This window comes from Bos javanicus, chromosome 5 (assembly GCF_032452875.1).
Source record: "Bos javanicus breed banteng chromosome 5, ARS-OSU_banteng_1.0, whole genome shotgun sequence".
Lineage (NCBI taxonomy): Eukaryota > Metazoa > Chordata > Mammalia > Artiodactyla > Bovidae > Bos > Bos javanicus.
This window is the reverse complement of record NC_083872.1, coordinates 1877505-1949593: the sequence shown is the minus strand read 5'-3', so window position 1 is coordinate 1949593 and position 72089 is coordinate 1877505. Positions and strand designations below refer to the sequence as shown.

The following is a 72089-nucleotide window of genomic DNA, read 5'->3' as shown; positions in this document are numbered from 1 at the left end:
CATCTCTTATGCCCTGTGTTTTGGAGAAAATTGAAGCCCTTAGTACAGTACTCGGAATCCAGTACTCAATAAATTGTAGCTATTATTGATATTTATATAACAAACTTGGGAATTAAAGGCTTTTCATTGAAAATTTGGTTCATCTGCTACTTTATGTTCTTAAGCCTCATGACCTCTGACTGCACCTTATATTACGATGTTACCTTGGATTTCCTTGGATTATCCTTGGACTTCCTTCCTTTTTTCCAAAAGCTAATTCTGTAATAATATCTTGATCTGATATCATCACCTTCTAAATGTTGATCATTCCCAAATATCTCAAGTCCCAGTCTCTCTCCCTTTTCTAAAATCTAGAGCCTAGATATACTGCCTACTGGAACTTTTAAGTTGAATGGCCCACTCACACCTTAAAAAATCCTAAATCTTTACTAACTCAAAGTGTAGTCTGCAGACAAGCAATACCATCATATCCTGGGAGCTTGTTAGAAATGCAGACTCCTACATCCCACCCCAGATATACCAAATCAAAATCTGCGTTTTAACACATCCCCAGGTGATTTGTGTATATACTAAACTTTGAGAAACATGGTCTTAAATAAAACTTAAATTTTGCTTTTCTTCTTTGAAAATTACTACCATTTACTGAAGTAGAGATGCAGTCAGAGTCCAGTTTCTCCAGGAAAGTATTGCTATCATGGTATGCTTTTTTGGTTTGTCTTCTGGGAAACATCCCCATCATGTCGCTCCTTCCTATCCCCACTACCACTCCTGCAGGTCAGGTCTCTCATTTGAACAACTATTCTGGCATCTTTATTCATTCTCTTGCTTTTGTCTTCATCTTACCCCATCTTATCCTTTGTATTCCTACCAGATTAATCTTTCTAAGCATAAACATGATCATGTGAGCTCCCTGCTTAAAAATCTCTTAATGGCTCCCTATCTCTTCAGGAAAAAGTCCAGATTCTCCAGCATAGCTAGAAGCACCTTCATAAATTGTTGCTGCCTACCATTTTAGCTTTACCTTCCCAACTCAGACCCAGTTCTCCAACCACAGCCAAATAACTGTGGTTCCTCGAATGTTCCATGCTGTGTCCCAAGATTGCTTCTCACTGTAGCAGACTGACTTGGTTTGGATCATGGAATTATCATTGAACTGATCACAGTGACCCAAAATATATAATGTTCTGATTGGCCAGATTTGAGTCACATACCCACAGCTCCAGTCAAAGTACACGTAAATAGCAGAATAATAATTCTCAGAGAAAAATCCATGAACCATTCCAAAAAAAATGACTGACTCCTAAGCATGCAAGCAGAGATCAACTAAAGAGGTTCCATTTCTGCACTTTCATGGTGTCATGCTGGAAAATACTTTGTGGTTTAATGAACTGCCTTCCTTTCCATACTAGGCTATGAATTACTGAAAAGCAGGTACAATGCTTTTTATATGTGTTACCACTGCACCTGGCACAAATGCCTGACCCATAGAAGATATTAAATAAAGGTTTAACATTAATATCAACTAATTCCCCATTTAGAAATGGCACAGCTATATTTTACATTCTAACATCCAAAAAGATGTCCTTTTTGCTATAGGGGACTGGAATGCAAAAATAGGAAGTCAAGAAATACCTGAGTAACAGGCAAATTTGGCCTTGGAGTACAGAATGAAGCAGGGCAAAGGGTACTAGAGTTTTACCAAGAGAACACACTGGTCATAGCAAACACCTTCTCCCAAAAACACAAGAGAAGACTCTACACATGGACATCACCAGATGGTCAATATTGAAATCAGATTGATTATATTCTTTGCAGTCAAAGATGGAGAAGCTCTATACAGTTAGCAAAAGCAAGACCAGGAGCTGACTGTGGCTCAGATCGTGAACTCCTTGTTGCCAAATTCAGATTGAAGAAAGTAGGGAAAACCACTAGACCATTCAGTTCAGTTCAGTTCAGTTCAGTCGCTCAGTCGTGTCCAACTCTTTGCGACCCCACATTCAGGTATGACCTAAATCAAATCTCTTATGATCATACAGTGAAAGTGAGAAATAGATTCAAGGGATTAGATCTGATAGACAGAGTGCCTGAAGAACTATAGACGGAGGTTCATGACCTCCCTACAGGAGGCAGGGATCAAGACCATCCTCAAGAAAAAGAAATCCAGAAAGGCAAAAGGGTAGTCTGAGGAGGTCTTACAAATAGCTGTGAAAAAGAGAAGTGAAAGCCAAAGGAGAAGATGAAAGATACACCCATTTGAATGCAGAGTTTCAAAGAATAGCAAGGAGAGATAAGAAAGGCTTCCTCGGTGATCAATGCAAAGAAATAGAGGAAAACAATGGAACGAGAAAGTCTAGAGATCTCTTCAAGAAAATAAGAGATACCAAGGGAACATTTCATGCAAACATGGGCACAATAAAGGACAGAAATTGTATGGACCTAACAGAAGCAGAAGATACTAAGAAGAGGTGGTAAGAATACAAAGAAGAACTATACAAGAAAGATCTTCACAACTCAGATAATCACAATAGTGTGATCACCAACCTAGAGCCAGACTCCTAGGACGTGAAGTCAAGTGGGCCTTAGGAAGCATCACTACCAACAAAGCTAGTCAAGGTGATGGAATTCCAGTTGAGCTATTTCAAATTCTAAAAGATGATGCTGTGAAAGTGCTGCACTCAATATGCCAGCAAGTTTGGAAAACTCAGCAGTGGCCACAGAACTGGAAAAGGTCAGTTTTCATTTCAATCCCAAAGAAAGGCAATGCCAAAGAATGCTCAAACTACCACACAATTGGATTCATCTCACACGCTAGTAAAGTAATGCTCAAAATTCTCCAAGCCAGGCTTCAGTACGTGAACCATGAACTTAGAGATGTTCAAGCTGGATTTAGTAAAGGCAGAGAGGATCCAGAGATCAAATTGCCAGCATCCACTGGCTCATTGAAAAGGCGAAAGAGTTCCAGAAAAACATCTACTTCTGCCTTATTGACTATGCCAAAGCTTTTGACTGCGTGGATCACAACAAACTGTGGAAAATTCTTAAAGAGATGGGAACACCGGGCCACCTGACCTGCCTCTTGAGAAATCTGTATGCAGGTCAGGAAGCAACAGTTAGAACTGGACATGGAACAACAGACTGGTTCCAAATAGGAAAAGGAGTACGTCAAGACTGTATATTGTCACCCTGCTTATTTAACTTCTATGCAGAGTACATCGTGAGAAATGCTGGGCTGGATGAAGCACAAGCTGGAATCAAGATTGCAGGGAGAAATGTCAATAACCTCAGATATGCAGATGACACCACCCTTATGGCAGAAAGCAAAGAACTAAAAAGCCTCTTGATGAAACTGAAAAAGTTGGCTTAAAAGTAAACATTCAGAAAACTAAGATCATGGCACCTGGTCATCACTTTTTGGCAAATAGATGGGGAAACAATGAAAACAGTGACAAACTTTATTTTTGGGGGGCTCCAAAAGCACTGTAGATGGTGACTGCATCCATGAAATTAAAAGATTCTTGCTCCTTGGAAGAAAGGTTATGACCAACCTTGATAGCATATTAAAAAGCAGAGATATTACTTTGCCAACAAAGGTCTGTGTAGTCAAAGCTATAATTTTTCCAATAGTCATGTTTGGATGTGAGAGTTGGACTGTGAAGAAAGCTGAGTGCCAAAGAATTGATGCTTTTGAACTGTGGTGTTGGAGAAGACTCTTGGGAGTCCCTTGGGCTGCAAGGAGATCCAACCAGTCCATCCTAAAGAAATTAGTCCTGAATATTCATTGGAAGGACTGATGCTGAAGCTGAAACTCTGATACTTTGACAACCTGATGCGAAAAGCTGACTCATTTGAAAAGACCCTGCTGCTGGGAAAGATTGAAGGTGGAAGAAGAAGCGGACAACAGAGGATGAGATGGTTGGATGACATCACCGACTAGATGGACATGAGTTAAGTAAACTCCGGGAGCTGGTGATGGACAGGGAAGCCTGGCATCCTGCAGTCCGTGGGGTCACAAAGAATCAGACACAACTGAGTGACTGAACTGAACTGAAACTTTACATTCAAGAGGAAAGAGACCATTTTCAATGATATCCTCTGCCTGTATGCAAAGGGGAAGCAAGAATGTCAGAATTTCAATGTAATTTGTTTCCTTTGTAGGAGTTTACTACAGTAGAAGGAAAAAAACATAGTTTATTTATGTATAACAAGTGTACATTCATAAATTTAATGTAAATAAAGTCAGTGTTTCCTATGACTTAAAATAATTACTGTCTTCATGGAATTGAGCAATTTTATAGTTTCTAAGTTCACTCTCATAAACTACATAGCCATTCACTAATTATAACTTATCACTCAAAATAATCATATAATGCAAAAGAATCTTAAGAAGCACCTTAAAGAATCATTGGACGTGGGTGGAACTTTAGAGAGAATCTCCCAGGTTTTTCAGCTGAAGAAATTGAGGCTCTTAGAGATTAACGGTTTGCCAAAGTCATGAGCTACTTTATGGCTGTCAAGAAACTTCATTAGAGATATGTGTCTTAGTAGGCTGTGCTACACTTATCAACTGAAAGTGATCACTCCCCTCTCTAAACTACAGAATTTAATTAACTGTTCAGTTTGATTTTGACGCACCTCAGTTTGACTGGCCTGTTCGTCTTTCATGGGTTAGTCCATGTCACACATCATGTATTACGATCTCCCCAATGTTGTCACCATTCATTTATCCCTACCTTGCCTGAATTCTTATAACAGTCAGACTAAAAACTTTGTTTTCATGCTTAACTATACAAGGTAGTGGGCTTCCCAGGTGGCTCAGGGGTAAAGAATCTGCCTGCCAATACAGGAGAAGTGAGTTAGATCCCTGGGTCAGGAAGATCCTTTGGATAAGGAAATGGCAGCCCATTCCAGTATTCTTGCCTTGAAACTCCTATGGACAGAGGACCCTGGCAGGCTACAGACCATGGGTCACAGAGTCAGACACGACTGAGTAACTGAGCACACACACTAGTATGCACGCACGCACACAGGGTGGTGCCATGAAGAAAGCATAGACCGGTGACTGGCAAGAGATTTCTGCCATTCTCTTGGGATAAATTGGCCAGCTGAAGAAATCAGACCTCTAAGTACTGACAGTTGGGAATCTCCACAGAAATGACCCAACCACATCATTCTACCATGAAAAACAAAAATCAACAGGCCCCACCTTTATACCTAAAACTTCCGATCAGCTTTTGGTTCCAGTCTCTTAAATATGAACAGATAACTATGGATCACTCCACATTTGAAGAAGATCTTTAAGCAGAAAGGCAGAGACCAAAATGAACAAATCAACAAACAAGCAATTCAAGACAAATAGGCAATGCCCAGAAGAAAATGTTTTAATTGTAATAAATTCCTTTAAGAGATGAGAGAAGACTTTGTATCCATGAAACAAGAATAAAAGGCCATGTAAAGGAATGTTTAGGGAACCAAAATAAGTTTTTAGAAATTAAAAATATGCTAACATAAATTCAAAAGCCCATAAATGGATTGAAAGATAATCTGAGGAAATGTCCCAGAAAACAGAACAAAAAGAGAACACTAAGAAGAGAGAAAAGTTAAGAAAATGAGTGGAGTAGACAGGATATCTTAAATACAAATAAACGACAGCAAGCAGAAAATATGGAGGAAAGGAAATTACTAAACAAAATAATTAAAAAATTTTCTCAGACATGTCAGATGTGTATTTTCAAACTGAATCAGCACACCAAGCACCCAGCATAGTGTAACAGAAAGACTAACAGCAAGGGATGTAATTGTAACATTTCAGGACAATGAGAATCAAAAGATTGTAAAAACTTGCACAGTTGGGGAAAAATATGTTGCATGAAAAGGACAAGAATAAATATATATTTGAACTTGCTAGTAAAAGCATGGGAAGATGCAAGACAACAGAGTAAATTATTTTGTCTGATTCATGTTTCCACCTGAAAGGTTTTCCATGTAAGGACTCATGAGACTAGATTAAGTCCACCTAGATAATTCCTGACACTCTCCCCATCTCAAAGTCCATACCTTTAATCACATCAGCAAAGTAACTTTGCTATGCAAAATAACATTTTCTTGAGGTTCTGGGGATAGTGGCATAGTATGTTTGGGAGGAAACTGTTCTTCCTATCACACACATAAACACACATTTCATTGAAGACATAAAGATGGCAATATGAGCACCTAAAGGATGTTCAACTTCATTAGTCATTGCTGCTGCTGCTGCTGCTAAGTCGCTTCAGTCGCGTCTGACTCTGTGCGACCCCATAGACGGCAGCCCACCAGGCTTCCCCGTCCCTGGGATTCTCCAGGCAAGAACACTGGAGTGGGTTGCCATGAAAGTGAAAAGTGAAAGTGAAGTCGCTCAGTTGTGTCCGACTCTAGCGACCCCATGGACTGCAGCCTATAAGGCTTCTCTGTCCATGGGATTTTCCAGGCAAAAGTACTGGAGTGGGGTGCCATCGCCTTCTCTGTCATTAGTCATTAGGGAAATGCAAAGTAAAGCCATAATGAAGTATCACTACTTACTTATTAGAATGGTTAAAATAAAAAAATACAGGTAACACCAAACCTTTTAAGGATATGGAGAAACTGGATCACTAATACATCGCTTGTGAGACTATAAAGTAAGACAACCACTCTGGAAAATACTTTGTCAATTTCTTATAAAATGCACTTACCATATGATCCAGCAGTTGTTCTCTTGGTCATTTATCCCAGGGAAATGAAAACTATGCACAAGTCCCTATGGACTATGGACTCCAAGGACATCAAACCAGTCAATCCCCAAAGAAATCTACACTGAACATTCATTGGAAAAACTGATGCTGAAGCTGCAATACTTTGACCACCTGATACGAAGAGCTGACCCACTGGAAAAGACCCTGATGCTGGCAAAGACTGAAGGCAAAAGGATAAGGGGCCAGCAGAGGCTGAGATGGTGAGATAGCATCACCAACTCAATGAACAAGAATTTGAGCGAACTCTCTCTGGGAGATAGTGAAGGACAAGAGAGCCTGGCATGCTGCTGTCTATGGAGTTGCAAAGAGTTGGACAGGACTCAGTTACTGAAGAACAACAAAACTGATAACATGCAACAACTTGAATGGATGAAGAGAATTATGCTGAATGAAAAAAAAAGTCAGTTCCACAATGGTTAATGCTACATGACTCCATTTATATAATGTTCTTGAGATAGCAAAATTATAGATATTAAAAACAGATTATTATTTCCAGGGGTTAGGGATTAGGGAGAAAGGGGAAAAGGATGGGAGTATCTCTAAAGGGAAGGAAGCTTTGTGGCGATGGAACAGATCTGTATCTTGATCAGAGTGATAGTTACATAAATTGACACGATAGAATTGCATACTATATTCAGTGTTCACATACATAGACAAATAAGTGCATGTAAAACTGGTGAAATCTGAGTAAATTCTGTGGATTGTATCAAAGTCAATTGCCTGGTTTTGGTACTGTACTAAAGTTCTACAAAATATTATCATTGGGAAAAAGTGGGTGAAAAGTATATGGAAATTGCCCATCCTTTTTTTTTTGGCAAATTTCCAAAGTTTTTGTGTATATTAGATATTTGAAATTCAGTTATATATTTTTAAATGTGTATTAGGATAGCCAACTTTGGCCACAAGTAGCAAACAATCCAAATATATATATATATATATAAAAAGAGGGAGGTTAGATCAGGATGGGTCAGACAGAAAGTACCTGGTGAGTAGTTGGAGACATCAAGTGCAGACAAAGGTCATGAGAGGGTGTGTGGAGAAGGAACTCTGAGAAGGGGCTGGAAGGTCAGAGGCCCATGGAGCCAGGATGGGAGACTCCTGAGCAGGCCTGTCTGCCGAAAAGAAGGACCACCGCCTGGGAGAACCTTATGCTGGAAGCAGACAGGGTAACTGCAGAGGCAGAGTACTTGGGGAGGAGAGGTGATGGGTCCAGAGCAGGAAGGGTGACACTTAAGGGCAGATGCCCCACTGCCTATGCCAGCATGAAGCTGAGTGCAGAGGCTGAAGCTCCAGAGGCACTGGGGTGTAGGGCTGGTGAAGCTGAAAGAGAGTCGGTAGGCAAGGGCAAAAGTGAAAGATTCCAGAGCACAATGTTTGAAAGTCATGCTGAAAAATTATGCTGTATCATATTACTTTATGCTACTTTGTGTCAAAATTGTGACAATTCCTGTGCTATACAGTATGGGCCTTGTTAGTTGTGCACTGGGCTAAGTCACTCAGTTGTGTCCAACTCTGCGACCCCAGGGACTTAGCCACCAGGCTCCTCTGGCCATGAGGACCCTCCAGGCAAAATACTGCAGTGTGTTGCCATTTGCTCCTCCAGGGGATCTTCCTGACCCAGGGATCGAACCCTGTCTCTTACATCTCCTGCATTGGCAGGTGGGTTCTTTACCACTAGAGCCACCTGGGAAGCCCCTATTTTACTATAGTGGTGTGTGTCTATTCAATACTCTGTAATGGCCTATACAGGAAAAGAATCTAAAAATGAGTAGATATATCCATGGTATACCTGAAACTAACACAACATTGTAAATCAACTATACTCCAATCAATTTTTTTTAATTGTCACAAAAAATGTATTATAAGTGGATTTTGTTTTGTCTCACAAAGCAAAAATTCAAAAGATAGTCAGGGTTGATTAATTCATCACTCCAACTAGGTCATCAAAGACCCAGCCTCGTGCTGTATTTCTCCCTCTTCATTTCCAGAATGTTGGTACCTTGTCTTAAAACTGTCCACTGAATCTCAAAATGACTACAGCAGCCCCATTAATCACATCCTTCTATAAAAACATGCAAAGACCAGGAGAACGTTTCTTTCCTGGGTTCCTTTTTTAAGGCTAACGAAAAGACCTCAGGAGGTTTTCTGTAAAATCATTGGCCAGAATTGCATCTTATTCCTAAATTAGTATGGCTCTGCAAATGTAGTATGGTCCTGAGCATACGGTTCTCAATACTAGAAAGCAGCAAAGAAAAAGGGAAAACTGGTTATTGGGTAGACAGGCTGTATGTCTGTCACAACATATGTACAGTTGGGATTGAAAATTTTGTTTAACCCTTGATACAATTGAAAAGTAATAGCTCTATCATTACCCGTTATATCTGAGGACACTGTCATCACCCCCATGAATAAGTGCAGCAAATACTCCCTGCCTAAAATATTTTCCCTTCTAATCCTTTTCCTACAATGAGGCTCAGTGATCTTCTTAATCTTTCCTTTCTCCCCCCTTAAGTCACAATGTCATTAATCCCATAAATCATCCACCAATTTTTCATCAACATTGATGGAATGAAATTCAGGACCCCTTCTTGACCCTTCAGCCTATTTCCCATCATTCCGTGCAGAACTTGATACTCTAATGACCCCAACTATTTAGGTTCTCTGAACACTATGCTATTTCTTCCTTTGCTGATGTGCCCTCTTCAGCCTGGCATGCCCTTGCTTTCCATTCCCAAACCTATAAATTTCCACTAGGAAATGGCTCCTTATTCTTTAAGAATCAACCAGGGTATCAATCTGTCTCCTGGAAGTCTTCTCCACAATCCTTCATCAGAGTGGTAATAGACAAAAGAACCTCTACTAATAGAATTGTAAAAGTAAGCTAGAAAAGCAATAAAGAGCAACTGAAAAACTAATAAACAAAAACTTCAAACCTGAGGCATGGTTATATATAAGGAGTTTTTGAGTGTCAACTGTTTCTCAGTGGCAGCCTGTACATACAATATTTTTTTCTCTGATGTTATGATGCTTAGAAATTAAAGACCCCTGTTAGGCAAATAATAAAAAATAGCATCCCAAACTGCTGATTATTCATAAAATGTTTCCATTTATTTCAGAAGAATAACACTGCTAACTACTGAGAAATGGAGTTATTGTTGAAGCCTGAGGAGGTATTCTTGTTTTCTCCTATCAGGACACATATTTCCCAATATTAAATGTTTACTTCTCAGCTTCATTGCTTACCCACTTACATTTTTCTCTCCTTTAATGTGTCATAGAGATTTATGTTTTTAAATGTTTTTTTTAAACTATAATTGGAGGAGGAAAACAGAAAATTTATTAGCTATTTGGGGAGAAAAAAGAATATCAATGTAATAATCATTTAAATTATATTGGTATGAATCTACAGCATTTAGCTTTTGTGCTCTGATGAAGGTAATGGAAAACAAAACTAGTACATTCAGATATTTGCATAAATTGAACTCTTGAAAATAACAGTTGCTACAGTCTACTACTGCATCCACAGTTTGGGGGATGTATTTCTCTACAAAAGCTGGAAAGGCATTATTGCAAATGTTGCCTACAAATAGAATGTGCATGCATAATTGAGTCCATATTAACAGTGAGAAAAGACATACAGTATCCACGGAACATGATTTCATTAGCTGATAGATTCAGGAGTCCTGCCTGCTAATCCTGTTACTGGAATTTAAGAATGCTTCAGAGCCCACTACTTAAGTGAACTATTTGGTTTCCTTACCTGTTAAGGCATGAATGAGAACAGACAAAAGACCCTAAGTGTCTGCAGTGCAGATTCTAAACCAAACACCAAACTCCTGAGAGAGTCAGAGGAATCCCACTTTCTACTTTGAGCAATTTGTATTGTCTAAAATTTTAAAAACCAGTTTATTTTTTCCCCCTCATTGTTAGAAAGTTCTTGTTCTGTACAAAAACTGGATTCCTTGTTGTCAGTTTAGTTCAGTTCAGTTCAGTCGCTCAGTCGTGTCCGACTCTTTGCAACCCTATGGACTGCAGCACGCCAGGCCTCCCTGTCCATCACCAACTCCTGGAGTTTACACAAACTCATGTCCATTGAGTCAGTGATATCATCCAACCACCTCATCTCTGTCATCCCCTTCTCCTCCCACCTTCAATCTTTCCCAGCACCAGGATCTTTTCAAATGAATCAGCTCTTCCCCCAGGTGGCCAAGGTATTGGAGCTTCAGCTTCAGCATCAGTCCTTCCAATGAATATTCAGGACTGATTTCCTTGAGGATGGACTGGTTGGATCTCCTTGCAGTCCAAGGGACTCTCAAGAGTCTTCTTCAAAACCACAGTTCAAAAGCATCAATTGTTCAGCGCTCAGCTTTCTTCACAGTCCAACGCTCACACCCAAACATGACTACTGGAAAAATAATAGCTTTGACTAGACAACCTCTGTTGGCAAAGTAGTATCTCTGCTTTTTAATATGCTGTCTAGGTTGGTCATAACTTTCCTTCCAAGGAGTAAGCGTCTTTTAATTTCATGGCTGCAATCACCATCTGCAGTGATTTTGGAGCCCCCAAAAATAAAGTCTGACACTGTTTCCACTGTTTCCGCATCTATTTCCCATGAAGTGATGGGACCAGATGCCATGATCTTCGTTTTCTGAATGTTGAGCTTTAAGCCAACTTTTTCACTCTCCACTTTCACTTTCATCAAGAGGCTTTTTAGTTCCTCTTCACTTTGTGCTGTAAGGGTGGTGTCATCTGCATATCTCAGGTTATTGATATTTCTCCTGGCAATCTTGATTCCAGCTTGTGCTTCTTCCAGCCCAGTGTTTCTCATGATGTACTCTGCATAGAGGTTAAATAAGCAGGGGGTTTCTCAAGAGGCAGGTCAGGTGGTCTGGGATTCCCATCTCTTTCAGAATTTTCCACAGTTTATTGTGACCCACACAGTCAAAGGCTTTGGCATAGTCAATAAAGCAGAAATAGATGTTTTTTCTGGAACTCTCTTGCTTTTCCCATGATCCAGAGGATGTTGGCAATTTGATCTTTGGTTCCTCTGCCTTTTCTAAAACCAGCCTGAACATCTGGAAGTTCACGGTTCACATATTGCTATATTAGGTATTGCCTTCTATGAAATGCATAGCTTACAAATATTTCATCCTATGCCATAGGTTGGGAATTGTGTTCATTGTTTCCTTTGCTATGCAGAAGCTTTTTAGTTTGATGTAGTGCCACGTGTTTATTCTTGCTTTTCTTGCTTGTGCTCTTGGAGCCAGACCAAAAAAATTCTTGCCAAGACCAATAACAAGGAGAATTTTCCCTGTTTCCTTCTACTAGTTTTATAGTTTCAGGTCTTATCTTTACACATTTAATCCATGTCAAGCTAATTTCTGTGAGTGGTATAAGGTAGGGGCTGTTTCATGCTTTTGCATATAATTACCATTTTCCCAATATCATTTATTAAATAGACTATCATTTTCCCATTGAGTATTCTTGGCTCACATGTCAAATACTAGTTGACTGTGTATGTGTGGGATTATTTCTGGGCTCTCTGAGTCTATTCCATTTGTCTACATGTCAGTTTTTATGCCAATTCTACACTGTCTTTCTGTCTATAGTTTTGTATTATAGTTTGCAATCAGATGAGATCAGGAATATTCAAGATGGTATGGCCATAGACTATAGTTTGTAATCAGGAAGTGTAAAGGTTCTAGCTTTGGTCTGCTTTCTCAGAATTTCTCTATTTGGGTTCTCTGTGGTTACATTAAAATTTTAGGATTTTTTTTTTCTATTTCTGTGAAAAATGCTATTGGGATTTTGAAAGGGAGTGCACTGAATTTATAGGTAGCTTTAGGCTGTATGGATATTTTAACAGTGTTAATTCTTTCCATCTATGAACACAGTGTGTCTTTCCATTTATTTGTATCTTCTTCAATTTTTTTCATCAGAGTCTTGTAGAAAAACGAATTAAGCTAAAAGTTAGTAGAAGGAAAGAAAAATGTATCAGGACAAAAATAAAGATAAAATAGAAAAAATGATCAAGACAAGGAGACTGTTTTTTGAAAGGACCAAGAAAATAGCTAACCTCTTAGCTAAACTAAGAAAAAATAAAGAAGACTCAAACAAAATTAAAAAGGAAGGAAGAAACAGTAAAACTGATGCCACAAATAAAAAGATCAAAAGACAATTAGAAGCAACTATATGCCAAAAAAATAGTTTAACAGAGAAGAAATGAATAAATTCCTAGAAACATACAACCTACCAAGATTAGATCTTGAAGAAATAAAAATTCTGAACAGATCTGTAACTACTGACAAGACTGAATCAGTAATCAAAAACCTCCCAACAAGGAAGAACATAGAACAACATGGCTCCAATGATGATTTCTACCAATATTTAAAAACAAGTCAATATATCTCAATTCCAAAAAACAGAAGAAGAGGGAGCACTTCCAAACTATCAAAAACAAAACAAAATCAAAAGGAACAAATGTTGTTGGAGAAATCGGAACTCCTGCACACTTGATGGGAATGCAAAATGGTAGAGCTGCTGTGGGAACAGTATGGACAGTCCTCAAAAATTTCAAAATAGAATTATCATATGGCCTGGCAACCTCACCATTGGGTATTTATCCGAAGAATTTCAGTCAACATCTTGAATAAATATTGGCACTCCAGTGTTCTAGTCAGTTCAGTTCAGTCGCTCAGTCGTGTCCGACTCTTTGCGACCCCATGGACTGCAGCACGCCGGGCCTCCCTGTCCGTCACCAATTCCCGGAGTCCACCCAAACCCATGTCCATTCAGTCAGTGATGCCATCCAACCACCTCATCCTCTGTCCTCCCCTTCTCCTCCCGCCTTCAATCTTTCCCAGCATCAGGGTCTTTTCAAATGAGTCAGCTCTTTGCATCAGGTAGTCAAAGTATTAGAGTTTCAGCTTCAACATCAGTCCTTCCAATGAACACTCAGGACTGATTTCCTTTAAGATGGACTGGTTGGATCTCCTTGTAGTCCAAGGGACTCTCAAGAGTCTTCTCCAACACCAAAGGTCAAAAGCATCAATTCTTAGGCACTCAGCTTTCTTTATAGTCCTACTCTCACATCCATATGTGACTACTGGAAAAACCACATCCTTGACTAGACAGACCTTTGCTGGCAAAGTAATGTCTCTGCTTTTTAATATGCTGTCTACACTGGTCATAACTTTCCTTCCAAGGAGTAAGCATCTTTTAATTTCATGGCTGTAGTCACCATCTGCAGTGCTTTTGGAGCCCCCCAAAATAAAGTCAGCCACTGTTTCCACTGTTTCCCTATCTATTTGCCATGAAGTGATGGGACCAGATGCCATGATCTTAGTTTTCTGAATGTTGAGCTTTAAACCAACTTTTTCACTCTCCTCTTTCACTTTCATCAAGAGGCTCTTTAGTTCTTCTTTATTTTATGCCATAAGGGTGGTGTCATCTGCATATCTGAGGTTATTGATATTTCTCCCTGCAATCTTGCTTCCAGCTTGTGCTTTATCCAGCCCAGCATTTCTCATGATGTTCACTGTAGCACTATTCACAATAGCCAAGATATGGGGAAACACTGGAAACAGTGTCAGACTATTTTGGGGGCTCCAAAATCACTGCAGATGGTGACTGCAGCCATGAAATTAAAAGACGCTTACTCCTTGGAAGGAAAGTTATGACCAACCTAGATAGCATATTGAAAAGCAGAGACATTACTGTGCCAATTAAGGTCCGTCTAGTCAAGGTTATGGTTTTTCCAGTGGTCATGTATGGATGTGAGAGTTGGACTATGAAGAAAGCTGAACACTGAAGAACTGATGCTTTTGAACTGTGGTGTTAGAGAAGACTCTTGAGAGTCCCTTGGACTACAAGGAGATCCAACCAGCCCATTCTAAAGGAGATCAGTCCTGGGTGTTCTTTGGAAGGAATGATGCTAAAGCTGAAACTCCAGTACTTTGGCCACCTCATGTGAAGAGTTGACGCCTTGGAAAAGACTCTGATGCTGGGAGGGATTGGGGGCAGGAGGAGAAGGGGACGACAGAGGATGAGATGGCTGGATGGCATCACCAACTCAATGGACGTGAGTCTGAGTGAACTCCGGGAGTTGGTGATGGACAGGGAGGCCTGGCGTGCTGCAGTTAATGGGGTCGCAAAGAGTCAGACACAACTGAGCAACTGAACTGAACTGAACTGAAGATATGGAAACAACCTAAATGTCCACTGATAGATAAGCCAATAAAGAACATGTTGCATATATATACAGTGAATACTATTCAACCTTAAAAAAGAAGTAAATCTGATATATGTGACAGCATGGATGAACCTTGAAAACGTTATTCTAAGTGAAATAAGCCATCACAGAAAAACAAATCCTGCACAGTTCTACTTATATGAGTATCAAAAATACTCAAATGCATAGAAACAAATCCAGAATGATGGTTTTCAAGGACTGGTGGGGTGGGGGTAAAGAGGGAATTATTAATCAATGGGCATAAAAGTTTCAGTCAAGTAAGAGAAATAAGCTATAGAGATGTGGTTATACAATACTGTACTTATAGTCAACAATAATATATACTTCAAAATTTATCGAGGGTTGATCTCATGTTGCGTTGTTATCACACACACACACACAACGTAAAATAGAGGCTACGCATACTCTGCAGCCCAGAAAGCCCACTTCTAAGTATGTTTCCTAGTGAATCCTCCAAGTATATGAAGAGTCATATACAAGAATGTTTACTGCAGCGTTATTTATTGTGGTAAAAACTTCTAAACAACCTGAATGATCATCAGGGAGAGAATGTCTGTGGAATGCTGTGTGGCAATTCATATGAATAAACTAGAGCATCTGTACTAGTATGAGTAGATTCTACAAATAATGTTAATTTAAAGAATATTTTTGTACTGTTTGGTATAAAAGTGTTTTCTAAAAATCCATGGCTCACTTATTTTTATGCACTGCTAGAAAATTAAAGTCATTTTTGTCTTTTTCATCCTTAATTGAATCCTCTACTTCTTACCATCTCCTCCTCTTTTCATTTGTTAAGAAATCATTTTCTTGCTGCTATAATAGGAAGAACAATGCTTGTTTCCTGCCTTGTTACAAGATTGTATTTCCATTCACAAATTCGTCATGGTATATTAAAACACAAATGAGGTAGCTATAATCAATGGCAGTGGAATTCTGAAATACAATTACAGTGCTTCACAATTTGACTGGAAGTGACAGATTGTAATTTGGATTACAGTGTATTACAATTAATGCTAAATTGCCAACAGCAAATACGTTTAACCCCGCTTCACATTTGTAATCAGCCATGCATGAGATAAAGCACATCAGGGAATACAAATTATTACAAAATAAAAAATACAGGCACTTGAGGAAGAATTAGTGCAATATCCATTTCTGTTAAACTCAACTATCGTTTAATGCTTTTGTTTTGGAATGTAAAAGGCAATCCTTGTGGTAAACTATTTCATCAAATTTACTCAGTAGAACCAGTTAATCTGAAGGGAAAAAATTTCTACTGTATCTTATGAAAATAGCTTACTCTTTACAAAGGACTGGATTATAACTTATCCTTCTTTACAGAGAGTTTTGCTGTCATTGAGATGTATTTTCATAAAGAGAATACTAAGAAAAACAAGATACTCATGGCCAAAATTATATAACTTTTGATTAAGCATACTTACCCGCTAATAAATCAAATGTGGTTAATTTGTGAGTATGCCTCAGGTGGTGCCTGTAGCATATATTTATCCTGAGTCTACACTGAGTCACAGAATAATTGGAAATTTCCCTTGGGAATAATACACCACCAAGAAACTCATATACTCCCTTTTCAAGATACTAAGTTCCACTTTATGAAATTGAAATTGCATTCCAAGAACAAATTTTCCTATGCATTGAATTGTGCCTGCTATAAAGGTTATCAGTCTACATACAATTATCCGGAATTGCTCAATATGCAAGCTCAAAACAAAGATTAAGTTGGCCTCTTTGTGGGGAAAAATGAACAACAAGATACCATTTAATAAGAAAAATTAATCTAAAGTACCACAATCTGCTAATGGAATTCGTGTGTGTGTCTGTGTGTGTGTGCATGTGCACACACGCGCTCAGTCGCTAAGTTGTATCTGACTCTTTATGACCTCATGGATCATGCTCCTGTTTCTAATTCACCCTCTGGAAGTAATTTAAAGGTTGAAAGAGCTGGTGTATAATTAACCTTTTAGAAAACTTCAAGGAAGAATGATTTTTTTTTTCTAATTTTTAGTGGCTGTTAGTGGCCCATAAAGTAACTGTTTAGTACTTGGTCTTGCTCTTATGTCCCCTCCAGTGTCTGGATACAATTACTGGTCATAAGCACAGAAAATCAGTGACAGGGACTGCCTCTGGCGCAGTGTTACTGGAGAGAAACCTAAGCAACCATCAGGGGTGTTTTGCTTCTCTCAATAGACATTCTTCTTCCCTGGTAGCCTCGCCCCATTTCTTATAGATTACCTATTTCAGCGGTTCTCAACCCTGACTGTACATTAGAAACATCTGAAGAATTCAGAAATAGGTCTATGCTCAGTCCCTCACCCTGATCAGTATTTCTGGGAGTAGGGTCCAAATCAATATAGAAATTCCCCAAGTGATCTGAATGTGGATTTAGGCTTGAGAACCATGTCCTCTGTCCTTCCTTCATACTTCTTTCCCTCCTCTATCTTTGGTGGCTACCATTTTCAAACTTCCTTGGCAATGGAACAATGTTCAAGGAATTTTCAAAAAGCTTTAAATTATTTATTTATTTATTTTTGGTGGCGTTGGGTCTTCATTGCCACCCAAGGGCTCTCTAGCTGTAGCGAGAGGGGCTCCTCGTCATTGTGAAGCCAGGGCTTCTCGTTGCAGTGGCTTATTTCATTGTGGAGCACAAGCTTGAAGTGCATGGGCTTCAGAAGCTGTGGCTTGCAAGCTTTGTTGCTTTGCAGCAACACGTGGCCCCTGCATTGGCAGGCAGATTCCTATCTACTGTGCCACCGGGGAAGTTCAGGAATCTTAATAACACAAATTAAAGGGATAAAGAGCATGACGGTTAATTTTCTGTGTCAGTTGCCTGGATAAAACACTATTTCCGAGTGTGTCTGTGAGTGTTTCTGGATGAGATTAGCATTTGCTTTGATGGACTCAGTAAACTACTAATAGATGGCCCTCCCTCACTGCAGTTGGGCATCCAAGCCATTAGTGGCCTGGATAGATCAAATGGTGGAGGAAGGAATTCCTCTTTTCTCCAGTCTTACTGCTTTAACTTCTCAACTCATCCTCTGTCCCAAATCTGGTACTTAATCAGCTTTCTTGGTTCTCAGGCCTTCAGATTCAAACTGAATTACATCACTGGCTTTCCTGGGTCTCCAGCTTCCAGATAGCAGACTGTAGATCTTGTCAGCCTCCGTAATCACAAGTCAATCCCTCATAATAAATAGATGAGCACAGATAATTAGATAATCTCCCATCGGTCCTGTTTCTCTGGAGGCTGCTGATGAACGTAGTTTCTTTGTTTTTGTTGTTCAGTTGCTAAGTTGTGTTCGCTCTTTGCAACCCCATGGACTGTAGAACCCCAGGCTCCTCTGTCCTCCACTGAGAGTTTTCTCAAATTCATGTCCATGAGTCATTGTTATCTAACCGTCTCATCCTCTGTCTCACCCCTCTCCTCCTGCCTTCAATCTTTCCCAGCATCACAGTCTTTTCCAATGAGTCGGCTCTTTGTATCAGGTGGTCAAAGTACTGGAGCTTCAGCATCAGTCCTGCCAATGAATAGTAAGGTTGACTCCCTTTAGGATTGACTGGTTTGATCTCCTTGCTGTCCAAGGGACTCTCAAGAGCCTTCTCCAACACCACAACTTTAAAGCATCAATTCTTCAGTGCTCACCCTTCTTTATGGACCAACACTCACATCTGTACATGACTACTGGAAAAACCATAGCTTTGACAATATGGACCTTTGTTGGCAAAGTGATGTCTCTACTTTTTAATACACTGTCTAGGTTTGTCATCACTTTCCTTCCAATGAGCAAACATTTTTAAATTTCATGACTGCAGTTACCATCTGCAGAGGTACTGTAACTGAAGAAAAGAAAATCTGTCACTGCTTCACTTTTTCCCCATCTATTTGCCATGAAGTGATGGGACTGGATGTCATGATCTTAGTTTTCTGAGTGTTGAGTTTTAAGCCAGCTTTTTCACTCTTCACTTTTACCCTCATCAAGAGGCTCTTGAGTTTCTCTTCACTTTCTGCCAATAAAGTGGTAACATGTGTGTATATCTGAGGTTGATGATATTTCTCTCTGCAATCTTGATTCCAGCTTGCGATTCATCCAGCCTGGCATTTTGCATGATGTACTCTGCATGTAAGTTAAATAGTTTCTTTAGGCAACTTAAATTTCCATTGTTTACAAAATCCTAGTATTAGCTCATTGGAACTCTAGGGTTTCAGAATTTAAAATTACTTTTTTAGGCCCTGGAGTATCATCCAGAAGCATTTACCAAAAGTATTGGTACCATAATGACTCCAGTACATTTGTTATACTCACTGTTACCTATGGGTCAGTTGCTAAGCTAATAGGGCTAATAAAGAGATTAAAAAAAAAAAAAAAAACAGTTCCAGTATTCAAAGTAGCTCCTGATCTAATGTAGAAGACATTAATAGATCACCACAATTCAGTGCTCATTCATTCAAAACATATTTAGTGAATACCTATATTCTGGCATTATTCTAGGTGCTGGGTATGTAGCAGTAAACAAAGCAGACAAAATCCCTGTCCTTCCTGATTTTACAATCGAACCAAGCAAAACAGATAAAAACAAAATAAATAAGTAAAAATCATACTATGTTAGAGGGAATTGCTGTTTTAATTGCTCAGTTGTGTCCAACTCTTTTGTGATCCCACATACTGTAGCCTACCAGGCTCCTCTGTCCATGGAATTTCCCAGGCAAGAATACTGGAGTGGGTTGTCCTTTCCTTCTTCAGGGGATCTTCCCGACCTGGGGATTGAATGCACATCTCCTGTATTGGCAGGCAGATTTTATTTTTTCTTTTACCATTGAGCCACCCAGGAAACCCCATTAGAGGGAATAGGAAGTGTTAAAAAAATTATAATTTTCAAGTGGATGGCAGGTCATGGGGTACAATGGGAAAATGTACAGGAAGCATCTTAAAAACAGTTGTGCATGATCCACAAGCAATTTTGTGGAGTGATGGGGTCAGGTACCAAGATTGCAATAGATTAAGGAATAGAAAAGAGGTGCCAATGTGAACTTTCAGTAAATTTGATTACAAAACAGTAGAGAAGAGATGCTCACAATTATGGATGGATTTTAGGTGGGCAGCTCTTGTGCATGTTTATAATTCTAGGAAAAGGGCCAGAATGTTGAATATGCTATGGGAAAAATGAAACCATCTATGAAGGTGGGACACAGTTTGTGAGAAGTATTACGCTTGGGTGAAATGATACAAGCAAGATCTCCTACTAATAATAGTATAATTTCTAATATTTATTTAAAACTCAAATGTATATAGATATTCTAAGCACTTTATATGTAATAATTCATTTAATATTCTCAGCAACCTTACAAGGTACATACTGTTACTATCATTATTTTATAATTGAGGAAACTGGGAAACAGAAAGTTAACTGCTCAAATCACAAAGGGAAACGTAAAGTGAAATTTCAAACTCAGACATTTGGCTTCAGAGTCTTTGGTTTCCATTCCTATCCTGTACTGATAAGTGTGAAAGGGGAGGAAGACTGGAGGTCAAGGGGTTTGAGTAATGGTTTGAATCTTTATCGAAATGGTTATATTTAGGAGTGGGCAAAGGGTTAGGGTTTTTACGAGTGTCAGACTGAATCTGTACCCAGAACTTTGAGACAAAGGGAAACATGGGGTTGCTCATTTTGTTGAAGCCCAGAGGTGCCCACTAGACTAAAACCTCTGCCAGAAAAGTCATTGTGTCCATTTGGTTCACAGCTAAATGGATACACACGCAACACCTGGCACGGGGTCTAGTGAAGAGCAGGCACTCACTGAAGGTGTCTGTCAACCAGTTAAGATAACTGAAGGCAAGTACGTGCCTTGGATTGGGTGGGTATTGGAGTGAACCATATGAAATTGCATTTATGTTAGTCTTAATTCTTCTGCAAAGCCCTCCTTTATCTAACTTTTTCTTCTCATTTCCCTTCCCAGGCCCAATGCCCCAGTCAAATTAATTTGCTTGCTAAAGTTTGCCATTTACCATTTTCATGCCTTTATACATATCTTCCTCTCAAAATATCTACTCCACTCTCAATTCACGTCTCTCCTCTTTCAAAGTTTACTGCAAAGACTACCTACTCCCAAGTATTCTTTAAAGATTCTTAAATATTTCAGCAAATCTTTGCTAATTTTTAACTTTGTGATCTCTTGTGCCCCGTTCTTAAGATGTTTCTTTACAGAAATGTTCAGTATTTTAGCAAATGATCTGTTTATACACCTAAGTTTTCTTATTTTCTGGAATAGGCAATATACAGACAGTCCCCAACTTAGGATGGTTCAACTTATGATTTTTTGACCTTATGATAGTGCAAAAGTAATACACGTTCAGTAGAAACCATACTAACTGTGCACTGTGATCTTTTCCCAGACTAGCCATGTGTGATTTTCTCTTGGGGAGTGGATGAGCCACAGCTACCAGTCAGCACACACTCACAAGGGGAAATAACTGATAAGCTTACAACCACCATTCTGTACCCAATCATTCTGTCTTTCACCTTCAGTACAGTATTTAATAAATCACATGAGCTACTCAAGCACTACTATAAAATAGGCTTTATGTTAGAGGATTTTGCACAACTGTAGGCTACTGTAAGTGTTCCAAACATATTTAAGATAGGCTAGGCTAAGCTATGATGGTGGGTAAGTGAGGAATTTTAAATGCATGTTTTTGACTTACAATATTTTCAACTCTTGAAGGGTTTATCATAACCCCATCATAAATTAAGATTTGTATCTAATGGCTCCTATATTAAAATATACCAAAAAGTGTCTAGTAAGAAGTTTGCTTCTCAAGAATAAAGTGAAAAAAGAACAAAACAAAACAAAAAAACCTATAAAAGAAGTTTGCTTCTCATCCCTTTCCCCATCCAATTCAGCTTTTCTCCTCAGAAGCAACCAATATTATCAATTTTTAATGTAAGTTTTTGGAGATATTCTAGGTTTATAGAGGCAAATATGTATAGTTACCCTTTTTTTATTTTTCAACAACAAAAGGATCAGGAACAAGACAAATATATCATTTCTGACCACTTCTATTCAATATAGCCAGTGCAAGAAGACAAGAAAAAGAAGTAAAAACATCCAAATTAGAAAGGAAGAAATCTCATTGTCTTCATTCACTGAAGATGTAATACCTATATTAAAAAATCCTATGTAATCTACAAAGAAGTTATGACAACTAATAAGTGGGCTGAGCAAAGTTGTAGGATGCAAGTTCAATACAGAAATACCAAATATTTCTATATATTGCTGCTGTTGTTGTTTAGTCATTAAGTCATGTCTGATTTCTTTGCGACCCCTCAAGGACTGTAGCCTGCCAGGCTCCTCTGTCCATGGGATTTCCCAGGCAAGAATACTGGGGTGTGTTGCCATTTCCTCTTCCAGGGGATCTCCCTGACCCAGGGATTGAACCTTCATCTCCTGCTTGGCAGGCAGATTCTTTACCACTGAGCCACCTGGGAAGCCTTGTTTCTATGTTAGCAATGAAAAATTAGAATTAAATTTAAAATATTATTTACAGTACCATCAAAAACATGAAATACTTAGGAATACCTCTGGTAAAAGACCTGTACACTAAACACTACAAAATGTTGCTTAAGGAAATTAAAGAACATCTAAATAGAGAGCTATACTACCTTTACGGATTTAAAGATCAATCATTACTGGACGGCAACTCTTCCCAAATCAATCTATGGATTGACTGCAATCCTAATAGAATTCTAGTAAGATTAAAAAAAAAATTTTATAAAAATTAATAAGCTGATTCTAAAATTCATATGAAACTGAATGACTCCCCTCAAAAAAAAAAAAAAAAAGAAGAATTTTTTAAAAAGATAAAAAGGGAATGAACCTACAATGGACAAAAACAATTTTGTAAAAGAACAAAGTTGGAGACTAACACTACTTGATGTCAAGACCAACTATAAAACTACAATAATCAGTACAGTGTGGTATTGGCATTAAGAGAGACAAATCAATGTTCAGAAGTAGAACCACCCATTAGGTGGACAACTGATTTTCAACAAAGGTGTTCAAAAAATAACTCCAAAGGAATCACAGGACTAAATGTAAAACCTAAAATTACAAAACTTTTGAAGAATATATTGGAGAAAAATCTTTGTGACCATAACTAAGCAAAGAGTTCTTAGGAACTACACCAAAGCACAATCCAGAGAAGAGTTTAAAACTTCTGTTCTTTGAAAGAGAATGAAAAGGCAAGCCAAGCCAGGAGGAAGAGTTTGCAAATCATGTGTCTGATAAATGACTTGTATCCAGAATACATAAAGAACTCTCAGAACTAACTAAATAAAAGATGGGCAAAAGATTTGAACAGACATATAACCAAGAAGATATACAGAAGTCAAATAAGCATATGAAAAACATTCAACAGCATTTGTCATTACCTATTAAAAGGTATATTTAAAAAATTGACCATATATCAAGTGGTGGCAAGGATGTATAGGAACTGAAACTCTCATACTGGTGGTAGGAATGTAAAATTACTTTGGAAAACACTTTGACAGTTTCTTGAAAAGTTAAATACACACCTACCAAATAACCTAGCCATTTTACCCTGAGGTAAATTCCCAAGAGTAATAAAAGCATCTATGTTTACAAAGATTTGTATGCTAATATTTATAGAAGCTTTATTTTAATAACCACAAATGGAGAACAATCCAAACGTCCATCCACAAATGAATGAATAAACAAAAAGTAGTACATGCATACAAAGGGATATTACTTGGCAAAAAAAAAAAAAAAGGAATAAACGCAACATGGATGAGTCTTTAATTATGCAGAGTGAAAGAAGCCACACTCAAAAGTACACACACTGTTTGATTCCATTTATATAAAACTCTAGAAAATTCAAACTAATCGGATTACAAAGATGCATAAGGGAACTTTGGTGGGGGTGATGGGTATATTCGTTGTCTATGTGATCACGGTTTCTAGGTCAAATGTGTCAAATTGCACACTTTATGTATGTATTTTGTGTCTATTATACTTCAACAAAGCTAATTTTTGAAAACAGTTTACACAATTCTGCCCCCTGCCTTTTTTTTTCCCCAAATAATATATCCTGTTGATCTCTTCAAGAAAATTAGAGATACCAAGGGAACATTTCATGCAAACATGGGCGTGTTATGGACCTAACAGAAGCAGATATTAAGAAGAGGTGGCAAGAATACACAGAAGAACTATACAAAAAGATCTTCATGACCCAGATAATCACGATGGTGTGATCACTCACCTAGAGCCAGATATTCTAGAATGCAAAGTCAAGCGGGCCTTAGGAAGCATCACTACAAACAAAGCTAGTGGAGGTGATGGAATTCCAGTTGAGCTCTTTCAAATCCTGAAAGATGATGCTGTGAAAGTGCTGCACTCAATATGCCAGCAAATTTGGAAAACTCAACAGTGGCCACAGGAGTGAAAAACATGTTTTCATTCCAATCCCAAAGAAAGGCAATGCCAAAGAATGCTCAAACTACCACACAATTGCACTCATCTCACACTCTAGTAAAGTAATGCACAATTCTCCAAGCCAGGCTTCAATAGTACATGAACCGTGAACTTCCAAATGTTCAAGCTGGATTTAGTAAAGGCAGAGGATCCAGAGATCAAATTGCCAACATCTGTTGGCTCATCAAAAAAGCAAAAGAGTTCCAGAAAAACACCTACTTCTGCTTTATTCCAAAGCTTTAGACTGTGTGGATCACAACAAACTGTGGAACATTCTTAGAGAGATGGGAATACCAGGCCACTTGACCTGCCTCTTGAGAAATCTGTACGCAGGTCAAGAAGTAACAGAACTGGACATGGAACAACAGACTGGTTCCAAATAGGAAAAGGAGTACGTCAAGGCTGTATATTGTCACTCTGCTTATTTAACTTCTATGCAGAGTACATAATGAGAAGCACTGGGCTGGAAGAAGCACAAGCTGGAATCAAGATTGCAGGGAGAAATATCAATAACCTCAGATATGCAGATGACACTACCCTTATGGCAGAAAGTGAAGAGGAACTAAAGAGCCTCTTGATGAAAGTGAAAGAGGAGAGTGAAGAAGTTGGCTTAAAACTCAACATTCAAAAACTAAGATTATGGCATCCAGTCCCATCACTTCACGGCAAATAGATGGGGAAACAATGGAAAACAGTGAGAAACTTTATTTTTTGGGGCTCCAAAATCACTGCAGATGGGGACTGCAGCCATGAGATTAAAAGATGTTTGCTCCTTGGAAGAAAAGCTATGACCAACCTAGACAGCATATTAAAAAGCAGACATTACTTTGCCAACAAGTGTCCGTCTAGTCAAAGCTATGGTTTTTCTAGTAGTCATGTATGGATATGAGAGGTGGACTATAAAGAAAGCTGAGCACTGAAGAATTGATGCTTTTGAACTGTGGTTTTGGAGAAGACACTTTTAGAGTCCCTTGGACTGCAAGGAGATCCAACCAGTCCATCCTAAAGAAAATCAGTCCTGAATATTCATTGGAAGGACTGATGCTGAAGCTGAAACTCCAATACTTTGGCCACCTCATGCAAAGAGCGGACTCATTTGAAAAAACCCTGATGCTGGGAAAGATTGAAAGCGGGAGGAGAAGGGGACAACAGAGGTTGAGATGGTTGGACGGCATCACCAACTCAATGGACATGAGTTTGAGTAAACTCCGGGAGTTGGTGATGGACAGGGAGGCCTAGCGTCCTGTAGTCCATGGGGTCACAAAGAGTCGGACACGGCTGAGTGACTGAACTGATACCCTGTTGATTGTTTCTTTTAAACACACAAAGCTTTGTAAATTCCTTTTTTTATAGCTAGCTACCCATAACTCTATTATATACAAGAACTATAATTGATTTTACAATTCCCCTATTGATGACGATTTATAAATAATGCATTGGAAAACCTTGTACAAACTCATTTCCCTCATATACAAGCATATCTATAGGATATATTCCTAGACTAGGTCAAAAGGAAATGCCCTTACAATTCTTATTGCTACTACCAAATTGATCAATCACCAAATTGATTCAATGCAGCAAACAGAAACCATTCTAGATACTTAAAACAGGAAGGCATTTGTTATAGGGAATTTGGTGCTTACAAATTCAGTGGAAGGGCTGAAGAAGCAAGGTCTGGGAATCTAGGCTGAGTTTCCCAGGATTAATCCCACCTTAATATAAAACAAATTCACCAGGGGAGCTACTATCTCTGCAATCATACATAATTTTGCAACATTCAAAGACCTCCAGAAGATGGCCTTTGCCTCATTTCTCTTTTCAAATCATGCAGAGAACATTTAACTCAGAAAACCTGATTAGCTTCCAGAACCCTAGCTACACACACACACACACAAATCTGGGAAATGTATTTATCTATCAACTTCTCTGATTAGGTAGGCAAACTGGTGGTTGAGTGAGTTTATCCAAGTAGGCTTAGCACACCATCCTCAGGGGCTGTTTCAATTTATACCTCTACCAGCAAAAATACTTGTTCCTCAATTCTGACCAATGATATCTAGGATATAAGAGTGTTTTATAAACATTAAAGTCTTTCTTGTTCAAATATGTTAAAAAAGTTTCTTGATATAGTTTTATTTTGTATTTCTCTTAATAGTGAAGCTGAACTTTTTTTTTCCAGTTTAAGTCATTCATATCCCTTTCTGTGAAAACTGTTTACAGTTTGGATCTTTTTTCTTTTGGACTGGTGAACATTTTCTTATTGAATTATAGGAGTTCTTTATATATTAAGCAAAGCATGACATGATTTGCAGATTTTTTTGTACATTTGTCATTTTTCTTTACAGTGGGTTCTGCCATGAAGAATTTATTTTATATAGTGTATGATTTATCAGTTATAAATTTATAGTGAAAATCTATCTTTTTATATCAAATTTAGAAAAGCCTTCACCACACTAAAATCGTTTAAAATTTCCTCATGATTTCTTCAGGTACTTTAAACATTTCAGTTTTACATTTAAAACTGGGTTTTATTTTGGTATAATATGAGATACGAATCCAACTATTTATCCTCCAAATAGCTATCAGATGTCCTAATATCTTTAATGAGTTAAACCATATTCTCCCCCACTGAAATGAAATGTCATCTTTGCCTTGTGCTAAATTACCATATTTGGGTCTGTTTCTTACCCTTCTATTCTCTTCTAAACATCTGAGTAGCCATATGCCAGTGCCAAATTCTTCTAATTATTAGTGCTCTCTAGTTTAAAATCCTGTAAGACTAGTCTGCCCTCATTGCTCAGAGTCTTATTGACTAGTCTTGCTTCCTTTTCATGGGAAGTCTGGAATCAGCTTTCTAGTTTTAGAAAATCCTGACAGTTTTCTTGGGGTTACATTAAGATTATAGAATAATTTACAAAAGAACTGGCATGAATGATTTTAAGTCTTCCTATCCAAGAATACGATATGCTTTTTCATGTGCTTGAACTTTCTTTTCAGAAAAAACATGGTCTTTTTGTAGTCTTGCATACTGTTTATTCCTAGGCATTTAAAAGGGGACTTTTCTTCAATTATACCTGTGAACTGCCTATTATTTGTTTAATTGAAAGCTTTTACTTTCTGTGACTAATTTTATACCCAGTGACTTCATTAGTTTTAGCATACTCCTTTCAGTTGACTCTCTGAAGCCTTTTCCTATCTTCTATAAATTTACTTCCTCCTCCATTTTTAATGTCTCTGAATGCCCTCACATCTGTTACATAATTTTCCCCTAGATTTTTAAGTTCTTTGAGGACACAAATTATAGTACTGCATTTGTACACCTTTCAGAGCACCAGTGAAATTCTCTGCATAGAACGGTTTATGGTTCTTTATTATGAAAACAAAAACATGAAGTGCCTGCTAAATTCTGAATCTGTCTCAGTGATTCACTCATATCTCTTTTTCCAGGTTTCACCCACAAATGAAACCAAAACTGATTTCCTTCTAAAAAGAAATTTATCAGTTCTACCCATTCATGGAATCTAATTCCCTTCTCCTACCACAATAACTTTTTAAATAAAATGTCACATATATACTTTGCAATAAAATAGGCCTTTCAGCTTATAAGATTTTTTCTTGGATTTACATATGAAATTGCAGACAAAAAGTAAAAATTTTAGTTTCAGTTTTGCTTAAACATCCTTGATAATATTCATTCATTGTCCATAATAGTTTTCCTAAAGGTATGTATGATTTCATGTAACAGCTATACACATTAGGTATAACATGATGGGGGAAATGGTCATTAAAGCTTAATATCACATAGATCTAAACCAAAGATGTTTACATGCACAAAACAGAAGATTAAATTCTATATACAAGAAAATCAGTCTTCTTACTTTATAGTTAGAGATCTTATTAAAATATTTCCAAAGTATACCAGTTACCTGCATATCAGAAGAATAAATCAGTCATGTGTCCTTCTTAAAAATACTATACAAAATCAGAATTTCACATGATAAAGCAAATGTTCCTTCCCCAAAGCATTTTCAAATGTGGTTAAAAATTCTAACTTCCAAATTAAAATTTTCATTAGGTGAAGTAAAGTAGCAATAATTGTATGATACAGTGAAATAAGATGAAAATTCAAGAAAGTATAGACAAAAAGCAGCTTTTTGGTGGGGGAAGGGGGTTTGGAGGGCATGCCACATGACTTGTGGGATCTCAGTTCCTCCGCCAGGGACTGAACCTGGGCACAGAAGTGAAAGCCCAGAATCCTAACCACTAGACACTAGGGAACTCCCCAACTCCCAAAAAGCAGCTCTGAAAACTGCCCAACCAAAAAATATATAAAGCAGTTTCCATATGTTTAATATTTTAAGTAGCTCAAATGCTACTATAGATAAAAACACACATCCAGGAAAGAAACATAAGATTAAATACATGTGTGTATATATATATATATAATTGAATCACTTTATTATACACCTAAAACTAACACCATATTGTAAATCAACTATACTTCAATAAATAAACTTTAAAAATAAAAGAAACGAACCAAAAAAACACTGCCCAGCCAAAATGAATAAATATTTGTAGATTTTCCTCACAGGGTCATAAGATACTATCCCTCAGCTTAACTCTAAGGCTCTTCTCAAACCTCATGATGAGGTTCTTTCACTTCTTCAATAATTGATTCTTCCTTGTATTTTATAGTAGACTAATATCCCTTAGATCTTATATTGACTGTATATATTTCACACTCCCAACTCCTAAAAACTGAGGCATAAATTTTCAAATGTGCTAGTATTCTAAGATTACTATCAAAGACCATTAAAGGTAGGCAATTGAGATTTGGAGATCTAACCAATGCGTTCATAAGCTCAAGATATGAATCCCGACCACAACATTCAAATAATATAAGTGCAATTAGTTTTCATTATTTCTTATTTAGATAAATACAGGCATACCTCAGAGATATTGCAGGTCCCATTCCAGACCATCAAAATAAAGCAAATATGGCAATAAAGTGAGTCATACAAACTTTTTGGTTTCCCAGTGCATATAAAACTTTTTACTCCATACTATTAAGTGAGCAATAGCATATGTCTAAAAAAAAAAAGTACAGAATAATTTTAAAATACACCAAAAAATTGCCAATAGTTAACAAAGATCACTGATCTCAAATCATTGTAACAAATATAATACTGAAAAAGCTTGAAATAAGAATTACCAAAATGTGAAACAGACACAAAGTAAGCAAATGCTCTTAGAAAAATGATGCTGATAGACTTCAACACAGGGTCGCCAGGAACCTCCAATTTGTGTAAAAACAAAAATCTTCTTTGTGCAATAAAGCAAAAGCTCACTAAAACAAGGTATGCCTGTAGATAAATGTCCATCTACAAGGCTAATCAGTGTAAATGACAACCTGAGACTATGACTCGTTTATTTTACCTTCTGCCTCTTTTCCTGTCCATTCACTGTTTAATTCTCAGTTGGGATGGGGGGGGGGAGGGGGGCGCCTATCAGGTACATGCAAACTTTCCTTTTAGTATTTCTTGGTGTGTACATTAAAATAGCATAAAAATTCAGTTAATATAGTAAGTGTAGTGATCTGCTTTGAATATCCCATTAAAATGTACTGAATTATAAGTAACTGGCATGTGCATTTTTAACTGCAAAGTAACCAGGAAACAGCAGCTAAATCACCTTGAAATACTGAAGAAGCTAAAAACATTAAAAAAAATATTTTTCTATTAGAAATTAAGAATTTGGGGATACTAACTTCCACCCAGTTTTTAATATTAGGGCAAAAATGGTGAGACATGGTAAAAGTTCTCTAGTTCAAGTGTTTCCAAAAGATAACAGGCAGTGCCATAATCAGCTTCAAAAAGACCCTGCCATCACCACCACCACCAAAAAAACAAGAGAGCAAAACTGGTCAGGAAATTCAAGGACAGCATTAGCAGAACTTGTGGCATATGAAAAATTTGGGAATTCATTGCAGAAATGCCAAGTAGCTGGAAGCTTCTGTGTAATTTATCATGGCGAAAGACTGTAATTGGGGGGCAGGGAAGAGCTGACTAAGGTATTAGTTAATCTTACTAACTAAAGGTCACAGAACTTATCTCAGTCTTCCCTAATATTAAAACTGACTTTAAATATTGTTAGTAGAAGTTATTATTAGGCGAGGGACATACTCAAATGTCTCTATCATTATTAAATGCAAGCTTTTTTTTCTTGAAAAAGAAAAAAAACAGAGCTTAGCTTAGAGTTTCTTCCTTCCTTTTTTAGCACTGCCACAAATATTCTGATTCTTTGATGGTATGTTTTGAAGTGGCTATTTTTGTATTCTTGACTTTTAATACTCTGAATCACAAATCTTGCCAAATTTTATTTCTCTAATTAAACTCACCTATATTCCTAGATTGACTGTTCATAGAAAAAGACAACTCACTTACCAGATTGAATGAAGCTCTTGATCAACACAACTCTTGAACTTTAGCTCTTAGTTCTGTATTTAAGATAATTCCCCCTTTCTGCCCCCATATATTAGTCATATTTTGTTAAACCTTTCATAGATGAGAACTGCTCATGTATGGTGATTATTTTGTAAATAATTCTATATCCAGTTAATAATTTTTAAATTTTTTATTGGAAGAGGCACAGCTGTAGTTCTAGCAAAGCAGCGAATCAAATGCTGAGGAACTAGAACTGTCACATGACAACCTCAAGGCAACCTACTGAAGATTAAGTTCTCAGTAAATGAACAATGCTATACCTGGCAATTTTCAATAAAGTTCATCCTGGATTATATCCTTAATAAATAAATTTCTTGTGCCACTACTGTTGATCTTTGACAGGGAGGAAATACTAAATGCCACTTCTTCAGCTAAAGTACGTTTTCAGGTTTCATAATACCAACATGGGACTCAAAATGGGGAGCGAGGAGCTTATATTGCATAGTATTTGGATAAGAGGAATAACTTTGTTACCCAGGAGATAGCCAGAAGTCTCAAAGCCTCTTGTTCTTATGATATAGTTTTTCCTTTACAGGCTTCTTACGTTTTGAAGAGCTGTCACTAGATTATTAAAAGTATTCACGTTTTGTGAACTAGTGGAGATGAATTAATGAAGATGAAGTTACTTCTTGATAACTGGTTCATGGAACAGTTTTTCTTTTTTTTTGGAATAGTTTTTCTTAAAAACAAGTCAATGAATTGACTTTGTTTTCTACCCAAGAGGATCAAGAAGAGACATAGATAACTTTAATAACACACTGCAGTATCAAAAATATTCTTAAAAGGCACTGGAAAGAGTATTAGGAAATCCTGGTATTCATGAAGCTGTCTTTCTGGCCTGTATCTTCAATTTCAGGAAGGAAAAAGGCAACCCATACTCCTAAATTGGAAAGTGCCTTTAGAAATAGATGTTACGGAGTTCCCCGGTGGTCAAGAATCTGCCAGCCATCGCAGGGGACACAGGTTTGATCCCTGGCCCAGGATGATCCCACATGCCACAGAACAACTAAGCCTGTGCACCACAGCTACTGAGCCAGCACTTTAGAGCCTGAGCCACAACTGCTGCAGTCCATGCCCCTTAGAACCCGTGCTCCACACCAAGAGAAGCCCCTGTGATGAGCAGCCTGTGCACAACTAGAGTACCATGCGCAGCAGTGAAGACCCAACACAGCCAGAAGAAAGAATACACGTCAGCACGCTACCCTCCCCAAAGGGGTTTACTGTCACTCGGGAATGGACTGTGTCCTGGATTACTGACAACAGGGAACATCTGTCAAAGGCAAAGAAAACTGCTTTTTTAAATACATTTTTTTCAAGATTAAAGAAAAAAGCTGTGTAAACAAGCAAAAGACATCTGTTTCTTCAGTGCTACCACAAAATTTGGAAAAGTAATAAGAACTTGAGGACTTAATTGCCACTTAAGGCTAGAAAACGTATTCTATTTTAATCTGGCTAGAAAATGTACTGTTTGCAAGACCCAAAATTCTGTTCAGCTTTACTGCAAATTCACTTCTCAACTTCAACTACTGTCATTCTCATTACTGCACCTCACAAGTTTGACCAGTACCTATCTATGTGATCAAACAGAATGTTAGCATGTGCTTGGTTGATCTCATATCCACAAATAAACCATTTATATCCTAGACTGTGGGCAATGGTAATCAGTTCCCCATCTCCAAGCTCTAACTATAAAGTCTGGTTCCCGTGTGCCTGCTCTGGGCACTCAATGAATGAATGAAATTGATAGTCATGATGAACAGAGAACATGTTTAAATTTTTAAAAATACCATATGGAAACAATTAACAAAACCATGTAAACTTGTGCTTAACTTGCTGTCTGAATTGTTTTCATTAAAAGTCAAATATGAATAAATCTGTTGTTCTGGAGTACACATATTTCTCAGTACATACGCTTAGCTATAACATTAACAGTGCAGAGAAATACTCATAAAGTAATTGTTGGGGACATTACAATGCTTCCCAAGCGGGAAGCGGGAAAATATGCCAAGTTACACTGGTATCAAGGACTTTGGACTCCCTCACCCCTTCTTCCCAGCCCTATTTCCATAGGGGGCAAAACCAATAATTTTATGGACTTCCCCAGAATGCTGCTGCTGCTAAGTCACTTCAGTCGTGTCCGACTCTGTGCGACCCCGTAGATGGCAGCCCACCAGGCTCCCCCGTCCCTGGGATTCTCCAGGCAAGAACACTGGAGTGGGTTGCATTTCCTTCTCCAATGCATGAAAGTGAAAAGTGAAGTTGCTCAGTCGTGCCCAACTCTTCACGACCCCATGGATTGCAGCCCACCAGGCTCCTCCGTCCATGGGATTTTCCAGGCAAGAGTACTGGAGCGGGTTGCCATTTCCTTCTCCCCAGAATGCTGCTGCTGCTGCTAAGTTGCTTCAGTCGTGTCCGACTCTGTGCGACCCCAGAGATGGCAGCCCACCAGGTTCCCCCGTCCCTGGGATTCTCCAGGCAAGAACACTGGAGTGGGTTGCCATTTCCTTCTCCAATGCATGAAAGTGAAAAGTGAAAGTGAAGTCGCTCAGTCGTGTCTGACTCTTTGCAACCCCATGGATTGCAGCCTACCAGGCTCCTCCATCCATGGGATTTTCTAGGCAAGAGTACTGGAGTGGGTTGCCACTGCCTTCTCCCCAGAATGCTAGTTACTCCTAAAGGAAATGTACAACATCTTCAGAGTCAGGTACTTAACTTCTAGTTCAAGAACTGTCATCACTGATTTAACTTTCTTTTAAAAGGTATGATTCTGATTTGTTCTTGCAAAGTTGGTCATTGATTGAGGGCAGAATTTGACATAGGGTAGAAATTGCTTTCGATTCAGCAACTAACGGTTTCAATCGTGTCCAACTCTTTGGGACCCCATGGACTGTAGAAGGGGGTGACAGAATGAGATGGTTGGATGGCATCACTGAGTCAATGGACAGACGTTTCAGTGAACTCTGGGAGACAGTGAAGGGCAGGGAAGCCTGATGTGCTGCAGTTTATGGGGTCACAGAGTCAGACACGACTTAGCAACCCAACAACAAACTGCTTTCAGGGAACTGAACATTTATAAAGGCCAAAAATAAACTAAAACATTTATATATTAGATAGAGACACATACCAAGTTGTTAACAACAGTTACCTCTAAAGAGGGATGGTTGGGGAGGGGAAGACCTGAAGAAAGATTTTCATTTTTCATTCTGTATTAATGGCACAAATTAACCAAGTTTTCAATTTTTGGTAGCATGAAGTCTTGTGTTATGTAACGCTCAAAGCTGTATAAAGACTCGTTTTAGTTTGTCCTCTTTTTCCTACCAATTATACCTTCCCTTTTTTCCTTCTTTCCTTAAATAAAAGCTTATTCTGAATAAAGTTCATGGGGTTGCAGAGAGTCGGACATGACTAAGTGACTGAACTGATACCTTCCCTTTTTTCCTTCTTTCCTCAAATAAAAACTTATTCTGAATATAAGAAAAATCTGCTAAAGTTAACTCCTGAATTTTATGTACTAGTCAGTCAACAGTAGGCCAAAAGTAATACTTCAAATGAATTGTAGGCAGATGTCTAATTTCTTGATTCACACGCTTAAGAGAGACCCCGACTCTAAGTTAAATCCTGCCTTGCATTTAAATTATATGATTCTAATGAAATCCACATAATTGGCCAGATTCCTATGGGGAAGATTTTTTTTTGTTTTCTTTTAGGCCATGTGGCATGTGGGATCCCAGTTCCCTGACTACACCAGTGACCTAACATGTGCCCCCTGCATTGAGATTGAGGAATCCTAATCATCGGACTGCCAGGAAGGTCCCTGGAGAAGGTTTTATGGACAGCCAGAAGTTATATAAAAAGGCAAAATATACCCAAAAAGATTGGAAGAAAATGAAAATCTGTATATATTGACGTAAAATCTCCTAGACATTTTGGTAGGAAAAAAAGCAAGTTGCAAAACATATGCATAGTAAGACACAATATGTAAAAATTTTAAATGCACAAAATTATGTATTTCTACAGGTAAACATATATGTATATAAATGCATAAAGAAAAGGTGATTGAAGAGTATACACTCTAGAGCAACAGTTAACAGTTTCCATTTTGGAGAGGGTATCCCAGTGGCACTTTTACAATATCTGTATTTTTAATTTTTTTCCTAGAATATAGTCATATGTAATTAAATAAAAAACGAGGAACTTTTATACTTCTACGAAGTACTTCATACGATGGTTTCCTTAAAACAGCTTGCTACCACTAAAGATTGTTGAGTTGTTTAGTCACTAAGTCGTGTCCGACTCTTTGTGAGCTCATGGACTACAGCAGGCTAGGCTCCTCTGTCCATTGCATTTCCCAGGCAAGAATACTGGAGTGGGTTGCCATTTCCTTCTCAAGGGGATCTTCCTGACCCAGAAATCAAATCCACATCGCCTGCACTGGCAGGCGGATTGTTCACCACTGAGCCCCCAGAGAAACCCACCACTAAAGGTATAGTTTACTAAATACCACTGTTGTCTGTTTTTCATCATCATCATCCTTTACCCCTGCTATCCCACACCTTTCTCTCATTGCTCCACACAAGATCAAATTTAAGGAAATCACATAAGCTTTTTCTTGAGTATTTGATAATGAAGAAATGCTTCAGTTGCCAGGAAGTACCAAACTCAGAGAGAACCGATACCATGACAACAAAGATCATTTAAGTAGGTGGGCTCATCCTTTTTGGCTTTAATCCAATGCACCTGGAAATACGTGCAGTATTTTGGAGAGGACAAGATGCTTTAAGAATAAGATTCTTTCTGGGTGTTCCATGTACCATGCCATGTTCATTATTTACTGCAGAAAAAATGCTGCAGTAGAAAGGTTAATACCTAAAAGCACACTCAGCTTCCTTAGAATAGAGATTATATATAAATCCCACATAGCCCAAGCAGTGCTAAAGATCTGCCAAAGTGGTATTTGTTTAGAAGCAAAGCATTTTTGCTTAAAATTGTAAACCTTTAAGAGTATTTCTATATTTTTTCATTACATGTGATTAATACTAAAATACTTACATGAAAGTTTGCTGAAAATTATAGTTTTCTTGAAAAGGGAAAAGCTATCAAAGTCAGACATATGTGTAGCATGAATTTTAGCCCATAACACCAAATATATTCTTACTGTTTTAGCTGATAAAATATTACAGAACAGCAGCTTACTAGAATCAATGACTATTATGAAATCAAGTAAATGTACAAGTTCAATGAATCCCAGCTTTTAATTATTAAAATCTAGGTAATGCAATTTATAATTTAGAAAAGAACACTTAAGGATCTATTTAGTTTCTGTATCTTTAGAAATTATTGTAAGGTTCTTGCTGGTCATTACTATCTACCCCATTTTTTAGAGGATCTGCACATTTTAAATGGTCACAAATTAAGTATACCCTCTTTGTCACACTGTATCTACTTTAAAAAACATGTATCTTTTAGATATATATACTTTTAGATGCTTTTAAAGTATCTACTTTAAAAAACTATAATGGCAAACAGAAGTCAAAAGGTAAATTTCAAAAGTCAAAGGCATGATCAAACCCTTCCAGAATGTAAGTTATATCATCTGAAGTTAATATAAGATCGATGATCTAAGACCCCTGGTAGCATTTGTAATACAGAAAATTGCAAATTATGGATTAAAAGAAATAAAACAGTATAACAACTCATTTTTAATGTTCTAAATATGTGGCACAATGCATAATTTGCCTTATTTAGAAACTATTTCTTAAAAGTACTGTAATTTTTTAAATGATTTTTAAAATTGTCAGGGTGTAGAATTTCCTATCTACCTGATTTTCATTCTACTTCTTACTACCTTCCTTCTCTATTTCTTTTCTCACTGAAAATCTAAAAATGAAATATTCTGCTTTTATTTTAATGCCAAATAAAAAGTAATTACTAATAATATACAAGCTAATATTTTTCAAAAGATTTTAATTTAGCTGTTATAGCCATAGCTTTAGGCTATTTTCAGAAGCTATCCCCAGAACCAAAGAAATTCAGATATTTTATATGATAATGTGATGCTTATTGCTTTTCAGATTACTGTTTACCCCCAAATTGTGAAATGTGTATTTTTAAAAACAATAATCTTCCTCTATAATCACAATGCAAAACAAGCAGAATATCCATTGTCATTACAGAAACTATGATTGTATACTTTAAATATTTGGATACCCTTTTAATGTCTATCTTAAACCAACTTTTAATTTATATATACCAAGAGAATACACTTATTAGTTGAAAAATATATTGGTTCTACCTACCTACTACTTTTAATACACAACATGATAATTTGTGTCTTCTTCCTAGTAGCACAATTGTAAGGACAGGAACACAAAAGACGTATTAGGGAGGTAAAGTAAGTACCAGAAAAATTTTCTTAGCCTTTGTTTATAATTTTTTTATCTTTCCTTTGATTACACGCTGCAACTGATTTGTCCTGTTTCACTACCCTTTCAGTCTATTCCTACCTAAAACTTTTGAGCTTTGGAGCAAGGTCAGGTATACCATATTATCTATTGTTGCTACTGAATTAGTTTAAATTACAGGTGAAAAAAATAATGAAATGCTTGATGTTAAGGAAGATGCACAGAAACCAAGGAAGAGTAAAGAAAGAAACAGAGAGAGTGGTTGTACCTCACCAATAATTATCTGGCAACTCTGGAGAAGAGGTTTCTATCTGGACTTTATATCATTAATATAGGGTGGAAAATCAAAGAGTCCAACTCTCCAATTATGACTTTTGATTTTACTTTTTAAAATAAACCTCAATTTCATCTCTAATTAGTTTTAAAAACATACTTCACTCCAATGGAGAGGAGCTTATTTCCCATCTACATCTACAACAAGGCTTTCTCTATAAACAAAAAAACCAGGAAGGCAAAAACTATTTGTTCTAGTATCTGTACTCAGAATCTCCCCTGCCTCCCTCCAGGAAACCAAGAAACTACACAGAGTACGATCATCCCATAAAAGAAGACAATTTTAGCTTATCTTTCAGGCAACTCTTTCCACCCACCCTCCCTAAACACACACAACAGAGAAGCAGTGTGTTGAGTTTGACAGAGACAACAATTAAAGAGGGTAAAAATGCAGACTTATAGAATACTTAATACTAAGTTAAAATTGCAATATCATAACATTAAGATGGCAATTCATTCAACTTTAACCCATTTGGGAAAATTATTTTTTTTTAACTATAACTTCTTTATATTCTCTTAACTGTTCAAGCTAATAATTGTATTGTATACTACTGCTTCTTGTAAGAAGTAAATCCAGGGACCATTCCATTTTATCTTAGACATATCATTTACTAGTTTTCCAAGCATGACAGAAATGGAAAAATATATATATTAGAACAAGAACAATTTATGTTAATTTACACAATTTGTGTTCTTCCTGTGCCGGATTCTATTAAAATTAACAAATTTAAGTTTAGACTTATGCTTAAGGAAAAAAAAAAAAAACCTAGTGAGACTCATTTACAAAGTATACAAGAATATAATTTTATAATAAATCTTTCCAGTGTTCACTATAACTACATTACATGAAATGTTTCCCTTCAAAGAGACTCAGAAGGATAGCGCTTACAAAATGAAACAAAACTTTCTCTGTTCATCTCTGGCAAGCAATGAACAAATACAATTTGCTTAGGAAGGATCCAGAAGTGCTGCCTCCGGAGCAGAAACTACCACTAACATGCTGCTGTGTAAAAGAGTCTTGGTGAGTGGCTACTATCTGGAAGTTCTTCCTCTCTTCTCATACCAGTGAATCCATTTCATATAAAGCGTAAGAGAAAACTAAAGCTTTGCATAAGTGAAACTCAGCATGCTCCACTCAAATACTTCTAAGGTAACCACTCTACAGCAAAAACGGCAGAAGTCATCTCTTTTATCCCTGTCCCCCAAAAAACAAACCCCAGAAAGAACAAAACAACCCAAAACCCAAAGGCAAATGCTGTTGCTCAATTAATCATCAGATGGATTTAGAGGCAAAAAACATGACAACAGCAATAATTCAAGTAAAGTATATGAGAAAATTTAAACACACCGCTTTTAAGTTAAGACAGAAGTGAAGGGGAGCTATGATCTTTATATCAGAGTCAAAAAGCTTAGGCATTATCACCAAATGTTAATTCACTTTACAGTCATCAATGAGACTATTGTATATATTTTTGCACCTTGCACTTGTAAAAGCAGATAAAATATTTAATATGTAATTTACATTGTATTTTACCACCTCAGCATACAGGATGTATATAGATTATATCAAAGTGTAGTAGACAGTTAGGGGCCTGTGCAAACCCTGCAAAAATAGTACTTCAGGTATCTGCTAATTAAAAAAAAAAAACAAAAGAAGAAAACAAAAGACAGTTTGCTGTTTAGAAGGGATACAATTCAAACTACCACAAAATACAAAGGACTGCAAAAATGTATACCATTCCAACAACATATATAAGTTATTAAATAAAGATTTGATTTAAAAGAATATAAATGAAGCCTTTAAGTAGGTCTTTTCTACATGCATATTATTTCTTATTAAAGAAAAAAATATGTAAAAAGGCCATTGGTAATTGCTTTGTTAACATTTGTAGAAAATGCCAATTCTCTGGTCACAAACTCCACTAAGTTTAGCACTTAAGGTCTCTGCAGTTATAAACGTAATTTAAAATACTGTTAATTCCGTAACTCCATCGGTAAAATAATGTGACTTGGAATATGGCAGTCTTCATGTTGAGGGCAATGATCCACAGTTTGTTTTTTTTACTTTCTTAGGGGTGAACAGTTATCCAGAAGAACAGCACCCTCCGCCAACGCTCTGGGCTTGAGGTTCATCATCAATAATCTGTACACCTCGCCTTGCAGCTCCTGGCTGACTGGAGCCATTGCCTTTTGCCCTCTCATCCACTTGTGCAGTTTCTATCATTCCTAAGAGAGGGAGAAAGCAGAAATCATTTAGGACCACAACCTGAGCCTTCTGTTTCTCTAATTTCCATTTACCATCATGATAGCAGACTTTCAACCAACAAGGAAACTAAGTAATAGCAAAGTATTTGTCCAGCTGCATCACAGCCACAGTGACATCACCAGAGAAAACAAGTTTTTGATCTGAACAAATGACTATATACAAGTGTCATCCTTAAGATTTTCCAAGTATACTTAGAAATATGTCAGTTCAGTTCAGTCGCCTAGTCGTGTCTGACTCTTTGCAACCCCATGGACTGCAGCACACCAGGCCTCCCCATCCATCACCAACTCCCAGAGTTTACTCAAATTCACTTCCATTGAGTTGGTGATGCCATCCAACCATCTCATCCTCTGTCGTCCCCTCTTCCCGCCTTCAAAATATGTCAAAGAAGGTCAAATTGTTCCAAGTACAAGCGATATTTAGGGTACAAGATTATTTTTCAAGTAATGTGAAACTTTTAAGCAAATAACATTTAAAAGAACCAAAGAGTTTAGGATGAAGGCGGAAGAAGAAAGCTGGAGGACTCACACTATCTGGTTTAAAGATACAATAGAAAGTTGCTCTAATGATAACAATGAGATACTGGTGAAAGAAGAAATACAGAGATAAACAGAACAGGTCCAGAAACAGACTCCCATACATACGGTCACTTGATTTTTAACAAGCGCCAAGTTTACTGAATGAAAACAGAATCATCTTTTCAAGAAACAGTACTAGAATTGGACATTTACATGTAAAAATTGAAAGTTCAATCTGTATCTCCCACCATAATTTCAGATCTAAATGTAAAACAAAATGTCTAGAAGAAAACATAGCAGGAGGGGCTTCCCTGGTGGCTCACTGGTAAAGAAGTAGATCCCAATGCAGGAGATCAATCCCTGATCCAGGAGGATCCTACATGACTCAGAGCAACTAAGCCCACACAGCACAACTATCGCGCCTGTGCTCCATAAAGCCTGGGAGCCACAACTACTGCAGCCTGCAGGCCCGAGCCGGTGCTCCACACGCGGGAGCCACTGCCGTGGGAAGCCCGCAGAGCACAGCTAGAGTAGCCCCCGCTCTCTGCAACCGAAGAAAAGCCCATACAGCAGTGAAGACCCAGCATGGCCAAAAATAAACTAACTGATTTAAGAAAAAAAAAGGGGGGGGAATAGGAGGCAATCTCTGTAGAAGAAAATCTTTATGACTTTGAGTTAGCAAAGATTTCTCATGTAAGACACACAAAAAATGACTCATAAAGAAAAACTGATAAATCATACCTCATTAAAATTTAGATCTTTTGCTCTTTGAGAAACAGTTAAGAAAAATGAGACTATAAGACACAGACTAGGAGTAAATAGTCGCAAAATACATATCTGAAAAGATGAGCAGAGAAAAGAGAGTCCTTAGAACAGAATAAGCGTTCTAAACTTGGGTCCAGAGACTGATCTTAAACAATGGTTTCCAAATTGAGGTATATGGGACAATTCATTGAGATGAAATTAGAAAACAGTTTCCCCCAACCTTTCAAAATTTCTATTTTTTTAATATGTTTTACAATATACAAAATAAGCACTTGTACATGTTCTATAATTTTAAAATAACATATGGAGAATACTCAATCTTTTTATATAAAGATGTGATATATAACATTTACAAGCCACTGATCTAGAACCTGAGTACTCAAAGTATGGTCTGAGGACTAGTATCATTAAACCTTGGGTGTCTGGTTAGAAAACAGAAGTTCAGGCCTACATGAGACCAACTTTATCAAATTACAATTTTAACAAGATCTCCTAGTGACTGATATGTACAGCAGTGGTTCTCAAATTTTAGTATAAATCAGAATCATGAGGAATGATTAAAACACAGATTTGGGGAACCACCTTCTAGAATTTCGATTCAGTAGGTTTGGGGTAAGGCCCAAGAACTTGCACTTCTAACACATTCTCAAATGATGCTAATGGTGCTGATTAGGGGACTACATTTGGAGAATTACTCTCCCAGGTGAACTACGAACGATCTTCAGGTTTACATAAAACTGATACTTACTCCAAAGTTTGTGTACATGTACATTTTTCTAGAGAGAAAGCCATCATTTCATCATGTTTTCTAAAGAGTCTGTGATTTCAAGGAATGTAATTTGACAAAATCATCTCAACCCATTATTCTACAGACTGGGGTTTTCCTAAGTATAGTATGTGTTCTATTGGTGATATGAGAAATGACTTTCAGGTTGTATATGATAAACATTTTCCTTTCTCTTTTTTTTAATAAGAAAAAGCACAAACATACATAGAAGAAAAACATAATGAAAATCTATACGTCCATCACACACTTTCATCCATACTTGGCAATCATCGCTACCATTATTTTTAAATCAAATTTATGTGCCAGATACATAAATTTCATTCATAAATTATGATTTCTAAAGATAAAAACTTAAAAAAGAATTTTTAGGCATAATCACAACACCATAATCATGCCTAACAAAATTCACAATATTTCTTAAGATCATCAATATCCAGTGAGTATTCATATAGTCCCAATCATTTCACAAATGTTCTTTTTCACTAGTTTGTCAAATTAGGATACAAATAAGGTCCATCCACTGCAGCATGCTGTTACATCTCTTAAATCTTTTTTATTCTGTATATTCCCCTTCCATTTTTATTTTTAATGGTATTGCATTTATTTTAATATATATTTAGCAAACACCACACATTCATACACCTACTTTTACAAAGATCAAGAAAGAGTTCCTCAATTCCTTTGTTCTGTTTGGCTGAAGTGTGATAATGTTTTGCTCCCACAGATTCTGCATACCTTAAAAAGAAAAGTGACATCAGAAATTGCTGTAAAAAAATGTTTCAAGTTTTTGCCACAACTGCTATTTGAACTTTTTTTTTTACAGTAGCACTTTTGGTGACTTATTACTGATTAACCCAGGTTTAGTGAAATTAAAATTATATCCTGGTTAGTATCTCTATATATTGAACCAACTTTTATTTATTTATTTTTTTGAACCAACTTTTAAATAAGAATATATTGCAAGACTTGAAATTTTTATAAATTAATTTGCAACCCAAATATTTTAGTTTTTGTGACTCGCTATTTGGCCATGGCAGTTTCCTTTTGCATCACTTTTACACTTTTTACTGAAATCAGAAAGAGAATTCAGAGAAGGCGATGGCACCCCACTCCAGTACTCTTGCCTGGAAAATCCCATGGGCGGAGGAGCCTGGTAGGCTGCAGTCCATGGGGTCGCGAAGAGTCAGACATGACTGAGCGACTTCACTTCCACTTTTCACTTTCATGCACTGGAGAAGGAAATAGCAACCCACTCCAGTATTCTTGCCTGGAGAATCCCAGGGATGGGGGAGCCTGGTGGGCTGCCGTCTATGGGGTCGCACAGAGTCGGACACGACTGAAGCGACATAGTAGTAGTAGTAGTAGAAAGAGAATTATAAGTGAAATATCTTTAAATGTCACAAAAAGTCCAGAAACTGCCAATGTAAACACACTTCATTGAATCCAATAGCTCAATCTATATTAAAAGGTTTGAGTAATAACGAAATGGTAAAGAACACTGTGCAAGGATGAAGACTTCTTACAGAGAGTGACTGATGGAAGGAAGAGAAAGACAACACTTACGATTCTGCTTCTTGAATGGAAACATGTCTCTCCTTCTCCAAGTCTACTTTATTACCTAATTGGAAAAAGTAAATGCCAGTGTTTAACATTGATTCATTTTTTATAATGAAATTAAGGTAATTCTAAATATACAAATTCTATTTTAATCCCCTAGAAAAATAATGCAAATCCCCACCAGACTTCTCAAGTGTCTTGAAACTATCAAGTGAACTCCTATGATATGACGGCTGATCATGACTGTCAAGGTGAATGCCTCAACCTCCCTCAGATGGCTCAATGCATATCCCTCCTGAAGCTGCGGCCTCAGAGAGAAAAGACCTCGCCCAAAGAGATGAGCATTCTTTTTGATTTAGACTATAAACGGGATTAGGATTTACTAGGGAACTCTAAGGAAAAATCTATGATTTTTATCCAAGTCTAAGTGGTCCCCAATCAACTCAGAGATGCTCAGTAGTTAAACAAGGCCACCTTATTGCTCATGAAAATATATTAGGCTAGCCTTTTGGATCCTAAGAATATTTTGGTTCTCTGTATGATATGAACTGATTAAAGAAAGCATTAAAACGTATGGCTTTTGAAGTACTTCATCAGTGCAAGGGAAGAAACTGTATTGTTTGTTTTAAAAACATCAGAGAACTTAGTATATGGACACCATTCGGATTTTAAATTACTGAAAATAAGTTCGGCTTTCCTTAATCAATGGAACCAAACTCAAATTATGCTACAAAGCAACCAGAATAAAAGTGAAGAAACTTCAAAATGCAGATTCCTTATTATATACAGCCTAGAGATGAAGGTAAGAAGGCTGGACTGAGTGCTAAAGGCAAGGGAAATAACAGGAAAGGGGGAAATACACTAAGAAAGGACACGTTAAAAAAATATTTTCATTTCTTCTATTATGACCTATAGAGGTAAATAGGGAAATCCTGTAAATAAGGTCATTTTTTTCTTGGAACTTTAGAGCATCAGGAAGACAATTTCAGATAAAGCATTGAACTAAGCTCCCAGTGAAAGATGCAATGCTTAGAACTGAGAGGTACAAGCCCAGAGATTCTGTATATAGAAGACCTCAAATAATCTGAGCCCCTAATTATGTGCAGCCTCAAGCACCATCTGACACGGTTAGCCTAAGGCTGAGAGGGAAGCAGATATGCTAAAGCTCAGAAGGTCCTAACAAATTCAGTACTGAGCTCTTCCTTCTTTGAACAGTTATCAGTCTACCTCAGCAAGAAAACACATATTAGTTCTGGTCTCCCACATTATTCTGTCAATAAAATTTTTAATCAGCTAAATATTACAGCCAATATATCCAACAGTCACCAGCAGGGTAAGTTGTTCTATGCCATGAAGAATGCAAAAAGCACCACCTAGTGGCAGATGGTGCCAACAAACAGGAACAAGATTCTGCCACAGTAAAAAAGTAAACAGTCTCCTATCGAAAAAGGAGACTTTTGTTGAAATTAATGAAAGCCCTCTGAGTTGGTTTGATAGAGCTTAAATGTCTCTATTTTTTTTTTCAAAATCTGCCAGAATTACTAACATCTACTTTTTAAAAATGAGGATAGGGAAAGTGGACAATCACCTTATTGCCTCAAATGAATATTCGGGGAAAACTGAGACACTGCTTTATTATTTAGTAACATTTTAAACTTAACCAACTTTAATAAAGCCAGTTATTCACTTTTTAAATTTTCTGCCTCACCACCGTGGCTTGCAGTATCTTGGTTACCCAGCCAGAGACTGAACCCGGGCCGCAGCAGGCAAAGCGCCAAGTCCTAAACACTGGGCCACCAGGGAATTCCCTAAAATCTGTTACTATTAAAACTGCTAACTATTTTAATAACATAATTAATATTTTAAACAAAAAAAAATCCTTCTACTAAATAACTACTGTTTCTTTGAACAGTTAAGTGCTCATGATGGATTAACAGCACAGACTAAGTCACAAAACTGCCTGTCAGTGACTGATACCTTCCCAAAATTCAAGACCTTTGTAGCTCCTATGTTCTTTTGAAGGCAAGAGAGCTAAAGCTGGCAGTTTTGAGGCTTATTTCCCTGATAGCTCAGATGATAGAGAGTCTGTTTGCAGTGCTGGAGACCCAGGTTCGATCCCTGGGTCAGGAAGATCCCCTAGAGAAGGAAATGGCAACCCACTCCAGTATTCTTGCCTGGAGAATCCCATGAACAGAGGAGCCTGACAGGCTACAGTCCATGGGGTCACAAAGAGTCAGACACGACTAAGCGACTTCACTTCACTTCTGTTTTAATACTACTCTGTGGCCTCATTGGGACCTTTCCAATAGGCTTAAAACGCCTGAAAACAAGAATAACCACCAAAATAAGCACCTACTTGAAAGTACTGTATATTTTCTGAGGGCTGAAGCCACTGGAGAGGAAAAACCTATCCTGCTAAGAACACTAAAAACTTTTTCTTCTTTAAAAATACCTATTTTAATAAACAACATGGAAGGGATACACCCATTGCTAAGAGCAGATGGCTAACAGCAATAAAGCGAACTTTATTTTGCTTAGACTGGATGGAATGTGGCGTAGTGGAAACTTTTAAATCTGATAAAATTTGCTTTAACTTCTGGCTCATTTCAAAACTATACGATTTGGGGCATATTACTTCACCCCTCTTAGTCTCACTTTGTACAAATGTAGCTAATAAACTTTCTGAGGTTTATGTAAAATAAAATATAATGTAAAAGGCCTAGTAAATAGTACACATGCAATGGAGAGTAGTTATTAAAATCAGCCATATCCATCACAGTGAATGATCAAGTGAATGATCAATACAGTTACGAGAGACTTAAAGCTCATGATAATTAACACACTTCTTATCACAATCCTGATTGGCTTAGGAAATCCTTTACCCACCCCACCCCCCAATTTAGTTAGGTTTCCTTTTGTGTTATCCCAGCACCCTCCTCTTACCCCTTCACAGCTTTTACCATAATATACAGTAACAGCCTGTTTTTCTCTCTCACCCCACATGATAAGCTCCGGGACAAGTACCGTATCTATTGTTTAACTTATTCACTGTATTACTCTCAAAGCCTGGTACATAGCAGCAAGTAATACATACTGTTGGTTAAGGATATGGGCCTGAAGCAGCAGACAGGCCTGAATTAAAATCCCAGGCCTATCTCTAAGTACTATGTAGTCTGGGAAGTGTCACGCTCTCTAGGTCCATTTCCTCACGCGTAAAATGGCAATGGCAACAATACCTTCTTGCAGTGCTGTCAGGAGGCTTAAATGAAATAATAAGGGTGTAGTTCTTACAACAGTACCTGGCACTCAATAAGTGGTAAGTAATTATTAATAAATATATGTTTAACAAACATACAAATGTTGAGGACTATTAACAAAATATTCTATTAAATAGAACAAACACAGCCAAGAGTGCTGATCAATGGATTAACTAAAACTAGAGGGAAAAGTCTCTACTAGCGAAGTATGGAGTTCTCTATTCCTGATGTACACATTATCAGTGGTTTAGATAAGGACCAAGAAGGTTAAGTTATCTAATTTAACACGAAAAAGCTAGTAATATAAATTTGTCAAACATAAACATTCAGAAACACGTGGCAAGTTGAAATTCTTACACTTAGGTTTATATAACAGTTATGCAGGAAGACAGGAAAAGCCTAACAGAAGAGCAATACTTATAAAAATGGAATTCTGATTTTTGTTAACTATAATCTATGTAAAAGACAAATTAAGCTGACATGACTGCTAAAAAGCATATGCAATCTTAGAATAATCTAAAGAAAAAAGGAACCAAGAGAAATCCAGAAGTCCAAGAAAGAGTTTTTGAGTTCTTTTACTTTACCCATTAAGAATATTCCTCCACTCTAGTGAATCATGGTCTACTTTCATCTTTGGAGTCAAAAGTCACCTTGGGAGTCCTTAACTCAAAAATATGTATAGTTAAAAGTAATAAAAATAGATTCAAGGGATTAGATCTGGTAGACAGAATGTCTGAAGAACTATGGATGTAGGTTTGTAACACTGTACAGGAACCAGTAACCAAAATCATCCCAAAGAAAAAGAAATGCAAGAAGGCAAAGAGGTTGTCTGAAGAGGCTTTACAAATAGCCGAGGAAAGAAGAGAAGCAAAAGGCAAGGAAGAAAAGGAAAGATAAACCCAACTGAATGCAGAGTTCCACAGAATAGCAAGGAGAGATAAGAAGGCCTTCTTAAATGAACAATGCAAAGAAATAGAGGAAAACAACAGAATAGGAAAGACTAGAGATCACTTCAAGAAAACTGGGGCTATCAAGGAAACATCTCATAAGAGGATGGGCACGAAAAAGGACAGAGATGGTAAAGACCTAACAGAAGCAGAAGAGACTAAGAATAGGTGGCAAGAATACAAACAAAAACTGTACAAAAAAGGTCTTAATGACCCAGATAACTAGAACTGGACATCCTGGAGTGTTAAGTCAAGTCGGCCTCAGAAGCATGACTATGAGCAAAGCTAGTGGAGGTGACGGAATTCCAGCTTAGCTATTTAAAATCCTAATAGATGATGCTGTTAAACTGCTGCACTCGGTATGTCAGTAAATTTGGAAAATCCAGCAGTGGCCATAGGACTGGAAAAGGTCAGTTTTCATTCCAATCCCAAAGAAAGGCAATGCCAAAGAATGTTCAAACTACCGCACAATTGCACTCATTTCACATGCTAGTAAGGTAATGCTCAAAATCCTTCAAGAGAGGCTTCAACAGTTCGGGAACCGATCACTTCCAGGTGTACAAGGTGGGTCTCGAAGAGGCAGAGGAAACCAGAGATCAAACTGAAAACATCTGTTGAATGATGCAGAAAGCAAGGAAGTTCCAGAAAAACATCTACTTCTGCTTCATTGACTATGCTAAAGCTTTTGACTGGGTGGATCAAAAGAAACTGGAAAATTCTTAGAGAGATGGGAATACCAGAACACCTTACCCATGTCCTGAGAAACCTGTTTGCTGGTCAAGAAGCAACAGTTAGAGCGGGACATGGAACAACAGACTGGTTCCAAATTGGAAAAGGAGTACGACAAGGCTGTATTCTGTCACCCTACTTATTTAACTTATATGCAGAGTAAATCATGCAAAATGCCAGGCTGAATGAAGCACAAGCTAGAATCAAGATTGCTGGGGGAAATATCAACAACCTCAGATATGCAGATGATACCCCTCTAATGGCAAAAAGTGAAGAGGAACTAAAGAACCTCTTGATTAGGGTGAAAAAGAGTGAAAAAGTTGCTTTAAAACTCAACATTCAAAAAACTAAAATCATAGCATCTGGCCCCATCACTTCATGGCAAATAGATGGGGAAAAAGTGGAAACACTGACAGATTTTCTTTTCTTGGGCTCCAAAATCACTGTAGATAGTGACTGCCACCATGAAATAAAAAGACGCTTGTTCCTTGGAAGGTAAACAATGACAAACCTAGACAGGGTATTAAAAAGTAGTGACATCAATTTGCTGACAAAGATCTCTGTAATCAAAGCTATGCTTTTTCCAGTAGTCATGTACGGATGTGAGTTGGACCATAAAGAAGGCTGACTGCTGAACAATTGATGCTTTTGACTTGTGCTCTTCAAGACTTTTGAGAGCCCCTTGGATAGCAAGCAAGAAAATCAAACTAGTCAATCCTAAAAGAAATCAACCCTGAATATTCATTGGAAGGACTGATGCTGAAGCTGACACTCCAATACTTTGGCCAACTGAGTGAAGAGCCGACCCACTGGCAAAGCCCCTGATGCTGGGAAAGACTGAAGGCAAAAGGAGAAGGGAGTGGCAGAGAATGAGATGATTAGATAGCATCACCCATTTAATGGACATGAATTTGAGCAAACTCTGGGAGATAGTGAAGGACAGAAGAGCCTGCTGCAATCCATGGGGTTGCAAAGAGTCAGACACAACTTAGCGACTGAACAACAACAATATGACAAAAACACAGCTTAAGTCACTGATTTTAATTATATTGTAGTTGCCAAACTCTCTTATTTTCTAAAATAATCTTATGATGAAAAACTAAAGGTCAAGTTGAAGCAAGGCTGGGAGACTCAAAGCCCTACATGTTCAGGGTTTCCCAGCTGCTCCCCAAGGGCATTCCTTGAATTATAGATGTTTCAATCTCCTGAAAGACCCCTTTCAAATTCTAAATGACTCTAAAATATTAAATACTAAAATACCATTCTTCTTTTCTCATGTAACTTTAAAATGAAAATTATTCATGTACTATTCTTTAATAAAGTTTTAAAGAAACAAAGGACATTTTTAAAAATTAATGGCACTTACCTACTATACATAAACAGATTTCATTTCCCAACATTTTCCGTAATTCTTTCACCCAGTTTTTAACCTGTGTATACAAGCGTAAATGTTAAAACAAATCCTGTTACAATGACTACAATTACAATACACCAAAATGCAATGTTGTAAAAATACCTCAAAATTCTGTCTAATGGTCCATATATTTAGTTATTAGGAATGATTCACTATATAGGATCATTTATACTGCAAATCACACACACACACACACACCCCCCGCCCCAATGGAAAGATCTCTGTCTCCATCTACATATAAGTATAAAGAGAAGCATCTCTAATTACAAATGTTCATAAGTCATCCACAAATCTAAGCAAAGCTGTTCACCAGAGCAAAAGCATGTCAACACCAGCCTCTGATAGTAGATGTTTGTATAAAATCACATTGAAGAACGTATGGGCTTGGGAATTCCCTAGTGGCTAGAACTCAGTGCTTTACTGCTCAGGGCCAGGGTTCAATCTCTGGTCAGGTAACTAAGATCCTACAAGCCACATGATGCGACCAAAAAAAAAAAAAAACACTAAAAAATACACACATACACGAGCTTAATTAAAAGTCTTTTATACCCCAGTTGGTTCCAAAATAGAGGGCACAGGAGCTTCCATGACACACATTTAAAGGAAGAACAAAACATACAGGAGTAGAAAAAGAGCAAAATAAAGTTTTATTCGTTGGTATGTGGTAAGTTTCTTCACCCTCAGCATCACTAGTATTTTGTCCTCGACAGTCCTCTGCCAGGAGGGGCTGTCCTATGCAGTGAATGCTGTTCAGTGCCACCCCTGGCCTCCCACCAACTAGACTCAGCGCCACTGCCAGGTTTGACAACCAAGGATGTCTCTAGAGATCACTATCACCTATGGATAACCACTGGACTGCAAGGGAACCCCTAAATCTAACCAATATTCTTTTTAACTGTTATTCATCTGCAGTCAGATTCCCCTCCACAGGTATTCTATTCATTAACCCATACACTCTGTGATGAGTTAAAGAGGGTCAAAATTCTCTGCCAAGAGTCTATTTCTTCTCTCTGACTTTGGTCTAGCCTAGTCTCTTGCTTTGACCAAGAGAATGTGGCAGCACTAATGCCATGCCAATTCCAGACTAAAGCCTTAGGAAGGTCTGGCAGCTCTCTCTTGGGATCTAGTTGTCATATAAGGTTTGGCTGGAATACAGAATAATGAGAGCATGTGGACAGAGTACTGGAGAACAAGACACCAAATGGAGTGAGAAGGCACATGGAGGAAAACCAGGCCCTCTTGGATCCAGGTCCCCACCCAGCAACCCCCAGTTCATGCAGCTGTCTGAGTGACTCCACTTTTGTCCAGAAAAGAAAGAGAGTAAAAATTGCTCAGTCCTGTCTGACTCTTTGCGACCCCATGGACTATATAATCCACGGAATTCTCCAGACCAGAATACTGGAGTGGGTAGCCTTTCCCTTCTCCAGGGAATCTTCCCAATCCAGGGATCAAACCCAGGTCTCCTGCATTGCAGGCGGATTCTTTACCAACTGAGCTATCAAGGAAGCCCAGGCAACCCTCAAAACCATGAGAAATAATATGTTGTTGTTTTAAGCCATCAAATTTGGGGGGTTTTGTTATGCAGCAAGAGATAACTGGTCACTTTTCAACCTAAATGACTCCACTTTCTTTTAATCAATAAAATACTTAAACTATTTCTTTCCATGCCAAAAAGGCAAGAAGGGATAGAAGAGATAACAAACAGCATCCCAAAGATAAAACATTTAACTTTATAAAAATAGAGTGCTTTAAAATAAATACTGTGTAGATTTTCCTTTTAAAATCTGTATTGAATCCTCCAGGATACCTAGTGAGGAGAAAAGAGCTTAAACCTGATTTAGTTCTTCTTTTACCTCCCCATAATTATGGAACGCACCCACGCAGCCATACCAAGTTTCCAGGTGCCCAGTATGTACAGAATCAAAAAAAAAAAAAAAAGTTTGTGATTTTTCTTTAATAAGGAGAAAAAAAAAAGGCATCTATATTTTTCTGAAGCTTTACTTCAGATTATTTCCCTTTCCTAATATCTGAGAAAGCCATACAATAAACCATTAATAGATGATATCCATACTGTTAACATGAATTAAATACGCCATTAAAAAAACATGACTGGTCATCATTTATGCACAAACTATACTTTTAAATCCAAGGCTAATCACAAAGACATGTTAATGCAGACCTGACAAATCACTGTTGCTCTATTAAGTCATTCACCCATAAGTAAGCAAGATACCTTCTGAAAAGAATCTTCATCTGTTATATCATAAACTAAAATAGCTCCATTTGAATCTCTGTAGTAAATGGGACCCAATGCGTGGAATCTCTCTTGACCTGCTGTATCCTACATAAAGCAACAAACGTTTATTAGACCAGAAGAAAAAATATATCTATTATTTAAACTACAGTGAGCTTCTGATAAACTAGGGTATAAAGTTATAGATAACCCCAAAACAGCATTAAAAGAAACTATAAAAAATTTTAAGTTATAATTAATATTTAATGTTTTACTGTTTTGTAAAGGTTACTTCTCCTCTCCCCAACCCTCCTCCTCAGCAATCTTTCCCACCCTCACTAAAAAGCCAGTTCAGTTGCCAAAGGGCTGGAAAGACCACAATGGCCTTATAAGCCAGGAACAGGCGTGGCAATGAATTTAAGTCCTCCACAGAGAGAGCAGACAAGAAGAACGAACGTGCACCAGGACCACCTGGCAGTGGTGCCGTACTGCATTAGCCTTGCCCTAGTCTCCACCAGCCACTCCCTTGGAAGATGAGGACATGGAGACGGGGGGATAAAGGCCAGACAGTCTGTCCACCCCTTTCTCTGAAATGGAATCCCTTGAGTTCACCCTTCTCCAGTTGAAAAGTTATGACAGCACTTTTCATGTATAACAAGTGTATTCAAGATAAAATTCTTAGCCAGATTTTAGGGGGAAAAGATGTTTAATTAAAAAAAAAAAAAAAGATTTTGGCTAACCCTGAGTTAACCAAAAAAATAAAAATCCAGAAATTCAAATTCCTATTTCTTAAGCCAATTAGTTATTAGAATATGAAGAATAGGTAAAGGCCTTCAACTCATACAGCTGAAAACGTTAACTTACCCATATAGCAAGATTTACTCTCTTCCCACCAATATTTAACTTCTTTGTTAAGAATGATGCCTAAGAAAAAAGAGATATACATTAAATGATGGTTCACATAAAACTTCTTATCCTAAAAACTACAGATGAATGAATCACGTCATATAAAACAAGTTATCTGGGAGAAAAAGTAATCATTGAGTTTTTACTAATAACCAAACATTGTTTCCACTGAAAACAACATTATTTTAAGAAAAAGTTTGTTTTATGAACATAAGTTATGAAAAGTACCCAAGAGCTGATAATTTAATGTTTTCTTAGTTTTTTTTTCCCTCATTAAAACATTTTCTTAGCATTTAATTTGATGCCACCTAACCTACTCATTATAGAAAGAGTCTAAGAGACTTCTAAGATGAGATAAAAGAAATATTTACTGGTGTTTACTTAGCTGTATGAATACCATTACTACTGGAAATTTTCCTGCAATTATTTTGCAATTCAATTATTTAAACTATAGCTAATAACTGTACCAGGTACTATCACAGAAATGAAAACAGTTCCAGCTTTCAAAGAGCTTATAGTTCCACTGCAAATATTAAAATGTAAAGATAATGGTTAAAGTGGAGGGTCTTGCTAAGTATACCATAAGGAAAATGCTGAGAAAGGAGTGTAAAGCTAGCCTGGATAAGTCACAGAAGGCTTCAGAAAGAAAGTAATGAGCTCCTCTTTATGAGTAGTAAGGGTTTTTCCAGACAGACAGGTGAAACCACTGAAGCCTGAAACATGTAACTCCCCACGCCACAGGAAACTCCAAGGTGGTCTGGTGTATGCCAGAGATGAATCTCTAAAGTTAGGAAAAGATTGAATCAAAAAAACCTGAAACTCCATATCTAAAGGTATGGACTTAACCTTATGGGTCTCAATAAAAGCTGTTTCAAGACTCTAGACAAGGTTTTTGGTTTTTCTTTTTAATGTATACTACAGTCAGGTATATTCGTGGACTTCTGTGTATTGCTTGGAGAAGGCGATGGCACCCCACTCCAGTACTCTCGCATGGAAAATCCCATGGGCGGAGGAGCCTGGTGGGCTGCAGTCCATGGGGTCGCTAAGAGTCAGACACGACTGAGCGACTTCACTTTCACTTTTCACTTTCTCGCACTGGAGAAGGAAATGGCAACCCACTCCAGTGTTCTTGCCTGGAGAATCCCAGGGACGGGGAGCCTGGTGGGCTGCCGTCTATGGGGTCACACAGAGTCGGACACAACTGAAGCGACATAGCAGCAGCAGTGTATTGCTCTGTATCCCCTTTGTGCATTCACAGTGTACACCAAGAGTCTGCCAAAAGAAAGACTGGCTAATTGTATTTATACAAGTATTTCCCAAACTCATTTGACTTCTTTTTCCCTAAAGAAACACCTAACTCATCCAAAGAAGTAAATGTTAGGAAATAATACTGTTGACAATGAAGAATCAGTGAAGGGTTTTTAAGTAGTGAGAACATATAAAATCTGTATTTTTAAGAGAATGACTATGATAGGAAGAAAGACAGGACTAGATCTGGAAGACAGGAGGCTATTTTAAAGCTGGAAAGAAAAGCATCAGATCAGATCAGTCACTCAGTCGTGTCTGACTCTTTGCGACCCCATGAATTGCAGCACGCCAGGCCTCCCTGTCCATCACCAACTCCCGGAGTTCACTCAGACTCACGTCCATCGAGGCAGTGATGCCATCCAGCCATCTCATCCTCTGTCGTCCCCTTCTCCTCCTGCCCCCAATCCCTCTCAGCATCAGAGTCTTTTCCAATGAGTCAACTCTTCGCATGAGGTGGCCAAAGTACTGGAGTTTCAGCTTTAGCATCATTCCTTCCAAAGAAATCCCAGGGCTGATCTCCTTCAGAATGGACTGGTTGGATCTCCTTGCAGTCCAAGGGACTCTCAAGAGTCTTCTCCAACACCACAGGTCAAAAGCATCAATTCTTTGGCGCTCAGCCTTCTTCACAGTCCAACTCTCACACCCATACATGACCACTGGAAAAACCATAGCCTTGACTAGACGGACCTTTGTTGGCAAAGTAATGTCTCTGCTTTTGAATATGCTATCTAGCTTGGTCATAACTTTCCTTCCAAGGAGTAAGCGTCTTTTAATTTCATGGCTGCAATCACCATCTGCAGTGATTTTGGAGCCCAGAAAAATAAAGTCTGACACTGTTTCCACTGTTTCCCCATCTATTTCCCATGAAGTGATGGGACCGGATGCCATATCTTCCTTTTCTGAACGTTGAGCTTTAAGCCAACTTTTTCACTCTCCACTTTCACTTTCATCAAGAGGCTTTTGAGTTCCTCTTCACTTTCTGCCACAAGGGTGGTGTCATCTGCATAGCTGAGGTTATTGATATTTCTCCCGGCAATCTTGATTCCAGCTTGTGTTTCTTCCAGTCCAGCGTTTCTCATGATGCACTCTGCATATAAGTTAAATAAGTAAGGTGACAATATACAGCCTTGACATACTCCCTTTCCTATTTGGAACTAGTCTGTTGTTCCATGTCCAGTTCTAACTGTTGCTTCCTGACCTGCATACAAATTTCTCAAGAGGCACATCAGGCAGTCTGGTATTCCCATCTCTTTCAGAATGTTCCACAGTTTATTGTGATCCACACAGTCAAAGGCTTTGGCATAGTCAATAAAGCAGAAATAGATGCTTTTCTGGAACTCTCTTGCTTTTTCCATGATCCAGCGGATGTTGGCAATTTGATCTCTGGTTCTTCTGCCTTTTCTAAAACCAGCTTGAACATCAGGAAGTTCACGGTTCACATATTGCTGAAGCCTGGCTTGGAGAATTTTGAGCATTACTTTACTGGTGTGTGAGATGAGTGCAACTGTGTGGCAGTTTGAGCATTCTTTGGCATTGCCTTTCTTTGGGATTGGAATGAAAACTGACCTTTTCCAGTCCTGTGGCCACTGCTGAGTTTTCCAAATTTGCTGGCATATTGAGTGCAGCACTTTCACAGCATCATCTTTCAGGATTTGGAATAGCTCAACTGGAATTACATCACGTCCACTATCTTTGTTCGTAGTGATGCTTTCTAAGGCCCACTTGACTTAACATTCCAGGATGTCTAGCTCTAGGTCAGTGATCACACCATTGTGATTATCTGGGTCGTGAAGATCTTTTTTGTACAGATCTTTTGTGTACTCTTGCCACCTCTTCTTAATATCTTCTGCTTCTGTTAGGTCCATACCATTTCTGTCCTTTATCGAGCCCATCTTTGCATGAAAGGGCCGAATTAAATGCATGAAGATAGAAGAGGATAAAATCAAGACTAATTGAAGAAGGAATATAATCAGAAACCTGAGTCTGTTGACATGTTTAAAAAAGGAACAAAGAGCCAAGTTCAAAGCTATGCAGAGATTATCACATTTAAGTGTATCAATACAAAAGAAAGTGCAGAGATGGAAAGTAAAACAGATAAAAAGGCTAGCTAGGATGGTGAATTATTGATATTACTGAAGGAGAAAGAACCTAGATTTCAGGAAGGACTTTCTACTGTATTTATTACCAAGGAAAATTAAAAACTAAGAAAATGCCACTAGATTGAATGATTAACTAAGGAGTCCAGATACAAAGGAATCACAAATGGCAGAGGTCAAACCCAGGAATATCTACCTTCAAGATATTTTATTAAATAAAACAAAGGTTATAGAAAAGGGTATAATATTTAATTCAGTGGCAAAACAACAAAGGAAATAACTTAGAAAATGAGAAGACCAAATACATGTTATGACAATAAATATGAATGAAGAAATATTTCTCACTCATAGCATAAACGTTAAGAATATCAACTTTGAAGCAGTACTTCGGATTTGAATCTCAGCTTTGCCACTTATCAGTTGTATAATTTATTTGAACTCAACCATTTGCCCTATTTCACTATCAATGGTATATAAAGACGGAGAAGGCAATGGCACCCCACTCCAGTACTCTTGCCTGGAAAATCCCATGGATGGAGGAGCCTGGTGGGCTGCAGTCCATGGGGTCGCTAAGAGTTGGATACAACTGAGTGACTTCACTTTCACGCACTGGAGAAGGAAATGGAGACCCACTCCAGTGTTCTTGCCTGGAGAATCCCAGGGACAGGGGAGCCTGGTGGGCTGCCGTCTATGGGGTCGCACAGAGTCGGACACGACTGAAGTGACTTAGCAGTAGCAGTTATATAAAGAAACTCAAAATCTGACTCCTATACAAATGTTTAATAGATAAGTAATCTTAAATTACTTAAAAGTAAACTCAAACTCTCCTTTTTCAAAGATAAAGTTAAACTGATCTTCCCTCCAAAATTGGCTTTCCATTGTAACATTAATATTTTCATCACATTCTCCAAGTCACTGAGGTTTAGCATCTCAGGAATATCATCACTGAATATTCTTCCTTCCCTGTCATCCCATATTCCAAAAAGAACTGATCAAGTCTTGTCTTCATATTTCCTCTGGAGAGTTCCTTGACCACCAGTCTCATATTAAGTCATAATATAAATACCTTTGGTCTCACCTCACCCTCTGGTTCTCTAGTCTACATGCCACATTATCTTCCCCAAACCTCCATGATTAAAAATAAAAACAAGCAAACAAACAAAAACAAAAAGCCCTTACCACATCCACAGCTGAGTTCTCTAATAAGTTATCACTTTACATTAGTATACTTGAACTATATCCTGTTGGCAGCTAATACCATAAAAGCCTTTTGTCAAGAGTTTTGTGGGGATTTCTCAGCAGAGGGGAGTGAATTATAGCTGGGAAAGCTCCATCATTTCCTTTCTACCATTCCTTCTGAAATTTACCATCACTTTCCATGGTGAGTTGAGAGACAGTGCTAAGTCTCTCCTAAGGAACCATGGATGTATAGAACAACTTTATGAAAAGAGTGCTCATCAGAGCATTGATTCTTTAGAAAAAGAAAGAAAGAAAATGGAAAGAAATAACCTGAGTGTCCATCACTAGGCAATTCTTTAAAAAATATACAAATGTAGCCCATCGATATAGTGAGACACTACACAGTCATTTCTACTGCTATAACTAATACCAGCTAACAGTTACTGAATGCTTACCTTTCACCAAGTACTGTGCAACGCACTTTTTACAAAGTCATTCATAAGCTTCTCCTTTATGAAAGTCAGGGAGCCCTATTATAGAAATAAAAAATCTCAAACCCTTATCTTTGTATCCAAGGACCTCCACCATTTGTCCACATCTATCTTCCTAGAAAGCTTCCAGTATTCAGAGAGTCTACACTATATATTCCCTCCAATTCTGTTGGTTCATAAAATTCCTCTCTAACTTGGGCCTATTCTTTATTCTCTACCTTAATCTCATCTCTCCAAGACCAGTTCATAGATCTATAATCATCTTCTTTGAATTTTTAAATTGTCTCATACCACCCATACAGCCCACACTGGATTCCTCTATGCAGCAGAACTTTAGGGAACCTAATCTTACCATATACAGCACATACCACCTCATATTTTAAGTTATCTTTTCATGGGTATAAGTATTCTGTTAACTAGATTACATGTTTTTATTTATTTAACACTTTCACAGTGCTTACAATGAAATGGGCAGTGTTTTAAATACTTTTCAATATTAATTCACTTCTCATAAAACTCTGTGATTAGATATAGTTATTACCCAAATTTTACAGGAGTGGAAACAGAGACAAAGGAATGTTAAGTATCTTGTTCAAGGTCACAAGCAACAGAGTAGGATTTGCAATCTAGGCCGTCTGGCTGCAGACATGACTCACACTCACTGTGCTATGGTGCCTCTCAGACTGAGAGGTGAACGAACACTTCTCTACTAGAGGGGGCAGGGAGAAGCACGGTGCTGTCCACAGCAGACTTGCAAATGTTGTTACTGTGGATAAATTCATCTACAGTGTGCCTGCTAGAACTCAATTTACGTAAAAGATATGTTTCGAAAAGTTTCCTTATAAACCAAATTATTTTAACTCAAATATCTGATGCACCAGGAAAGCACATTATAACATGGTACTCGCTAAATCTTTTCTTTCTGCCTTTATAACAAAAAAACTTAAGTCCTTCTCTATGGAAAGAGTCCTTCTGTAATACAAATCATCTCATTTTATATAAATCCTAAATTCTTAATATTTCATAGATATTTTCTTAAAGAACAAAAATCTTCTGTTTTAAAAACTATTATAGGTGAGAATAAAGCTAAAAGATTTTACATGACATCAAGATAGCAGCAAATGATCAGAAGGTTGAAACCTCTTTTTTCTCTCCCCAACTATCTCTATGAGGCATACTTAATTTGGCCAAGCTACTGAGATCCTATTCATGGTTATGTAATACTCTGGGGCAGAGGTTCTTAATTCTGTTACATGGTAATAAAAAGGGGAGGGAGGTATAATCATGGACTGCTTTGAGAATCAGATAAAAGCCACCAACCCACTCAACAGTCAAGAAAACTGCTTATATGCACATATCAAAATATCAAAAAAAATTTTTTTTCCACACGTTCCTAAGGGATAATGCCCTGGCAACATCTCAAAGAATCCCATTGAGAAAGAGAAGGGGAGAGTGGCATAAACAATGTCAAGTCAAAGGTTTCGAGGAATATGGGAAGAAAAAAAATAGTACATACCATGTGCCACCACACTTCGTCTTTCTCATATTATCTTTGTATTAATAACAACCCTGTGAAGTAGGCAATTAGCCCTATTTTACAGGTGTGAATCCGAGATTTAAAGAAATACAGTGACTCACCCAAGGTCAGACAACTCAGTGAGGTACCGCAGCGGGTGGAAGGCTGTGGACTCCACAGTGCTTTTGCCACTGCACAAAGCTGCCTATTCTAGAACACAAACACGTTCTTAACCTGGCTTTCCTCCACTCGGACTAAGTGCTCCTGGACACCAACTCATCTCCCCAAATACTCTCAGGGTAGCCACAAACGATGAGAATCAAAGGAATGGTACATTTCTCACTTTAATCCTCCAAACCCTGAGTTGTATGTGTTTGTGTGTGCGCATGCACACAGCATGCTCAATTGCTCAGTCATGTCTGACTCTTTGCGACCCCATGGACTGCAGCCTGCCAGGGTCCTCTGTTTACAGAATTATCACCAGCAAGAATACTGGAGCAGGTTGTCATTTCCTACTCCAGGGGCTCTTCCAGACCCAGAGATCAAACCCACCTCTCTTGCACTTTCTGCATCGGCAGGTGGATTCTTTACCAGTGCACCACCTGAAAACCCTGAGTTACAGCATCACTATTTCTTCTAATTCCAAAGATTTCATCTTCCACATTTTAGGTGGATTAAGAGACTTATCAATCTTATTAGACACCTGTCATTCACACCTGATGCTTATTTACCCAGCACTTTATTTGAAGTCACAGTGGGTGTTTTTTTAATCTGTATTTTTAAAAAATGCTTATAGGTGAGATATAATAAGAATAAATTGCATTTGCCAAATGAAAGTCTTTTCATAACTGGTTTCATCAAAGTTTTAATGTTTTTTTGTTTTTCTTGGCCAAACCACTTGTTCCTTTGGCAAAACAAAATACCTAATGCAGTAGACAAATACTCAACTGTCTTTATCTAAATTCAACAGACTTTCCAGTTACATTATTTTTGCTACAGTTACTAACATTGTTTCTGGCTTAAGGATTTAAAGTATCTATTGGGAGTTCCCTAGCGGTCCAGGGGTTAAGACTTGGTGCTTTCATTGCCAGGGTCCTTCCCTGATCAGGGACTGAGATTATGCAAACTGGGCTGGGAGGGGCGGGGGTAATCCACTGACTACTTTCAGCTAAAGCCACAGACATGAAAGGGTTCAGTCAGGTAACTCATGAGTCCTCTGTAGCAAGGCAATAAAAATGAGCTACCAGAAAACTACGATGAATTTCTACAAGGTCAAAATCATGTTACAGCATATAAAGGTAACAAATCAACATGTTATACAACTTAAGTTTATAAAATGCTATATAGCAAATATTTTAAATTTAAAGAAAGAAAACTAAACTGGGTACTTGAATACCTCATTTATCTTTAGCTTCTATAAAGAGGTATTATAATCAGTTTAGAGTCCAAGTAAATACTTTGAAAAGAAGAGTCAAAAAGTCACTTCTAAGGATTAGCTCAAAACATAACAGCAGAAAATAAAATATATAGAATAGTTGTATGTTAGATGTTCAAAGCAATAATTCCGAAAAACTCTTCTTAAAAAAAAAAAAATCATCCACCCTTCCATAGCCCACATATATCTAGTAAAATACTAAGGGAAAAAGGAAAGATTTCTACTATGGTATTTTATAAAGATACTGTAAACAAAAATTGGCTGAATCTTCTAAGTGGTTTCCAGTACTACCTTAGAAGGTCTTTCAGACATTTGAAACATTAATCTTATAAACAAGGAAATTAAGATTCCTAGCTGAGTATAACGGAGAAGGCAATGGTAACCCACTCCAGTGTTCTTGCCTGGAGAATCCCAGGGACAGGGGAGCCTGGTGGGCTGCCGTCTATGGGGTTGTACAGAGTCGGACACGACTGAAGTGACTTAGCAGCAACAGCAGCTGAGTATAAAGCTAACTGCTAGAATGCCAAGTGTTGCTCTGGAGGCTAAGGTATATGAATAAAAAAAAGTAGATGACTTAGCTTAAGAAAAAAACAGTACACCATTACTATACATAGGACCTCAGAAATCTAACCCAAGTCTTTGTTTTCTCACTTGCAAACTCTTAGGATACTGTCTTCCCAGCCACCTTTCCAGCACTGTTTTGCTGATCAAATGACAGGCACCTACCCTAGACTTCAGGAGGCAGACAGGTGGAATTCCAGTTAAGAGTTCTAAAAGGAAAGATGATGGATGGTTCTGATTATGAAAAATGTTACTTTTTACACAGGAGACTAGTTGAAAGAGGTAAAAGGCATTTAAGTCAGAGTGCACAGTCTTACAATAAGGGGGAAAGGGAGCTTCAGCTAAAGAAAAGGAAGTGACTGCCTAAGAGCACAATTATAGAGAGAAACAAAGATAACTGAAATCACACAACCATTTAAGAATAAAGTTAACAGATGGTTAAAATATCTTTCTCATCTTTACTTTCCCCAGCTGGCACAATGTTTGACATGTAACAGGTATGAAATAACAATTCTTGAATTTAACTGCTTAGGTTCAACAATAAATTCCAAATACAAAGCAGTAAGTCCCTCACTCCAACTGTCTTTCTTGTCTGTGTCAAGTTTAATGCAGCCCTGAACAATAAAGGATCCTCTATGACCCACCTCCCAGAATATTGGAAATAAAAGCAAAAATAAACAAATGGGATCTAATTAAAATTAAAAGCTTCTGCACAACAAAATAAACTATAAGCAAGGTGAAAAGACAGCCTTCAGAATGGGAGAAAATAATAGCAAATGAAGCAACTGACAAACAACTAATCTCAAAAATATACAAGCAACTCCTGCAGCTCAATTCCAGAAAAATAAACGACCCAATCAAAAAATGGGCCAAAGAACTAAATAGACATTTCTCCAAAGAAGACATACAGATGGCTAACAAACACATGAAAAGATGCTCAACATCACTCATTATCAGAGAAATGCAAATCAAAACCACAATGAGGTACCATTTCACGCCAGTCAGAATGGCTGCGATCCAAGTCTACAAGCAATAAATGCTGGAGAGGGTGTGGAGAAAAGGGAATGTTGGTGTACACTGTTGGTGGGAATGCAAACTAGTACAGCCACTATGGAGACAGTGTGGAGATTCCTTAAAAAACTGGAAATAGAACTGCCATACGACCCAGCAATCCCACTGCTGGGCATACACACCAAGGAAACCAGAACTGAAAGAGACATGTGTACCCCAATGTTCATCACAGCACTGTTTATAATAGCCAGGACATGGAAGCAACCTAGATGTCCATCAGCAGACAAATGGATAAGAAAGCTGTGGTACATATACATAATGGAGTATTACTCAGCCATTAAAAAGAATACATTTGAATCAGTTCTAATGAGGTGGATGAAACTGGAGCCTATTATACAGAGTGAAGTAAGCCAGAAAGAAAAACACCAATACAGTATACTAACGCATATATATGGAATTTAGAAAGATGGTAACGATAACCCTGTATACGAGACAGCAAAAGAGACACTGATGTATAGAACAGTCTTTTGGACTCCGGGGATGATTTGGGACAACTGCATTAAAACATGTATAATATCATATAAGAAACGAATTGTCAGTCCAGGTTCGATGGGGGGGGGGGATGATTTGGGACAACTGCATTAAAACATGTATAATATCATATAAGAAACGAATCGTCAGTCCAGGTTCGATGTAGGATACAGGAAGCTTGGGGCTGGTGCACTGGGATGACCCAGAGGGATGATATGGGGAGGGAGGTGGGAGGGGGTTCAGGATGGGGAACACGTGTACACCCGTGGTGGTAGCATGTTGATGTATGGCAAAACCAATACAATAGTGTAAATTAAAAAAAAAAAAAAATAATAATAGTAATAATTAAAAAACTAAAAAAAAAAAAAGAAATCACAGAAGGAAGCTTGGGGACTTTATATAAGCCCAAGCTTTCTTGGTAAGCCAGCTAAAGGATCTTGAGTCCTCGGAAAGCTCACCTACAACATTACTTCATAATTATCAGCAACCTAAAGGGGGTCTTTGACCTCTGTGCCAAAGCCTTTGACTGTGCGGATTACAATAAATTGTGGAAAATTCTGAAAGAGACGGGAATACCAGACCCCCTGACATGCCTCTAGAGAAACCTATATGCAGGTCAGGAAGCAACAGTTAGAACTGGACATGGAACAACAAACTGGTTCCAAATAGGAAAAGGAGTACGTCAAGGCTGTATGTTGTCACCCTGCTTATTTAACTTATATGCAAAGTACATCATGAGAAACATTTGGCTGGAAGAAGCACAAGTTGGAATCAAGATTGCTGGGAGAAATATCAATAACCTCAGCTATGCAGATGATACCACCCTTATGGCAGAAAGTGAAGAGGAACTAAAAAGCCTCTTGATGAAAGTGAAAGAGGAGAGTGAAAAAGTTGGCTCAACATTCAGAAAACAAAGATCATGGCATCTGGTCCCATCACTTCATGGGAAACAGATGCGGAAACAGTGGAAACAGTGTCAGACTTTATTTTTGGGGGATCCAAAATCACTGCATATGGTGACTGCAGCCATGAAATTAAAAGACACTTACTCCTTGGAAGGAAAGTTATGACCAATCTAGATAGCATATTAAAAAGCAGAGATATTGCTTTGCCAACAAAGGTCCGTCTAGTCAAGACTATGGTTTTTCCAGTGGTCATGTATGGATGTGAGACCTGGACTGTGAAGAAAGCTGAGCGTGGAAGAATTGATGCTTTTGAACTGTGGTGTTGGAGAAGACTCTTCAGAGTCCCTTGGACTGCAAGGAGATCTAACCAGTCCATCCTAAAGAATATCAGTCCTGGGTGTTCACTGGAAGGACTGATGCTGAAGCTGAAACTCCAATACTTTGGGCACCTCAAGAGCTGACTCACTGGAAAAGACCCTGATGCTGGGAGGGATTGGGGACAGGAGGAGAAGGGGATGACAGAAGACGAGGTGGCTAGATGGCATCACTGACTCGATGCACATGAGTTTGCGTAAACTCCGGGAGTTGGTGATGGACAGGGAGGCCTGGCGTGCTGTGATTCATGGGGTCGCAAAGAGTCGGACACAACTGAGCGACTGAACTGAGGAGGAGGTCTGCAAAAAAGGAACAGTACTAAAACACCAAAGCATGGCAAATGTCACAATTTTTAAAAATAAAAAAAGTGACCCTCCAGAAATGTCACAAGCCCAGACAAACTCTGCTGCTGCTGCTGCTGCTAAGTCACTTCAGTCGTGTCCGACTCTGTGCGACCCCACAGACGGCAGCCCACCAGGCCCCGCTGTCCCTGGGATTCTCCAGGCAAGAACACTGGAGTGGGTTGCCATTTCCTTCTCCAGTGCATGAAAGTGAAAAGTGAAAGTGAAGTCACTCAGTCGCTCTTAGCGACCCCATGGACTGCAGCCCACCAGGCTCCTCCATCCATGGGATTTTCCAGGCAAGAGTGCTGGAGTGGGCTGCCACTGCCTTCTCCGAGACAAACTCTAGAATGGATAATAAACAAATACATATGTATGTATAAAAATATAAAAGGGAGCAGTCCCTCAGACTGTATGAGTTCTCAAAATAATTCATGTCAAATTAATCCCATTACCTTTTTGTCTGTGTTACCCTGAAAGAAACCAACAGAAATTAAGCACCATTTATTCATTCCCAGGTGGCACCAGTGGTAAAGAACCTGCCTCCCAATGAAGGAAGCACAACAGACACAGGTTCAATCCATGGGTGGGGAAGATCCCCTGGAGGAGGAAAATGGCAACCCACTCCAGTATTCTCACCTGAAAAATTCCATGGGCAGAAGAGCCTTGTGGGCCACAGTCTATGGGGTCACAAACAGTCGGACATGACTGAGCAACCAAGCACACACACACAATTCATTCAACAGCTAACATTCATTAAACAAACACTGTGCCAGGAGGTTTACATACCGTGGTTCTCTAACCCATATAAAAATCTTATCACTGAGATTCTCCAATTTCATGGATAAAGAGCTAGCTTACAAACATTAGAATACCCTGCCCAAATCATGATAGCTAAAAGGTAGAAGCCAAACCTTCAAACTAACTTCAAGGTCCTGTCCCTTTTTACCACATCAGATGGTCTCCTACTGCAGAAAAAAAAAAAAAAAGCATCTTGTCTTCTGCAAGCATTTGACAAAGTATCTCATGATATCCCCTACGGGCAAGACTGACGTAGCAAGGGCAAAAAAAAAAAAAAAAAGAGTTGTAATGCTGGAATAGCCATTTTCATTAAAAGTTTCATATCCGCTAGGCAATAGCCCATAGCAGTCAGTCTTGTTTTCTGTTTCCATCATCATTAGTATGTATAACACTCCATTAAAGACTGTTGCACAGTCACAAGGAAAGAAGGCCTGTATCTGGTTTGGGAAAAGCCCCACCCTTAAAAGCAGAGACATTACTTTGCCAACAAAGGTCCATCTAGTCAAGGCTATGGTTTTTCCAGTGGTCATGTATGGATGTGAGAGTTGGACTGTGAAGAAAGCTGAGTGCCGAAGAATTGATGCTTTTGAACTGTGGTGTTGGAGAAGACTCTTGAGAGTCCTTTGGACTGCAAGGAGATCCAACCAGCCCATCCTAAAGGAGATCAGTCCTGGGTGTTCATTGGAGGACCGATGCTGAAGCTGAAACTCCAATACTTTTGGGCACCTCATTCGAAGAGTTGACTCACTGGAAAAGGCCCTGATGCTGGAAGGGATTGGGGACAGGAGGAGAAGGGGACGACAGAGGATAAGATGGCTGGATGGCATCACTGACTCGATGCACATGAGTTTGAGTGAACTTCGGGAGTTGGTGATGGACAGGGAGGCCTGGCGTGCTGCAATTCATGGGGTCGCAAAGAGTCGGACACGACTGAGCGACTGAACTAGACTTCGAGTCTAAAGAGAAACCAACCTCTGGCCCTGTGTCACTAGATTATAGAGACTTGTGAAGGGCTTTGTGCTTGGCCGCAGCTCACCCTTTTCTTTCAGAGTCTATTAATGACTGATGAGAACACTGAAGACAGTCTTACCAAATCTTCAGGTGAAAAGTTAAAATAGGTGCCTAATACAGCTGTAGAGATCATGCTTTATTTTTATGGGCATGGCCAGGAGCCAATCTAGTGCCTGACCCACAGTAGCTCCATCAATGTTTCTTGAGCTACAGAATCAAAATTCAAAAGCATATTAACAGGCATTAAGCACTGAAGAAAACCTATCAAAGCCGACTTTAATGGGTCTACTACATTGGGGGTTGGCAAGGAAGGCAACTACACAATGAAAGTAAAATCAAGTTGAGGGACATAGTCTTCCTTCCTCACTCTCTCCCTCTATCTCTCTTGCTTCCTTTCAGCAAACAAAACTAAGACAGCATGCCCAATATTAATCAATGTGGCAACCCAAAAACTCACAGCATCTTTTCGACTTCAGAGTTAGAAAAGGATTCTCCACAAGGGAGGTGATAGCCTGTACTTCTTTGCACAGTTCAAACCACACTTAGAGTCATTTCTACAGCTCAAGCTATCAAATTTTAAGAAAAGAAGGCAATAATTAAATACCAAGTATCCAGAAGAGATGTCAAAATAATGATATGACTTAGAACAATGTTACAGGAGATCTACTAAAAGGAACCAGAGCTGTTTACCAAGAGAAGACAAAACTCAAGGGGATGTACAGCCATCTTCAACTATCAGAAGGGATGCCACGTGATTCAGATTCAGATGTCATGTGATTCAGATTCAGAGAGCAGGGAAACAGATTTTGTCTCTAGACCTGGAAAAACGAACTGGAAAGTAATCTGTCCAAAAATGAAACAAGCTATCTCAGGATACATTGTTTTCCACCTTCTGTATCAGTTCATCTCACGTCCAAGATGTTCAGACTAAAGTAGACAATCACTTGACTGAAATATTAAACTAAAGACTGAAATAGTAAACCTTGAACTATCTTAGGTTCCTTTTAGTCTTTAAAATAGGAATGTTTGAGAGTGTACTTTGCAAGCAAAACACAAAGTATTTTATTGTGCAACCCCATAGACGGCAGCCCACCAGGCCCCGCCGTCCCTGGGATTCTCCAGGCAAGAACACTGGAGTGGGCTGCCATTTCCTTCTCCAATGCATGAAAGTGAAAAGTGAAAGTGAAGTCGCTCAGTCGTGTCTGACTCTAGGTGACCCCATGGACTGCAGCCCACCAGGCTCCTCTGCCCATGGGATTTTCCAGGCAAGTACTGGAGTGGGTTGCCATTGCTTTCTCTAAGTAGTAGGTAGTTCTTTTTGCTAAGTAAAAAGGGAAATTCTTTCTCTCACATCTTATGATGCATTAGTTCCTCTCCATTTGGAATGAAAGGCATACAAGACTCTCTATGGGTCTAACTGAAATAAAATTTCTCCAAAAAGATTGTTTAAAAAGATGAAATGAACTGATATCCAAGAGAAGGAAATTGTATATAATGCTGTTTCCATATGTTGGTACACAGCAAAAGCCTCAATTCTAGAACATAATCCAGATAATGTTTGTGGTGCTCGCTTCGGCAGCACATATACTAAAATCAGATAATGTTTGTGATAAGAGTTATATGCTATGCTTTTGATACTAGAGATCTATGTAATAGATTGCAGGTTTCCTCTCAGATATTTAAAAATCTTTACCCAGCTAAAAGCTTTGAGGATATTTTTGGAATGTATAATGTAAATGTCATTTTTAGGCTGAAGGGCTAAATTATGTTTTAAAAAAATTAAGAGCTCAATTAAAATGGTCTTCTCTTTCTCTAAGATCTGTAGCACAAAAGAAATCACTAAGGGGTGGTTTACCAACATCCAGAAACAGTGCTCCAAAATTTTAAATCTAAACTGGATTCAAATTTCAGCTTGAGAACCAAGACTTGTAGCAATATGATGACCAAGAAGTTACTCAACTTAACCATGCCTGTTTCAGCATGTGTAAAATGAGGCTAATAAAACTATCCACCTCCCACACAGGCTGTTATAAGAATAGAAGAAAAGTAAAATACTCAGCACGGTAAGAACTCACTAAATGTTAGCTATTATTATTACTTTACCTTAATAAATCTTTAAATTTCCAACTGATCACAGGCATTGACCCTACAAATTTCCTTTATCTCTCTAGTAACACTCAACCATAATTATTAAAATTGTGTTAAGTGATCTTGTACAAAAATGCAAGGGAAAAAAAAAAAAAAGAACCACCCAGGTTCCTGACATTCACTTTTTCAGATCTTATGCTTTATAAAGAAGTAAAAATAGAGGAGTAAAAATAGAACATGGAATCAGAGCATCTTTGTAAATTCTAGACTCAGTAGTTTAATAATAGCATCAAATATCTAGTATCACAACTATTAAAAAACTGCATTCTATCAAGTAGTGTCCATGGACTTACACACTACACAATCACTAATTAAGATCTATTGTGGGGTAGTAATAATAAAGATGGAGAGCTTACACTGGGCCAGGTCCTAACGTGCGTTTATGTATATTTGTCCTGACAACCGTATGAACTATATACTATTATTATGGCCATTTTAACAAATCGAGAAACAGAGGCACAGATAGGTTAATTAACTTGCCCCAAATTACACAGCTAGTTAAACGAACAGAGGTGCACACAATCAAGATCAAAAGTCCACTAGACTTGACTGCCTCCGATGAAACTGATCAGGGTGGACTCGTTGGGTATTTTTGTTCTAACACGTGCAAACTGATTTCACGCCCAATTAATGACTACATTTTAACACTTTTCTGACTAACAATCATGTATCTGCAAATGAAAGCTGGCCCTACATTTACAAGCAAAGAAAATAAATAGCAGCAGTAAAGCTGTTAGCTTGAGGACCAATTGTTGGCCAGTATTCATATGACGTTTCCATATGAATATGGGTCGACCTGCATCGCTGAATGTAAGTGACCCACAAGTCAGACCCACGCAGGCTGCAATGGAACTGCGTAACCCTCACCAGCAAGCGGTCATTTCAAAATCCCTCCAGAAAGAAAAGACTTGCCAATCGGCACTTTGTTCGAAGACAGGACAAAATGGAAGTTGCACAAACACTTAGTCATCAGTAAGTGCTGAAGTTACACATCACCTAGTTCGCAAAATCAAACCGGCAGCTAAGTTCCTAATTCCGAAAGAAAAAGGGCTGACGCTCGGTTGACTGACTGCAGGGTGAAGGCACCTAGGGCCCAAGCGGAAGCGAGTCACAGAGGAAAAACTAGCCGCCCGACGGGGACCCACCACATGCGCAGCCACTCTGGGGACCCCGGGGACTTTTCAGGGCCCTTCCACTTCTCTACCGAGGGCCTGTCCCATCTCCGGGCTTCCCCGACGACGTGTGTTCCCAGGGCGAGACCGCAAAGGCAATGCGCAGGCGGAGCGGACAGGCCTGAGATCTGGACGCCCAGACCCAAGGACCGCGGTAGCAAAGTCCCCTGAGGCGCGGAGGCGCCGCCCCCCCGCCCCCCGCGGCCCGCACCTGCAGGGTGGTGATGTGCTTGTCGTTGAACTTGTTCTCGCAGTAGCGCAGCACCAGCGACGTCTTCCCCACGCAGCCTTCCCCCAGCAACACCACCTTGAACGAGTAGGTTCGGCCCGCCGCCGCCCCGCCGCCGCCGGCCGCAGCCATCCCGTCGCGTCCCCGCCGCGCCGAGCTCCCCACAGCCGCCGCGGCACCTTCACAGCCGCGGCCCGCGCAGCCCCTCCGCACCGGCGTCCCCCGCCCCGGACGCCGACCCCACTGCGCCTCCGGGAGAGGCCTGGAAGCGCCGAGGGGAAAGTCCGAGAGTGCAGGGCCCCGGGCACCACGTCAGGAACCTGGGGAGAGGCGAGCAGCGCCCGCTCTCCGCCTCCCTCTAATGGCGTCTCCTTCCTCCTACGTCACACGTCGGGTCACGTGACGGACGCGGCGGGGGCGGCCCCCGGGACAAGGCCCCGGAGCGCGCCTGGGTGTGGGCGGAGCCTGCGGACCCGGCCCCGGGCCCGAGCGAGACCCGCCGGGCCAGCTCTAGCGTTGCTCGATTGTCTGCGGGCCGCCACATCTCTGCAGCTGGTGGGAGCCTGCGTACAACGAGGAATGAGGAATTTGAGGCGAGCCCAGCTCAGGTGGAATGTTCAAGTACACAATGTTCTCGTTCTTGCCCAGGGGATGTTCACGAGGCTAATGACCTCTCCCTTCCGGAGGTCCCGGTAAAACGATTTTGCCAAGGTGCCCCATCAGTATCTTTACAGTCTTTCTCTGTGGGGTCCCAAATCCTAACTATTGAATTTCTTTCAGTTCTCCAGACCACCTGGACTCCTCCTTAAATTTCAGTGTCTCACCTTAAACCAGAAGGTTTCCCGGACCATCCCATCTTTTTCCCTGTCATTTCATCTCTCTCCCCACCGGTGTATCTTCTCTAGCCCAGCTTACCATACTTCGTGGAAATTACCATGTTCAATATTTGTCTTTCCTTATTAGGCTGTAGACTTCTTAAAGACAAGAACTGTGTGAGACTTGCCCACCCTTGAGTTTCTGACCTCAGGTGCCAGACACATTACTAGTATTCTATAAGTATTTGGGGAAGGAATGAATAAATGGTACCTCTCAGGCAGTTATGCCTTGGTTTCCCATTTTTTGCTGTCTTTCATGAAGCTTTTTCCACCATGAAACTTTTGACATTCCATGTTGACTCCGCCTTGACAAGCCTGTCTGATTTGATGATTTCCTCCTGTGCCTCCCCTTTCTTTCATGAAATAAATTATTCCGAGATACCATACCAGTGTTTCTAAAAGTTTGCAACCAGAAACCTGATGTCATCAAACATTCTTTTTCATGAGATTCCTCTTCCACTTCAAACTAGATAGTCCATTCAATGATTCAACAAATATTTGAAGGTGCCCACCATATGCAAGGAGATCCAACCAGTCCATTCTGAAGATCAGCCCTGGGTGTTCTTTGGAAGGAATGATGCTAAAGCTGAAACTCCAGTACTTTGGCCACCTCATGCGAAGAGTTGACTCATTGGAAAAGACTCTGATGCTGGGAGGGATTGGGGGCAGGAGGAAAAGGGGACGACAGAGGATGAGATGGCTGGATGGCATCACTGACTCGATAGACGTGAGTTTGAGTGAACTCCGGGAAATGGTGATGGACAGGGAGGCCTGGCATGCTGCGATTCATGGGGTCCGCAGGGAGTCGGACACGACTGAGATACTGAACTGAACTGAACTGAACCATATGCCAGGCACTGTGGTAAATAAGATACAATGCCTTGTCATTAAGACTTAACTGTTTAGCAGGAAAAACAGAAACGGTCATTATTCAATTGAGTGATTTCATCTTTATAAAGCAGTTC

At 38.7% G+C, this 72089-nt stretch overlaps 1 protein-coding gene across 1 annotated transcript; it reads right to left on the bottom strand.

Annotated features, from left to right (window-relative positions):
* Positions 1-36253: 36253 nt before the first annotated feature.
* Positions 36254-70640, bottom strand: RAB21 (RAB21, member RAS oncogene family). Its single transcript, XM_061415521.1, has 7 exons — positions 70232-70640; positions 53098-53157; positions 52234-52341; positions 49953-50016; positions 43660-43714; positions 42743-42831; positions 36254-39986 (listed from the first exon to the last, which is right to left on the bottom strand). Exons 1-7 carry the CDS (start codon positions 70379-70381, stop codon positions 39844-39846), a joined length of 669 nt encoding a protein of 222 aa, XP_061271505.1. The 5' UTR covers positions 70382-70640; the 3' UTR covers positions 36254-39843.
* Between the last annotated feature and the right edge of the window lie 1449 nt (positions 70641-72089).

Excerpts from the sequence above, each read along its gene's own strand:
- RAB21 (XM_061415521.1), bottom strand. The coding sequence starts at position 70,381 with ATGGCTGCGGCCGGCGGCGGCGGGGCGGCGGCGGGCCGAACCTACTCG. Across the intron at positions 52,342-53,097 it reads GAGTAAATCTTGCTATATGG|GATACAGCAGGTCAAGAGAG; the intron begins GTAAGTTAACGT and ends TGCTTTATGTAG. Across the intron at positions 42,832-43,659 it reads TCCATTCAAGAAGCAGAATC|GTATGCAGAATCTGTGGGAG; the intron begins GTAAGTGTTGTC and ends TTTCTTTTTAAG.